The sequence below is a fragment of the Nyctereutes procyonoides genome, unplaced genomic scaffold, assembly GCF_905146905.1.
Source record: "Nyctereutes procyonoides isolate TBG_1078 unplaced genomic scaffold, NYPRO_anot_genome, whole genome shotgun sequence".
Lineage (NCBI taxonomy): Eukaryota > Metazoa > Chordata > Mammalia > Carnivora > Canidae > Nyctereutes > Nyctereutes procyonoides.
This window is the reverse complement of record NW_026575140.1, coordinates 32050934-32116594: the sequence shown is the minus strand read 5'-3', so window position 1 is coordinate 32116594 and position 65661 is coordinate 32050934. Positions and strand designations below refer to the sequence as shown.

At 55.1% G+C, this 65661-nt stretch overlaps 3 protein-coding genes across 5 annotated transcripts; 2 read left to right on the top strand and 1 right to left on the bottom strand.

Annotated features, from left to right (window-relative positions):
• The first annotated feature begins 6276 nt into the window (after nt 1-6276).
• Nucleotides 6277-12811, top strand: TNFRSF14 (TNF receptor superfamily member 14). Of its 3 annotated transcripts, none has more exons than XM_055306841.1 (9): nt 6277-6421; nt 7456-7617; nt 8294-8402; nt 8868-8993; nt 9677-9832; nt 10001-10091; nt 10917-11071; nt 11995-12064; nt 12276-12811. In XM_055306841.1, the coding sequence occupies exons 2-9, from the start codon at nt 7549-7551 to the stop codon at nt 12388-12390; spliced, it is 891 nt and encodes a 296-aa protein (XP_055162816.1). In that variant the 5' UTR covers nt 6277-6421; nt 7456-7548; the 3' UTR covers nt 12391-12811. The 3 variants fall into 3 exon arrangements, with proteins under 3 accessions (XP_055162816.1, XP_055162814.1, XP_055162817.1); XM_055306839.1 differs by having other exon boundaries at nt 6278-6421; nt 10911-11071; XM_055306842.1 differs by having other exon boundaries at nt 6280-6421; nt 10911-11071; nt 11995-12026.
• Nucleotides 12812-25728: 12917 nt separating this feature from the next.
• PRXL2B (peroxiredoxin like 2B) lies at nt 25729-29988 on the top strand. The gene is made up of 7 exons (XM_055306844.1): nt 25729-25819; nt 26005-26209; nt 26766-26817; nt 28751-28814; nt 28910-28985; nt 29274-29392; nt 29837-29988. Exons 1-7 carry the CDS (start codon nt 25757-25759, stop codon nt 29861-29863), a joined length of 606 nt encoding a protein of 201 aa, XP_055162819.1. The 5' UTR covers nt 25729-25756; the 3' UTR covers nt 29864-29988.
• A 1190-nt stretch (nt 29989-31178) lies between these two features.
• MMEL1 (membrane metalloendopeptidase like 1) lies at nt 31179-64074 on the bottom strand. The gene is made up of 23 exons (XM_055306800.1): nt 63918-64074; nt 47154-47231; nt 46389-46448; nt 45287-45448; nt 44953-45033; nt 44213-44308; nt 43746-43864; nt 43117-43182; nt 41604-41738; nt 41425-41514; nt 38134-38270; nt 37674-37767; nt 36252-36380; nt 35646-35744; nt 35104-35187; nt 34658-34761; nt 34350-34408; nt 33824-33943; nt 32801-32934; nt 32616-32681; nt 31959-32054; nt 31520-31596; nt 31179-31435 (listed from the first exon to the last, which is right to left on the bottom strand). The coding sequence occupies exons 1-23, from the start codon at nt 64072-64074 to the stop codon at nt 31336-31338; spliced, it is 2343 nt and encodes a 780-aa protein (XP_055162775.1). The 3' UTR covers nt 31179-31335.
• Between the last annotated feature and the right edge of the window lie 1587 nt (nt 64075-65661).

Here is a 65661-nt window from a genome sequence, read left to right as displayed (position 1 = left end):
TGTCTCTTCATCTGTGGTGGACACCTGGGTCGCATCCACCCTTTCGTTGCCGTGAATAAAGCTGCCGTGAGCACCGATGCGTGAGGCTTGGAGTTGGCCTCTGCGGGCAGGCCCTGGGCCCGAATCATTGCTGCACCCCCAGTCCAGGGCTGGAGGCTGGAGAGGAGGGAGGGAGGGAGGGGACCCACGAGCAGGGTGCAGAGCAGGGTGTGCAGCAGACAGGAACTGTCCCGGCTGCCCGGCAGAGCTGCCTTCTGGGGAAGCCGTGGGTTCCCCTGGGGCTGGCCCAGCGGCCTGGTCTTCACCAGTAGTGAAGGTCAGTGCCCCCTCCATCACAGTTTTCTTGTAAAAGTGAAACATGCTGTTAATAACCTACACAATGAAGAAGAGAACTAAGCAGAAAGGAGAAGTTAGTCCAGGACCAGAGCCTGCCCCAGGCCCCCGGCAGAAGAATGCCTGACATTATTCAGGATGCAGGGAAACATGACGCGTGGGCAGGATTTGTCGGAATGCACATCACAGGCCCTCATGGCTGGGCCGCGTGTGTGTGTGCACATGTGCAGGCTGTGTGTGTGGGTGTTGGGGTCCTTTGGTGCATCGGCCTCCCAGGGTTACCCTCAGGGGATCGGTGTTCACCTGAAAGGGCGCATTATTCCTGGTGTACCCACTTTACCTGGAGACTGAAGCGCTGCAGTCGGACGGCCTGGTGTGTGCCCAGGCCACGAGGTTGGGGGATTGCCGGTGACAGTGGGGTAGGCTCCCATGGGTGTTGGGGGACCTAGCGGGCAGTGGCAGATGGCAATGCCATAGGGTCTGGGCTGTCCTGGGGCCTTGGGCTGTGTGTGTGCCGTCCTCTTCATGCCCGAGTGCCTCAGTTCCTGGTCGTGCCGCATGGAGTGAAGATGTAGACCAGACGAAGAGTGGTGGGTGGCAAGGCACAGTCTATTGAGCCATAGTACAAGGCTCCCAGAGGAGGAGGGGACATCTTGGCATTCAAATGTAGGGGTTTTTAGAAGCTCTCTTGCAGAACTGTCTGGAGCATCTGGAGAGGGGCCCCCAGTGGACTGGCCACTGAGCTGTGCCCATCAGGGCTTTGATCACTCACCTGTGTCCCTGGCGGGTGACTCTCCCTGTGTTGATGGACTTCTGGGCTGACGTCTGGAAGCTGACCCCCTTCATCTGTATCAGTGACCCTTTGTTCATGGTTCATTGTTTTGTTTCAAGATGTTTTGCAAACGTTGCTCCTGCAGAGGCTGCTAGACAGGATATAATGGTCTGCGTTGTCAAATAGGATGCTAGTGTGCTACGTCTTCGCCATCCCGGCTCCCTGTTTCCTTGTGGGGGACCCTGGCCCTCACTGCCTGAGTGTCCGGTTAACTCCCAACATTAACACGCCTTGCCCATGTCGTAAACAGAAGGGGCAGGGCAGAGGCGATGAGTGTGATAAGCCAGTGGGGTCAGCTGGCTGTGTTTGGGGCCTGACAGTGATTGTTTTGCCTGAGTGCACACTTGGTCCGTGTCCTTGTCGATGCTGACACACTGTGACGTCATTTAATTCACCTGAGGACACCAAGGCCTGCAGAGGGCGTGGGCTGGCTTTCCACGGATGGGAGGCTTTCCCCCACATCACGGAGACCCAGTGGGCTTGGCTATGTGCCAGGTGCTGGGGATACAGTGGTGAGCAGCGGACAGAGCTCCTTGTCCTCAGGAGCTCACACTCTGGTTGGAGACCACCCTGAACTGTGTGCCCCCCAAATGCGTGTGTTGAAGCTCTGACTCCCAATGTGACTGCGTTTGGAGGCAGGACTTTCAGGAGGGAATTGGGATTCCATGACATCATAAGGGTGGGGCCCTGATCCCATAGGACTGGTGCCCTGAAGAGGAGCAGGGCTGCCTAAGGGGCTCAGTCAGTTAAGTGTCCAACTCTTGATGTCAGCTCAGCTCTCCATCTTGGGCCTTGGGTTCAAGGCCTGCATTGGGCTGCAGGCTGGGCATGGAGCCTGCTTAGAGAACAAAGAGGACACACCTGAGCTCTCTCCCCATGTGTGCACAGGGGAAGGCTGTGTGAGGACATGGCAGGGTGGACTTGCAGTGTCCAGAATGGAGAGAAATAGATGTGTGCCCCCAGCCCAATGCACATTGTCTCAGACCCCCAGCAGCCGACTGGGGTGAGCCCCTCGCAGGCACAACTGCCCCTGGCCCAGGCCTCCCTGACCTGCTTTTTCTAGGTTAGACCCACTGTTCCAGTGTGTCAAATCAATGCCACCATGCTTTGGGGCCTTGTGGGTCTGGCTTCTCCCTCCACATCCTGGCAGTGAGCTTTATGCTGCTCCCCAGCCCCCTGTGGCTCTGCAGGTGCCAGCATGTCTGCAGGGAATGGGGACAAGGTGGGCTCTGTCTTCCACAGTCTTCCAGAACTCTCTCCCTGAGTTGAAAGTGGAGGCAGTGCTGAGCTGAGACTCGGAACGCTCACCTGCTCTTCCTGGAGTGGTGGCCTCCCTCATCTGCCCTGCTCTCTGCCTCCATCTCCTGGCCCATGAAGCACAGGTCCCCAGGGTGCTAACCACGAGCTGCACAGGGTGGCTGTGGGAGTGAGGGCGGTGCTGGTACCTTACTGCGAGGTGAGGGCCCGGCCCCGGGGACCCAGTGTAGGCCAACTTACTGCCACCCAGGAGGGAAGGAGGAGATGGTAAGCATCAAGCTCTGGGACACAAGGGCTGAGGCTCAGTGTGGCTGGAGTAAGGAGAGGCAGGTGGGGGGGGGGGTGGGAGAGGGTGCAAGGGCCCAACCGGCCCACAGTGAGGGAGTACAGAGGGGCTCTGGCACAAGGCCCTGCAGAGTGTGGGGAGTGGCCAACACGGCTTGATCTGAGCTGGAAAGGTGCCCCAGCTGCTGTTTGGCAGCAGAAGAGGGGCTGAGGGTGGCGTGGTGTGCTTGGAGACAGAGTGGGGGAACATTTCAGAGCCGTCTCTCTGCGCCTGGAAGGGCCGGGATGAGGGGTGTGGGGCTGTGGGGTGTGGAGCACAGCTGCTTCCTGGCTCCTGGTTTTGGGTGGGAAGAGAGGGCTCTTAACACTGCTGGGGAGGAGCTGACGAGGGTGCTCGGGCACACCGAGCTTGGGACGGCGGGGAGGGGGTCAGCAGCTGATACCCTGGTCTGGAGCTTGGGGGAGACAGTCCCCCAATTCTGCTCCCAGGAGCTGGGTGCTCAACCTCTGGGAAGTGCTGGGCTACCCTAGCACCCCCAGGCCCTCCTCTGACTGCTGTCCCGCATCCTTCCCCTCTGTTGCAGGCATGAGGGCTTGCCGCGTGGTCCCTTGTCCACTCTCCTCTACATGTGACAGCTGGAGCTGCGTCCTGTAGGCTTCCCACCTCTGGGCTGCCCTTGGCCTCTGCAGCCTGCCCCTGCCTCCCCCTGGCTCTGCCTGGCCCACCCCCGGAGCGTCCTCTCTGCGCCGTCTGCCCTGCACAGCAGCCTGCTCTGTGCCAGCCCCACGCCTCACCCAGAGTGGACCTCAGCTACCGCCCAGCTGCATCGCTCAACCTACATTCTTCCTCAGAAACGCCCTCTCCCACCTGGCCCTCCACCAGAGCACCTAGGCATCCTTCATTCCTCCTGGCAGCTGCCCCCCACTAAGGGGGAGCTCCCCATGTGACTGTACCTCTGGCTCCCTCCTTGGTCCTGGAGCCCGAGGAGGGTGAGGACCAGGCTGTGTTGCTTCTGATCCCCACTGTCCAGCCTGGGGCTCCCACAGAGCAGGGGATGCTGAGGATGCATAGAAGAGGGGGTGCCTCTGCCATGGGGCCTCAGGACGTCCCCTCAAGCTTCCAGGTTTGGCTCCAGCCCTGTGGTTCTCACCATCTCTCTCCCACCCCTCAACACCCTGGAAATCTGTCTCAGGAAGAAAGGGGAAATGTGACCGGGGGGTTCCCAGAAGCCCTGTGTGCTGTGTTGACCAGGAGGTCACAGTGAGGTAGCCTGGCCCTCCCTGAGCCCTCAGGGTGAGCCACCCAGCATGAGCCCTGTGGGGCCCTGGGCGTAAATTGGTTGGGTCGGGGTGAGTACATCCCAGGGCCCAGGTTATATGGGGTATGGGCTCCACTTCACCCACCAGGAAGGATGGGGTGCATGAGCCACAGGGAGCCTCAGATATGTAGAATTGGGGGGTCCCAGCACAGAGGGGGAGGGTCCCACCTAGCAGGTGACAGCCGGCACCCTTCTTCTATCTCGCTCCCTCCATGATGAATCGGGTACTCCTGCCCTGTCACTGGCCCTGATCAGGGTCTCCTCCCCAGGGTCCCTTGGAAATAGAATCAGGTAGTGACTGTGAGGACACTGGTGGCTGCCGGTCAGTCCCAGCCGAAGGGACCCTTAGCCCCCTCCATCCTGAAGAGCATGGCAGGAGTTGGGAGGTCAGTGGGGGGTGTAGCAGGAGAGAGAACTCCCACCCCTGCTTTGGGTTCCTGAGTGGCTCTGAGGCACCTGTGTGTGGCTGGGGTTCCTAGAACATTCTATAATACTTCCCAAGGCTCATGAGGGCGGAATGGAGGGTACAGAGAGGGTGCTCCTTCCCCTTGGTTGGAAAACCCCGGAGGCAGGAGGGTATAAGTGTACCAAGATGGCGCAGGGTGGGGACACTTCTAATTGGCTTCTGGTGAGGAGACGTAGCCAGTATTGGGCAGCCCCGGCCCCGGGGGCCTCACCCCCAGTCCCCCGAGTCCCAGCCTCTCCCCCTCGGTGGCACCACCATGCCCACGGCACAGGCAGGGTCTCACACACAGGCCCAGTCCAGGTCAGAGTCACACCAGACAGCGGCCCCCTGCATGCCTCGTTCCCGGATGCTGCTCATTGTTTCAGGACTGCAGGCGCTCACGGGGACTCCTCCGTCCCAGCGGGCACGGGGCAGCCTCGGCTCGCGGGCTGACAAGCATCAGGCACGTCCTCTGGCCTCTTGGAGCCAGGAGGGGCAGCTGCAGACCATCTCCAGGGTCGCCCTGGCTCAGCTAGTTCCACCCAGGGCCCCCGAGCGGACAACCTGACCGTCCTGCACACCCCCTGCCCCACTCTGCAGCAGTGACTGGGACACCCTGGAGGCCCAACCCGGAGCCAGGCTGGGGGCTTCGAGCACGGTGCAGCCGCGGAGCAGCCGTGTCCCCAGTGGCCCTGGACGGGCCACCTAACCTCTCTCTTCCCCGCCCCTGGAGCCCCGAGGCTCGGCTGGCCCACAGCAAGCACCCCGGAGATGGGACGGTTACAGCCTGTTCCCATGGGGACACGGGGTGTCACCCCTTCCTTCCCTGCCTGGCTCCAGCTCCCAGAAAGTACTCTGGGGACGTCCGTGGCCTGAGGGTGAGGCACAGAGATGGGAGGGGAGCAGCACCCCCCCCAGCCTGGCGGGCCCCCAGGCCACACAGCAAAGGGAAGGTACCCTGGAGGGTCCTGGCAGGACCTGCAGGTGACACAGAGCTGCCGCCTGGAAGTGCTGCTGGATGAATGAGCCGGTGGGGCCTGAGGCACATCTCAGGCCCGGGAGTGTCCATTATAGCAACGTGGCCGCACAACCACCGCTGGACTCCCCCGTTCAGTGATTTCTCTGTAAAATGGTTTCCAGTGACCGTGTGGAATGAGAAAGGGCCAGCAGTCCTTTGTGTTGCTGATGCCAAGTAGGGCACACCGTGGTGCCCGTGCAGGGTGGGGGCATCCCCGGGGCTTGCGGGGGCCTCGTGGGGGCTCCCAAGGCCCTGGGTCCCACCTGCCCCCTCCCTGCCTGGGAGGCTGGGCTGGTCGTCCTGGGAGACAGTGGTCAGGGGTGGACCTCGCTTCTGAGCCCTGGGAGGCTTTGGCCCACAGGTCTGGGGGCAGTCCCCACTTCAGCCCCAGGACTTCACCCCTGCCTGTGTCCTTCCCTGGCATCCCATTGTCCCCTGGCAATGGGATTAGGTAGTGACCCCAGGGTACTGGTGCTAAGGTCAGGACAGGGAAGGGGCTCCAGGTCAATCTGGGATGGGCGACCAGCGATCAGTTCACTGAAGAGGGCAGTTCCTTGGTCTGATGGGGTCCTGCCCCGAGGCCCGTGGAGCTGGACACGTACCTCAGTGTCGGCACGGGTCTGCTGGGAGGGAAGGGCCAGTTTGTTGATCTGTGGGGAAGTCAGAGGGTGCCAAGCCCTCCTATCACATGAGCCACAGGGCTGAAATGTGACCATCACATGGGCCATGGGGCTGAAGTGTGACGTGGGAGCCCCAGGGCTACGGGGGAGACTCCCCAGGACACTTCCCATTGGAGGCTCTAGCAGGGGTGCATTGCCTCTCACCAGCCCGCTGCCAGCCTCTTAGGGCACCTGGCATGCAGTGGTCCCCCACCTCTAAAGTGTCCACACCACCTCCAGCTCTGGGGACAGTGGTGGCATTGAGAAGCCAAGGTGAGGAGAGCCCCTTTGGGATGGGGAGGTCAGGGTTTGGGTCTGAGCAGTTGTACCCCAGACACCCTGGGCCATGACCCACCTGTGAAATGGGGGAAGAATTAATCAGCTGGGCCCCACCCAGTGACAGGGTGGGGGCGGGGTGTGAATACAGTGGTGGGGCTCAGGGAAAGTATAGTGTCGCCCCCCCCCAATCATGGAGGTGGGGGGGACACTGAGGATGCTCTACATCCCTCCAGCTCCCAGGGTCAGGGAGGTCACTCCCCTCCATCTCCCTCATGGTGGCGGCAGGGGGGTGGGGGGGCACCAAGGGAGCTCGCCTCCCCCAGCTCCGGGTGGTCTGGGGAGAGACCCCTTCTGCAGAGCTGTGCTCAGGATCCTGTAGGAGGAAAGCAGTCACCCCTATCCTGTATAGAGGTGGGGACACACCTGGAGGGCGCCGCCGCATGGGAGACAGACGTTCTGGAGGGTTCCAGATGGGTTCCTCTGGAGGGATGGGGTCATCCCACTTCGGGAGCTGAGACAGGAAGCTGGAGGGCTCTGTTTGTAGCCTTGATGCCTGAGCCGTGGCGTGGGGTGTGGGGGGCGGGCTCTCGGAGTGTGAGAGCCCAGACAGAAGGCAGGCAGATACATTTGGAGGGTGCACCCAGCTCTACAGGAACCTCGGGGTGGGGGATGCTGAGGGACAGGGGAGAGGCCAGGAGAACTTGCTCAGCCAGCACTGCGGGCTCCCTCAGTGGGACAGGAGGAACTGTGCCCCCACCCCCACCCCCACCCCCACTGAGGTCCCGCCTCGCCTCCTGCCTCTGCATCCCCCTCCCCTTGCCTTGCACTTCTGCATCTGGTCACCTCCTGCCCTCTGCACAGCCAGCGCTGCAGCCCTCTTCCCCCCTGCCACTGTGGGCTTCTGGGCCCAGGCAGGGCAGCTGGGCCTCAGCAAAGGCAGTTATTTTGGAGGCTGAGCTGAAGAATGTTGTAGAATGATAAGCCTTCTCATTGGGCCACAAACACTTTCTCTTTCTCTTTCCATTTAGGGAAGTCAGGCTCTGGGCTGAGTGCAAGGTCGCTCTGCTGTTGTCAGGGGTCCTGAGACAGCAGCTGGGGAATGAGGGGTCCTGAAGGGGGACATGGGGCCTCTTCGAGGCTGGGAGCTGCCCCCCTGGAGCCAGGCCCCCAAGGCTGATGCCCTGAGCCAGGTGAGTGCCCTGAGTCTGTGTGTCCCTGTGTCTCAGCACTTCCTGTCATCCCCTCCTGCCTGCTGGGTGTGCTCCCTGCACCCTGCCCTGGGCCATAGCCACTTCCTGGCTCACTTGTGCCCTGTCCCCTCACTACCTGTAGCTCTTGGGTGGACTCAACCCCCTGCAACCTGTCCCCTGACCCCCGAGAGTCAAGAGTCTGTGAGCAGAGTGGCTTGAAGCCATACCCACTAACAGCGGAAATGCTCCTCTGTGGCCCTCTCCCCAACCGTCTCCGGGCCCCCACCACAGGGAAAGCAGGAGCTCAAGAGCCCACCCTTCTTCCCCTGCCTCTGCCGGCAGCTCAGTGCTTTTGACAAAGTCCTTATTTGTGCAGAGAAGGCAAACACAGGACTCTGCTCAGTAGGCGGCTAGCACTGGCTCTAACTCCTCAGGAAGGCACCCACAGTACCAGACAGGATCAGCCCTGGAACCAGGGTCCCCCAGATAGCCCCCGTCACCCCCAGGCCAGAGCCACCTGTCTCCCCACCAGGGCTATGGCTCCTCAGAGCTGTCCCTGCTCTGACCCTGCAGTTCCTCAAGGGCTGCTGCCGCCCCATTTCACAGGGGGAGAGCCTGGGGCCCCAGGGGCAGCCCTGGGACTGCTCCCCTGCAGTGCTGATCCTGTCTCCTGCAGGCCCTGTACCTCCTCCTCCTGGGGTCCCTCCCCTGGGCTCTTGCCACAGCCCCTTGCAAAGAGGAAGAGTATCCGGTAGGGTCCGAGTGCTGTCCCAAATGCAGCCCAGGTAGGTACGGTCCTGGAAGGACCCGTTCTGTGGGGCCACCCAGGACAGCCCCTTCCCTGGCCAGGGGCTTATGCTTCAGCACCAGGGGCCAAGTGAAGCCCTGGAGGCAGGGGTACCAATGGGGGAGGGCTGAAACACCCTGAGCTTGGACTCTTCCCTCAAGCCCCTCACAACTGCACTGCACAGGCAGGTGGCCTGGGGGAGCCAGCCAGCCGGTTAGTGGCCAGAAGCTGGGGCGCAGAGTGGGGACCGGGGCACAGTGGGCACAGGACCAGGAGGTCCTCACCTCTGTCCAGAGCATTCCCACTGCCCCCAGAGCTGGCTCACTGGTAGGAGGCAGCAGGGGACCATGTATGGTGTGGGGGTTCAGCAAGAGGGCTTTCTGTTCTGGGGGGGTGTCATGCCCTCTGGGGGCTCCCGAAGGGTCCTAGTCGGGCCCGAGTGACGCGGCCCCTCTGGGTGCAGGTTACCGGGTGAAGGAGGCCTGTGGGGAGCTGACTGGCACGGTCTGTGCTCCCTGTGACCCGGGGACCTACACGGCCCACCTCAATGGCCTGAGCGAGTGTCTGCAGTGCCGAATGTGTGACCCAGGTGAGAGCACTGGCCGCAGCCACCACTCCACTCTGTCCCACTGCAGCACTGCAGCGGCACACCCACATGGCCAGGACCAGGTGTGCCAGGCCCCACCCATCTGCAGGGTTCAGTGTCTGAACCCTTCCAGGGGACTTAGGCCTCTGTCCACACCTGTCTCTCCCTAGAGGCGGGTCAGCAGCTTCAGAAAAGCCTGTTAGCCGGGAACCTGTCTGAGGGATGGGACTTCATTATGGGTGGCCTAGGGCTGGGACCCACGTTCTGGGACTCACCCACGGCTGCCTGTGGTTCTCACTTCCTCTGTGGGCCCCGCCTGCCCTACTGAGGACACCCCCATCCTCCTGACCGCTGGCCCCTCCTCCATTTCCAGCGCTCTTCTGCTGCTGTTCATGCCCCTCAGATCCCCTTTGGACACCACCCTCCACACGTCCACACCCGCAGGCACCGGGTTCGGGCTGAGCAGGGCGGGCACCTGACTGGGTCCTGGGGCAGGAGGAGAGTGGGACCCAGACACACACACCAGGGCTGCAGAGCTGGGCTGGGGGCCACTCACCGTCCCATCCCCAGACCCCAGGCAGGAGCCCACAGGCCCACAGGTTCTTGGTCTCCTCCTGGGATGGGGTGCTCGGCACTGCCCAGGGCAGCCCCTGCAGCTGCTCTCAGCTCCTTCTCTTGGGTCCCAGCCATGGCCCTGGTGACCAGGCAGAAATGCTCCAGAACAGAGAATACTGTGTGCGCCTGTGCCCAGGGCCACTTCTGCATCAGTGAGAACGAGGACGACTGTGTGGAGTGCCGTCCCCACACGCCCTGCAAACCTGGACAGAGGCTAGTGGCCAGAGGTGAGCCAAAGACCCCATGCTCTCTCTGCTCAGCAGCAGGGCCACCTGGTCCCTGGTACCCCCTGGAGAGCCAGACCCCAGATCCCAGGCCCCAGCCTGTGGGGGAGAAGCCCAGCTCCCCTCGGCTCCAGCCCCTGCATCCCCTCTGCCAGCCTTGTCGTTTTTCAGGCACCGAGCGGAGGGACACGATGTGTGAAGACTGCCCTCCCGGGACCTTCTCACCCAATGGGACCCTGGAGCAGTGCCAGCCCTGGACCATGTAGGTGATCCTGGGGTGGTGTCAGTGCCCATGTCCCCGGGAGGAGCTCCTCCACGCTGCCCTGGCAGATGAGGGCTGCCCAGCTGCAGAGACCCCAAGGCCCCGCTCTGCTGCTCCCCATGGCTAGACGGCATCCAGCAGGGCACCTGCTTGGACCCTGTGGCCCTCACACCCCTTCACACTAGCTGACATCTGATAGTCAGCAGATGCAAGTTCCCTGAGGCCAAGGATGGACCTTCTGTCCTGGGACAGATCTTGAGGGATGGTGCTGCTAGATTCTGGGTCCCCTGCGGTGTCCCCAGATGCCAGGGCTGTAGGGGGTCCCAGTAGATGTGGAGTCAGGGGGAGGCTGGCAGGGAAGTTTCCCAAAGTGAAGATCCCCTGCATAACCATCCCCGGGGCCCAGAGACAACTTGGGTGCTCCGTGTCCCTGGGGGGAGTCTGGGGTGACCAGATGTGGCCGCTGTAGGGCAGCCAAAGGGTCCCCTCTCGCCATCCTGCCTCCCCCAGGTCTGTCCCTCTGGGTGGCACACTGGCCCTGAAGGGTGTCCCCCCCTGACCAGGGCTCTCTCTGCCCAGTCTCCTCTGGCCCATCCCTGTCCCTGTCTCCTCTCTGTGCATCCCTGTGTTCCCACCTCATCCTTCCCTCGTCTCCCCAGAGCAGTGAGGCTTGAAGATGGATGTGAGTTCCCCACCCGGAGCTGGAGCAGGTTTACTGGGCAGCTGCCTTCACCTGCTGGAGCGCCCCTGGGTCTGAGGGAGTGCAGGCCAGCGGGGGCGCTCGGGATGCTCCCTGTCCTCTGCATGGCTCTCTCCTAGGTGCAGCGGCCCTTTTCAGCGGGAAGCACATGCTGGGACCAGCAGCTCTGATGTCACATGCTCCTCCTGGGGCCCTCCCCTTATGAGCAGTTTCCTTGGTATATTAGTGCTCTTTGTCCTCATAAGCCTCTGCTTTTGGATGAAACATAGAAGGCAGCATGGTGAGCAGTCCATCTCTGAGGCCCTCAGCCTGTCCTGCAAATGGGGGGAGGCGGCCCCCAGGAGCATTTCCAGGATTCCTGGGCTCCTCTGGTGGGCTGTTGATGGTCTGGAGATGTGGGCGTCCTGATGTCATGGGATCACCAGAGTGGGGGGCCGGGAGCTCAGTATCCCCTGTTCCAGGAGCCCTTTGCTGCCCTTATACTCACTCCCCACCTTGGACTTGGAGGCCCTCTCTGCCCCCAGGGGCAGAGGAGCACCAGGCAGGCTGCACGGAGTAGGGGGAGCACGGAGATGGTGCAGGAGGGCAGCAGTGACCCTGCCACAGGCAATGCTGACACCCCGAGGGGCCCACTTACGTGCCTGCCTCCACATCTGGCCAGGCCCTGGCTCTGTAGGCCCAGCTCTGGCCCTTGGGGGCCCCGGCCATGCCCCATAGGGAGTAGGCACTCAGCAAAGTCGTCCGAATGGGGAAGGATGGCCACCTTCTCGGACTACTGTCAGCTTGTGTGTCCTGGGTCCTCACCCTGGGGCCCAGGCTGCAGGCAGGTCTCGGGGACCCAGGCTCTGAGAGGGTGGCAATGGCCAGTGTTCTTTCTCACCGGATTCTGGGGCACCTGCTCCCTGAGGGGGGGACCCTCCTCTGTGAAGTGTTTGCTCCCTGTCCCTGGATGACCATCACACTGGAGTGAATTAGGGACAAGGTTTGGTGGCTAGGGACTTGGGCAGGAGGAGCTCCATGTTGTCACAGGTCCTGGGCTCCGCAAGGGACAAGTCCAGCAAGCAGCCCTGTCCACATGGGTCTGGCCTGTGTCCCAGAGGGCCCCTGTCTCACGGAAGGCCCCACAGTGAGAAACTGGGAGCTCAGGTCTGAACCCATGGCTGTGAGGCCCACTCCATGTGACACAATGTCTCTGTCTTTCAGAGAGATCCACCAAGTCAAGAACCTTTCAACAGGTATTACTGGTCATCTCACTCGCCCTGACCCACTGGAGGTGATGCTGTTGGGGTGGGTGGGGGTCCCCGTTCTCAGAGGGCCTGAGTCCTTGGTATGAGGCCAAGCCAACTTGGGGAAGAGGCCATAGTCCTCCCCTTAGAAACCCAACATGACCCCGAGCACCACAAAGTTCCTGGGCTGGGCGCAGGGTGTGGTTTTCATGCTGAATTTCTCCAGCTGGACACATAAGGGGATCCTGTGTCATCCAGGTCCCGCAGGCCCCACCGGACGTCACCACAGTGGCCATGGAGGAGACAGCATCCATGCCCCCTGCGGGGGTATGACCCACTCACTGATGGACAGCTCCAGGATGCAGATGTCTGAGCCATCTTGGGCAATGCCTGCTGGGAGCTGCCAGGCCCCCCAAGGGCAGAATGGGGGTCGTCCCCGGGCGCGCTTCACACTCCTGCAGCAGAGGGAGACTGGCCACTGCTCAGGGAGCTCTGGGGGCCCCACATGTCTCCCATTAATTTTATGAGGGGCCCAGAGCCCTCCCACGTGAAGACACAGCCACTAGCCACTCTTGGGACCAAGCCCACTCTCCCAGCCCCCTGAGCCTCAGTTTGCTCATCTGTAGGATGGGCCTGCTGGCACCTACCTCATGGCTGGGGTGACACTGGATGGACCACGAATGCAGTGCATGAATGACTGTTCCACTGGGAAGGGATTTCTAAATTGGAGCTGTGTTTGCTCAACAAATTAAAATTGGTTTTTAACTTTTCATTAAAACATATACTTCGGAAGATGCTTTGAGAGCATGTGAGTATGCTGTGTCTCCCGAAACTTCTACACACTGAAGAGTTTTGCCCGAACGGTGAGTTTCTCGGGTTTCCAGTGGGTGGTGTGGGTCCCACTTTCCACGCTGCCAAGGCAGTGTCCATGGAACAGAAGAGCTTCCCTGGACCTTCAGCCTGTCCCACCATGGCTCTCGCTTCCTATTTATTTTTCTTTCTTTCTTTTTTTTTTAATTTTTAATTTATTTATTTGAGAAACAGAGAGAGAGGCAGAGGCACAGGCAGAGGGAGAAGCAGACTCCATGCAGGGAGCCTGATGTGGGACTTGATCCCGGGTCTCCAGGATCAGGCCCTGGGCTGAAGGCGGTGCTAAACCACTGTGCCACCTGGGCTGCCCACACTTCCTATTTCAGCAGTGCATTCTAACTGTCATTATTTCGAGACTCACTGGGTCCCAGATTTGTTTACTGAGGCCCTTCAACTCATTTCTGATGCACGGTCCCTACTGTGTTCCCTGAGAATCCTCAGCCGTGACATCTCAGGGAAGGCAAGCATAGCAGGCCCACACGTTGGCTTCTAAGTCATTCTCCATCAAAACCACTGCTGTGAATCCAGAACTCCTAGAACATCCTAGAACTCTCCCTGACCCAGGGCAGAGGCCAGGGCCATGGGAAGGGCTCTCAGGCCCAAGGATGGGCTCCCAGGGAAGCTCCCTTCATACAACATTCCCAGCGTTGGATGTGGCCACACAGGTGCATCAGCCCAAAGAACCCCCAGAGGGTCCCACCTGAGGGTCATGTCCAAGTCCACTGACATCATGTTCCTGCCTGCCCACGGCGACTGTGGCCAGCACTGCACCTCATCCCAGCGTCTCAATGGCGCGAGGCGGGTGGCGAGGCCCACCATGAAGCCCCAGTGCACCCAACCAGCGCATCCGGCCAGGTGCCCTTGGCTCACCTCTGTAGGCTGACAGCCAGGTTCACCAAGAAGGACTCTTAGATTTCAGCCTAGGAGGCGCTAGCACAGTCACGCAGTCATGTCACAAGCACTTCGTCCCCTTTGAAAGCACCACAGAATCGAAACATGACATCCCCCAAAGCATATTTTTACTAATAGCACATGCAGTGAATCGGCTCTGACCCTTCACCAGTTTCAGCCCCTTTACTCCTGCGTATTTTCTGCACCAATTTGAACAGGCACCTTTTCGGAGAAACACAGATTCAGGATTTTCACGTGGCTACCAAGGAGATACCTGAAGGATTCCTGAGGCCAGTGCAGAGCCGGAATACGGGTGGGGGGGACATAGGTGGAGAGTCCTCAACAGCAGCGTAAGCCCACCATGTGGGCCCTGTCCACATCACACATCCCTGATGGAAGCGTCCTTGGTGCTTTGATCCATGTACTTATTGTGTGCTCCTCAGACTCAGCCCAACTTTGCCAATTATGGGGTTGAACTGGTTAGAGGTTTCTGGAGGGATGCCATGGGGCAGGGTAGGATAGGCTGGTCCCTACCCCAAGGGGCTCAACCTGCAGTCTCACCCTGAGCTTGCCAGGCCCACCTCCCTGCCTCGCAAGCCCTTCCCCACCCTGCCCTCCTCTGAGCCCTGGGCACTCTGTGGTTGCCCACCCCATGGGACCACTTCATCCCTGTGTCTGATTCTGCTTCCACGCCTACCTCCTGCAGCTTCTCCCTGGGCCCCTGTCTTGGGGAGAGGAGCGGGCCCACTCAGGCCAGCGATCCTGGGTCTGAGAGGGCAGAGTTCTCCCCTCCCAGCACCCATCCCTCCCACCAGCAGCAGGCTCCAGTGCCCTGCCAGCTGGTGGGTCCTCTCTGCAGCTGAGCTGACGCAGGTGGGAGACAAGGCAGGAGTCACCTTGGAGGAGCCCCAATCCTGGAGCTTCCCCCCTGGGGAAACTGGGAGCGAGGTTGCTGGGGTCATGCCTCCCTTCTCTCGCAGTCCCTGGGCTCAGTCCTGAGCCCTTCCCTTCCAGCACTGGGGCAACACTGAGCCCCATGCCCCTGGTGAATGTGCTCTTGTCAGGCAGCTCTGGGTTCTGAGGGGTAGGGGTCCTGGTGCCCAGGGGAGGGGACTTCTTCCTGGAACACAGGTTTCTGCTGAACCTGGCACTCTGGCCGCCATCTGGTCACATGGGAACCCTGAATAAGAGGCCAGTGAGAAAGAGAGCAGTCTGGGTCCTGGTGGGCATCCTGGACGCTGATTAAGAAGTCTTTCCTGGCACCCAGGCAGTCCTCACGCTTCCTTCAGAACTGTGGGTCTGGCTGTGGCACACAGTGGACAAGTGCCCCTGTGGTAACGTCCTAGAACTCTCCCTGACCCAGTATGGTTATGTGGGAGGGGAGGAGTGACCCCAGGAACCTTCTGCGCCTGCAGGAGGGGCTGGGGATCCATCCAGGAAGCAGGTGGTGCTTGTGGCCAGCCCTGCCAGCAGCCTGCCCAGGCCTGCCCTCTGCTGACGGGCTGGCCACGTAGGGCAGGGAGGGACTGCGCTGGTGGTTTGCTGCAGACCTCATGGGAACAGGCCAGGCGGATGCTACTACTTCAATACCGGCCAGGGAGGAAAGAAAGCTTCCTCCTACCCACAAAGGCCCAAACAATGAGGTATGTCCCACCCAGCCAGTGAGGGACAGTCCCAGCCCAGCCAATGAGAAGCCACTACACTTCAAGTCTCTGCTTCCTTGAAAGGGACTTTTTGTTTCGAAGAGCCTCCCAGATCTTGCTCTCCTCTAGGAAAGAGCTGCTCTGCCTTTGCTTCTGCTTTGCTCTTTGCATTTGTTAGGGCTTTGCTGTAGCTTGCTTATCACAGAGTGCTGTTCCCAAATAAACCCATTTTTGCTTCAAAAATAACTGGCAGTTTTATTTTTTAACGTTAACAACAGACTGAATCAACAAGGCTTGAATGCACACTGGTAAACAACTGAAACTCAAAAAATGAACAAAATTAGATTTCAAATGAATAAAACCACCACCAAGAAAAGAAAAACTAATCTATGCAACTTTGGAGAATGGTATTTGGACTAATGGAAAAAATAAGTATAAGCAAATGTTGAGTGGGCAGGATTCTTGCAATGGCAGCAATCATGAGACAATGGTCTGTGTCTTCTAGGACTGAGCCAGTGAGCAAATATGTTCTGGACAAAGGGGGCCGGGTTCCTGTCAGGAACAGAGGAGGATGCACACTGTGGTTTGTCTAGAACTGGTGCTCTTGGTGTGAACTTGCGTTTATGTGTCTCTCAGTGAATGTGTGCATGCGATATACATGAATGTAGGGAGGTCTGAGTACATACTTCCTAAATCATTCTCTATGAAATCCTTAAAGCAATGACACTGCAGTGACAATTAGCACCCCCACTCATGTTGGGTTCTAAAACCCATTCTCTGGGACAGAGAGGTAAGATGGTGGAGGAGTAGGGGACCCTAATTTCATCTGGTCCCTGGAATTCAGCTAGATAGCTGTCAAATCATTCTGAACACCTGCGAACTCAACCAGAGATCTAAGAAAAAAATTGCTGCAATTCTACAAATAGTAAAGTGACCTTTTTTTGGAAACACAGAATAACAAGACAGAAGAACTCACCCCAAAAAAAGAGAATAAGAGGAAGTACCGAGTGCCAGGGATTTAATCATTGTGGATACAAGGAAGATGTCAGAACTAGAATTCAAAACAATGATTATAAAGATCCTAACTGGGCTTGAAAAAAAGGATAAAAGTCACTAGAAAGTCCCTTACTGTAGAAATAAAAGATCTAAAATCTAATCAGGTTGAAATAAAAAAGGCTATTAAAGAGATGCCAGCACAAATGGAGACTCTGTTAGGATAAACAAGGCAGAAGAGAGAGTCTGTGATCTAGAAGACAAAATGATGGAGAATAAAGAAACCGGGAAAACAAGAGATAAACAACCACTGGATCATGAATGGAGGATTTGTGAGATCAGTAAGATCATAAGCAGAACAATATTTGAATAATTGGAATCCCAGAGGAAGAGGAAAGGGGGGAGTGGTCAGAAGGTATATTGGAGCAAATTATAGCAAAGAACTTCCCTAATCTGGGGAAGAAAACTGCATTCAAGTCCAGGAGGCACAGAGAACCCCCCTCAAAATCAGTAAACATAGGTCAACACTGTAATATATAATAATGAAGCTTGAAAATCTCAGAGACAAAGAGAAAATCATGAAAGCAGCTCAGGACAAGAGGTTGGTAACCTATAAGGGTAGAAACATTAGACTGGCAGCACACCTGTCCACAGAGACCTGGCAGGGAGAAAGGGCTGGTATGATATATTCAGGGTGCTAAATGAGAGAAATATGCAGCCAAGAATAATTTGTCCAGCAAGGCTGTCATTTGGAATGGAAGGAGAGATAAAGAGCTTCCAGGACAAACAGAAATTAAAGGAATCTGTGATCAAACTAGCCCTGCAAAAAATATAAAAGGGGGATTCTTTCAGCAAAGAGAGAGCCCAAAAGTAACAAAGACCAGAAAAGAACAGAGATAGTCTACAGAAAAACGGTCTTTACAGGTAATAAAATGGCACTAAATTCTTATCTTTCAATAGTTACTCTGAATGTAAATGGGCTAAATGTTCCAGTCAAAAGGCTCAGTGTTTCAGACTGGATAGAAAAATAAGAACCATCCATATGCTGTCTGCAAAAGACTCATTTTAGACCCAAGGACACCTCCAGACTGAAACTGGAGGTGGAGACCATGTATCATGCTAATGGACCTCAAAAGAAAGCTGGGGTGGCAATCCTTATATGAGACAAATTAGATTTTAAACCAAAGACTGAAATAAGAGACAAAGAAGGACACTATATCATAATTAAAGAGTCTACCCAATGAGAAGATCTAACAATTGTAAATATTTATGCCTCTAACATGGGAGCCGCCAATTATATTAACCAATTAATTAAAAAATTAAAGAAACTCATTGGTAATAATACATTAATCATAGGGGACTTTAACTCCCCAGTCACTGCAATGGACACATCATCTGAACAGAAATCAACAAGGAAATAAGGGCTTTGAACAGCACACTGGACCAGATGGACTTCACAGATGTAGTCAGAGCTTTTCACTATAAAGCAACGGATTACACATTCTTCTCGAGTGCACATGGAACATTCTCCACTGTAGATCAGATGCTGGGTCACAAATCAAGTCTCAACCAGTACCAAAAGATTGGGATCATTCCCTGCATATTCTCAGACCACAATGCTTTAAAACTGGATCTCCAAAAATAAATAAATAAATAAATAAATAAATAAATAAATAAATAAATAAAACAAAACTGGATTTCCATCACAAGAGGAGATTTGGAAAGGACGCAAATACATGGAGGCTAAAGAGTGTCCTACTAAAGAATGAATGGGTCAACCAGGAAAATAAGGAGGAATTTTAAAAATTCATGGAAACAAATGAAAATGAAAGCACACTGTTCAAAATCTTTGGGATGCAGCAAAGGTGGTCCTCAGAGGGAAGTATATTGCAATACAAACCTTTCTCAAGAAACAAGAAAACTCTCAAATTCAAAAACTAACCTACATCTCAAGGAGCTGGAGAAAGAACAGCAACTGAAGTCTAAACCCAGCAGGAAAAGAGAAATAATAAAGATTAGAGCAGAAATCAATGAAATAGAAGCCAAAAAGAACACTAGACTAGATCAACAAAACTGAGAGCTGGTTCTCTGAAAGAATTAATAAGACTGATAAACTCTTAGCCAGAATTACCAAAAAGGAAAAGAGAAAGGACCCAAAATAATAAATTTGTGAGTGAAAGAGGAGATATCACAACCAACACTGAAAAAATATGAACAATTATAAGAATATATTTTGAGAAACTATATGCTAACAAATTAGACAATCTGGAAGAAACAGATGCATTCCTAGAGATGTGTAAACTACCAAAACTGAAATAGGGAGAAATAGAAAACCTGAACAGACCCATAACCAGCAAGGAAACTGAAGTCGTAATAAAAAATCTCTGAACAAGTGTCCAGGGGAATTCAACCAAACGTTTAAAAAAGAATTAATACAAAAAAAAAGAATTAATACCTATTCTTCTGAAGCTACTTAAAATATAAATGGAAGGAAAACTTCAAAACTCATTCTATGAGGCCAGCATTACCTTGATCTCAAAACCAGACAAAGATCCCACCAAAGAGGAGAATTACAGATCAATATCTCTGAAGAACATGGATGCAAAAATTCTCACCAAGACACTAACTTGTAGGATCCAACAGTACATTACGAGGACTGTTCACCACAACCAGGTGGGATTTATTCCTGGGCTGCAGGTGGCCCGATATCTGCAAATCAATCAGTGTGATACTCTACATTAATAAAAGAAAGGACAAGATTCTCTCAATGGATGCAGGCAACGCATTTGACAAAATACACCATCCTTTCTTGATAAAAACTTTCCACAGTGTAGAGATAGAGGAAACATACCTCAATATCATAAAAGCCATCTATGAAAAGCCCACAGCGAATATCATTCTCAAAGGGGAAAAACTGAGAGCTTTTCCCCTAAGGTCAGGAACATGACAGGGATGCCCGGTCTCATCACTGTTGTTCAACATAGTACTAGAGGTCCTGACTCAGCGGTCAGACAACAAAAAGAAACAAAAGGCTTCCAATTGGGAAAGAAGAAGTCAAACGCTGTCTCTTTACAGATTACATGATCCTCTGTGTAGAAAATCCAGAAGACTCCACCCCAAAATGCTACAACTCATACAGGAATTCAGCAACGTGGCAGGATACAAAATCAATGCCCAGAAATCAGTGGCATTTCCATACACTAACAATGAGACAGAAGAAAGAGAAATTAAGGAATAAATCCCATTTACAACTGCACCAAAACCATAAGATACCTAGGAATAAACCTAACCAAAAGGTAAAGGATCTGTACTTTAATAACTACAGAACACTCATGAAAGAAATTGAGGAAGACACAAAGATATGGGAAAACATTCCATACTCAAGATTGGAAGAATGAATATTGTGAAAATGTCTATGCTACCCAGAGCAATCTACACATTCAGTGTAATCCCCATCAAAATACCATCAATCATTTTTCACAGAGCAGAAATAAATAATCCTAAAATTTTCATAGAACCAGAAAAGATCCTGAATAGCCAGAGGAATGCTGAAAAAGAAAACCAAAGCTAGTGGCATTGCAATTCAGGACATCAAGCTCTATTACAAAGCTGTGATCATCAAGACAGTGTGGTACTGGCACAAACACAGACATACAGATCAATGGAACAGAATAGAGAATCCAGAAATGGGCTCTCAACTCTATGGTCAACTCATCTTTGACAAAGCAAAGCAAGAAAGGATATCCAATGGAAAAAAGACAGTCTCTTCGACAAATGGTTTTGGGAAAATTGGACAGCCACATGCAGAAGAATGAAACTGGACCATTCTCTTACGCCATACTAAGATAAACTCAAAATGGATGAAAGACCTAAATGTGAGACAAGAATCCATCAAAATCCTAGAGGACAATATAGGCAACAATCTCTGTAACCTTGGCCACAGGAATTTCTTGCTAGACATGTCTCTAGAGGCAAAGGAAACAAAAGCAAAAATGAACTATTGGGGCTTCATCAAGATAAAAATCTTCTGCACAGCAAAGGAAACAGTCAACAAAACCAAAGGACAACCTACAGAAAGGGAAAAGATATTTGCAAATGACATATCAAATAAAAGGTTAGTATGCAAGATCTATAAAGAACTTATCAAACTCAACACCCAAAAAACAAATAATCCAGACAAGAAATGGGCAGAAGACATGAACAGACATTTCTCCAAAGAAGAACTACATGTGGCCAAAAGACACATGAAAAATACCCTGCATCACCTGTCATCAGGAAATACACATCAAAACCACAATGAGATACCATCTCACACCAGTGAGAATGGCGAAAATTAACAAGACAGGAAATGACAGGCATTGGCAAGGAAGCAGAGAAAGGGGAGTTCCATTACACTATTGGTGGGAATGCAAGCTGATGCAGCCACCCCAGAAAATAGGGTGGAGGTTTCCAAAAGGTTAAAAATACAGCTACCCTAGGACCCAGTACTTACATAACTAGATATTTACCCAAATGATAGAAACACGGGAATTGGAAAGGGCACCTGCACTCCAATATTCATAGCAGCAATGTCCATAATAGCCAAACTGTGGAATGAGCCCGGATGTTTATCAATGGAAATGGATAAAGAAGAGGTGGTCTGTATATACAATAGAATATTACTTGGGCTTCAAGGGACGAAATCTTGCCATTGCAACAATGTGGATGGAACTCTAGGGTACTAGGCTGAATGAAATAAGTCAATCAGAGAAAGTCAAATACTATATGACTTTACTTACATGTGGAATTTAAGAAACAAAACAGATGAACATAGAATGGAAGAAAAAATAAAATAAGATGAACATAGAGAGGGAGGCAAACCATAAGAGATGCTGAATTCTAGGAAACACACTGAAGGTCACTGGAGGGGAGGTGGGTGAGGGGATGGGGTCATTGGGTGATGGGCAGGAAGGAGGACACGTGATGGGATGAGCACTGGGCATTACATGCAATTGATGACTCACTGACCTCTACCTCTGAAACGAATAATACACTATATGTTAATTGAATTTAAATTAAAAAAATTAAATTAAAAAAATCCATGGTCCATAAAAATAATTTGGATTTCTTGAAAAACGTCTGCTCCCAGGACTGGGGCTGGGCAAGAAGCAGATGAGCCAGGAACATCCTGTTGGGCCAGGAATTATGGATTGATAGCGATATTGTAAAAAAAAAAAAAAAAAACTCCATAGGCCAGTGTCAAGGGTCTCTGGCTGGAAAAATTTGGACAACTTGAAAACCAAAATATATGAGTAGTGGATTAAAAGTCAGTGAATAAAACTGGAACCATGAAGTCCTCCATGATGCCAATGCATGAAGGATGCATGAATGAATAAACGCAAGGAGAATTCTCTTGCTTCCAGTGGAATGCCATCATCAGCCAAGAACAAGCAATCAAAAATAGAACAATTACATAGCCTGAAAGCATCTCCTCCAAACATGCTCTTCTCATCAATGCATGCTATCCTGAAAGTTTTCAGAGATATGGGCTATTTACATGCTCTCAAGTCATCCTGCCGATGTATACTATTTAAAAATATTTTATTTTATTTATTTGGGAGATGAAATGAACACGAGCACGCGAGCAGGGGGGAGGGAGAGGGACAAGCAGACTCCCCGCTGCTCAGGGAGCCCTATTCATGGCTCTGATCCCATGACTCTGAGACCATGTCCTGAGCCAAAGGCAGATGCTCAAAGTATCCTTTTAGATGACAAATTAAAAACCAATCTAATTTGTTGAGCAAACACAACTCCCATTTAGAAACCACTTCCAAATGTGACAGTCATTCATATCATGCTGCATTCATGTCCCTCCAGTGTCACCCAACCCATGGTAGGTACACACAAGCCTGTCCTACAGATGACTAAGCTGAGGCTCAGAGGACCAGGGGTGAGCAGGGCTTGGAGCCAGAGGGTCTTGTGGCCCCCAGAGGAACACTTCAGCTGCTGGTGGGTATTGTCTTCTGTCAATCTGCGCCCCCATACTATGGGATCAGGGGATGGGGTGCAGGGGGCTGAGTCAGTCCAAGAGCTATGGCAGTGGGGGGAAAGAGAGCCCACAGGAGCCAGGAGGTGGGTATGACCTGGGGCACGGTGCAGGGAGCACACCCAGGGGTCAAAAGGGGATGCTAGGAAATGCTGAGTCACATGGAAACACAGGCTCAGGGGACTCACCTGGCTCAGGGCATCAGCCTTGGGGGCCTGGCTCCAAGGGGGCAGCTCCCAGCCTCGAAGAGGCTCCATGTCCCCCTTCAGGACCCCTCATTCCCCAGCCGCTGTCTCAGGACTCCTGACAGCAGGTCAAGCTTGCACTCAGCCCAGGACCTGACTTCTCTAAATGGAAAGGGAAAGAGAAAGTGTCCGTGGACCAATGAGGAGGCTTATTATTCTAGAACATGTCCTCAGCTCAGTCTCCAAAATAAACTGCCTTTGCTGTGGCCCAGCTGCGCTGCCTGGGGCCAGGAGCCCACAGTGGCAGAGGGGAGAGGGCTGCAGGGCTGGCTGTGCAGAGGGCAGGAGGTGACCAGATGCAGAAGTGCAAGGCAAGGGGAGGGGGATGCAGAGGCAGGAGGTGGGACCTCAGTGGGGGTGGGGGTGGGAGTGGGGGGCACAGTTCCTCCTGCCTCACTGAGGGAGCCCACAGTGCTGGCTGCACAAGTTCTCCTGGCCTCTCCCCTGTCCCTCAGCACCCTCCACCCCAAGGTTCCTGTAGAGCTGGTCGCCCAGCCCAGATTGACCTGGAGCCCCTTCCCTGTCCTGACCTTGGCACCAGTACCCTGGGGTCACTACCTAATCCCATTGCCAGGGGACACTGAGGGGGACAGCCCAGGTGCCAAGGAAGGACACAGGCAGGGGTGAAGTTCCGGGAAAGGAGTGGGGACTGCCCCCAGACCTGTGGGCCAAAGCCTCCCAGGGCTCAGAAGCGAGGTCCACCCCTGACCACTGTCCCCCAGGATGACCAGCCCAGCCTCCCAGGCAGGGAGGGGGCAGGTGGGACCCAGGGCTTTGGGAGCCCCCACGAGGCCCCCGCAAGCCCCGGGGATGCCCCCACCCTGCACGGGCACCACGGTGTGCCCTACTTGGCATGAGCAACACAAAGGACTGCTGGCCCTTTCTCATTCCACACGGTCACTGGAAACCATTTTACAGAGAAATCACTGAACGGGGGAGTCCAGCGGTGGTTGTGCGGCCACGTTGCCATAATGGACACTCCCGGGCCTGAGATGTGCCTCAGGCCCCACCGGCTCATTCATCCAGCAGCACTTCCGGGGGGCAGCTCTATGTCACCTGCAGGTCCTGCCAGGACCCTCCAGGGTACCTTCCCTTTGCTGTGTGGCTTGGGGGCCCGCCAGGCTGGGGGGGGGCTGCTCCCCTCCCATCTCTGTCCCTCACCCTCAGGCCACGGACGTCCCCAGAGTACTTTCTGGGAGCTGGAGCCAGGCAGGGAAGGAAGGGGTGACACCCCGTGTCCCCATGGGAACAGGCTGTAACCGTCCCATCTCCGGGGTGCTTGCTGTGGGCCAGCCGAGCCTCGGGGCTCCAGGGGCGGGGAAGAGAGAGGTTAGGTGGCCCGTCCAGGGCCACTGGGGACACGGCTGCTCCGCGGCTGCACCGTGCTCGAAGCCCCCAGCCTGGCTCCGGGTTGGGCCTCCAGGGTGTCCCAGTCACTGCTGCAGAGTGGGGCAGGGGGTGTGCAGGACGGTCAGGTTGTCCGCTCGGGGGCCCTGGGTGGAACTAGCTGAGCCAGGGCGACCCTGGAGATGGTCTGCAGCTGCCCCTCCTGGCTCCAAGAGGCCAGAGGACGTGCCTGATGCTTGTCAGCCCGCGAGCCGAGGCTGCCCCGTGCCCGCTGGGACGGAGGAGTCCCCGTGAGCGCCTGCAGTCCTGAAACAATGAGCAGCATCCGGGAACGAGGCATGCAGGGGGCCGCTGTCTGGTGTGACTCTGACCTGGACTGGGCCTGTGTGTGAGACCCTGCCTGTGCCGTGGGCATGGTGGTGCCACCGAGGGGGAGAGGCTGGGACTCGGGGGACTGGGGGTGAGGCCCCGGGGCCGGGGCTGCTGTCCATCTCTGCTGGTCTCCTTCCTGCCTTCCAGATCAGGATATGAATGCTTTGTGACAGGAGGGGGGTGAGGCTAGGCTCCTGTGCTGCTGTCTGGAGCTCCAGCCACCACTGTCCTTCAACCTCCCAGACCTGTAAGAAGGGAGCAGGACCACTCTGGGTGCCGTCCTCCCCTTGTACCAGGTGTCCCGTGACATACTGGGCAGTGTCAGTGGTGGTCGGGGGGGGGCACTCTCTCCAAACTCGTTGTGGCGGGGGGCAGGGGCAGGTCCCCCAGTGGTCTATGGACCCTGGGCAGCGAGGTTGAGAGCAGATGCACAGACGTGGTGGTGAGCGTGGGGTGGGGGGTGAGGGTGTCCCCTCAGATGACTGTTTCCTGAGTCAAGTCTTGGCTTCGTCCCCCGCCCATTCTCAGGCCTTCATCCTAGCTCCAGGTAATGGCAGGTGCGACAGGGCTGTGGTCAGCAATAACAAGACAACGTCTGGAGGCACGTGGCAAAATGCTCTTATTTCTTTTGGGTCCATGATGCCCAAAGATGGGGGCTTAAGAGAAGGTATTTCGCTCGCAAGAAATTGTCAGTATTTTATGATTAAGGCCAAGGCGCATATGTAATTTGAAAAAGGATGCATTCGTAGGGATTTTAAAGCTGAAGTAAGAGCAGGGGTCAAGGCTAAGCTCTGCTAAGGCCTGGTGCTCCTCAGCCTGTAGGGCGGCCGCGGGTGGGGGCGGGGGCAGAGCCGCGATCCCGCGCTCACTCGCCAACCTTCACTCTGCCCCGCAAAGCGCGCACCACCCGGCCCCTGCACCCCGGCCCCCAGCCCCACGCCCTCTGCCCCGGGCCCCCTGCACCCCGACTCCCGACCCCTCGCCACCGCCCCCTGCACCCAGACCCCCGGGCCCGGCCCCTGCACCCCGGTCTCCGGCCCCGCCCACTGCACCCCGGCCCCGGGCCCGGCCCCTGCACCCTACCCGTTGTTCTGCTCGGCACCTGCACCCCCACGCGGGGCAGCTCTGTGCGCAGGCGCACACGTGCCTCCAGCACCAGCGCAGTGATGTCATCCTGATGTCATCCGCGGATGTGCTTATGCAAAACAGGTGCGAGGCGCGGGCCGGGTCGCCGCCCTGGTAGGGGCGGTCCGGGGCGGGGCCGGCACCGAGGCCCGCCTAGGGTGGCAGGGGCGGGGTGGGGCGGGCGAGCAGGGCCGGGAGCCGGGAGCGGGAGCCTGGAGGCAGGAGGACATGAGCACTGTGGACCTTGCCCGCGTGGGCGCGTGTGTCCTGAAGCACGCGGTGACCGGCGAGGTGAGGCCGACCAGCGCAGGACGGTGGGTGGGCTCCTGCACCTGCCCGTGCACCCTGGCGTTGGCATCCCCGGCCGGCCTGGGTGGGGGGGGTGCCCGGGAGGGTGGTGGCGCTGGGGGCCGCACAGCCCCGGGCGCGGACCGGCGTGGGCGGTGGTCCAGGGCGCCCCTCCGCACCCCGTGCAGGCCGTGGAGCTGCGGACTCTGTGGCTGGAACAGGCGTGCGTGGTGGCCGGCCTGCGGCGCTTCGGCTGCTCAGTGTGTCGCTGGATCGCCCGGGACCTCAGCAGCCTCAGGGGGCTCCTGGACCAGCACGGCGTGCGCCTGGTGGGCGTGGGCCCCGAGGTCCTGGGCCTGCAGGAGTTCCTGGACGGTGGCTACTTCGCAGGAGGTGCCCGGCGTCCCCCCTCTCCTCTCACTGTAACCCGCCAGCCACCCTGAGACCCTGGGCCAAGCTGGGCGCATCCACCATCCCCTCCTTGCCCCACCCTGACCCTTCCCTCTCTGGATCTCCAGTCATCTCTCCTGGGGTCTCCACCTGTTGCCCTCAGTGCATTCTGCCAGCCAGGATGTCGCTCCCATGTGCAGGTGGCAGGACCCAGGGGTGATGCTGGCCTCCCATCAGCACCACAGGTCTTGCCCAGGGGCCTGGAGGAGTAGCTGGGACAAGATTGCAACTTGCCCCCACACTCCCACTGTGCTAGCCCCTCTCCCCGGTACCCAGAAGAGGCCCTCACAGACCCCTGGGCCCAGTGGCAGAGTCCAGGGGAGTCCCACTGCTCCCTTTCCCTGTTACCTCTGGGCCTCCATCCCCCCAACAGTGGGCACACTCTGTTCTCTCCTCCTTGTCCTGTGGGGTGGCAAACAAGGGGAGACGGGGCTGGATGCAGGAGGGGGGGCCAGGGGAGGATGGGCCTGAGGACACACTCATGGCCTTTGCTTCCTAGAGCTTTACCTGGATGAGAGCAAGCAGTTCTACAGGGAGCTGGGCTTCAAGCGGTGAGCGTGGGGGCGTCTGCTGCTTCTTCCTCCTGTCCCTGCTGCCTCTTCCTGGGCACAGGCTCTGCCCGTATCCACTGCCCAGCCATCCCTTTGCAGGGCTCTCTCCCAGGTGCTGTCTGTTACGACTGTGGGTTAGCCTTCTCGCCCAAGACCTACCCCCAGCAGGCTGTGGAGGGGCCCGGAGCCTAGTGCCCCAGTCACGGGCCATAGCGCCCCATCTGGAGCCTGTATGGTACATCGGCTTGCTGCCTGGCCTGAGTAAGGTGCCAGCTGAGCCAAATCCCTGGCTCACCCAGCCTGGGGTCCAGTCCACACACCCCAAATCTTCTGTGGGGCCCAGGTCTACTGGAGCCCAAACTGGAGCCAGGCTGGGAGCTTCGAGCACGGCGCAGCCGCAGAGCAGCCGTGTCCCCAGTGGCCCTGGATGGGCCACCTAACCTCTCTCTTCCCTGCCCCTGGAGCCCCGAGGCTCGGCCTGCCCACAGCAAGCACCCCGTAGACAGGACAGTTACAGCCTGTTCCCATGTGGACATGGGGTGTCACCCCTTCCTTCCCTGCCTGGCTCCAGCTTCCAGAAAGTACTCTGGGGACGTCCGTGGCCTGAGGGTGAGGGACAGAGATGGGAGGGGAGCAGCCCCCCCCCCAGCCTGGCGGGCCCCCAGGCCACACAGTAGAGGGAAGGTCCCCTGGAGGGTCCCGGCAGGACCTGCAGGTGACATAGAGCTGCCCCCCGGAAGTGCTGCTGGATGAATGAGCCGGTGGGGCCTGAGGCACATCTCAGGCCCGGGAGTGTCCATTATAGCAACGTGGCCGCACAACCACCGCTGGACTCCCCCGTTCAGTGATTTCTCTGTAAAATGGTTTCCAGTGACCGTGTGGAATGAGAAAGGGCCAGCAGTCCTTTGTGTTGCTCATGCCAAGTAGGGCACACCGTGGTGCCCGTGCAGGGTGGGGGCATCCCCGGGGCTTGCGGGGGCCTCGTGGGGGCTCCCAAGGCCCTGGGTCCCACCTGCCCCCTCCCTGCCTGGGAGGCTGGGCTGGTCGTCCTGGGGGACAGTGGTCAGGGGTGGACCTCGCTTCTGAGCCCTGGGAGGCTTTGGCCCACAGGTCTGGGGGCAGTCCCCACTTCAGCCCCAGGACTTCATCCCTGCCTGCATCCTTCCCTGGCACCCGGGCTGTCCCCCTCAGTGTCCCCTGGCAATGGGATTAGGTAGTGACCCCAGGGTACTGGTGCCAAGGTCAGGACAGGGAAGGGGCTCCAGGTCAACCTGGGCTGGGCAACCAGCTCTACAGGAACCTCGGGTGGGGGGTGCTGAGGGACAGGGGAGAGGCCAGGAGAACTTGCTCAGCCAGCACTGTGGGCTCCCTCAGTGAGGCAGGAGGAACTGTGCCCCCCACTCCCACCCCCACCCCCACTGAGGTCCCACCTCCTGCCTCTGCATCCCCCTCCCCTTGCCTTGCACTTCTGCATCTGGTTACCTCCTGCCCTCTGCACAGCCTGCCCTGCAGCCCTCTCCCCACAGCCAGTGTCGGCTCCTGGCCCCAGGCAGGGCAGCTGGGCCACAGCAAAGGCAGTTTATTTTGGAGACTGAGCTGAGGACAAGCTCTAGAACAATAAGCCTCCTCATTGAGCCATGGACAGTTTCTTTCCCTTTCCATTTAGAGAAGTCAGGTCCTGGGCTGAGTGCAAGCTCAACCTGCTGGCAGGGGTCCAGTGCACATTCCCCAGTCCTCTGCTGGGGAGAAGTTGCTGGCTGGGCTGGGCTGGTTGCTGGCTTGGTTGCCTGGTGGCCTCTGAGTCCCTGCTGAGAGGAGGCAAAGCCTGCTTGTGTGGACTGCTCTGCACATCCTGTGGAGGCTGGGAGCAGGCGAAGGGGCTATGTCTTCACAGAAAAGCCAGAGCCTGGCCAAGACAGCTGTGTCTTCGCAGGTACAACAGCTTGAGCATCTTGCCGGCTGCCCTGGGAAAGCCTGTGCGCGATGTGGCCCTCAAGGTTGGTGATGGCCAACGCTGGGTGAGACCTGGGGCAGGGGTGGGGGCGGTGGGCTTCTCTCTAGGGTTGACCTGGACCTGCCTTCTTCCCTCTAGGCCAAAGCTGTTGGCATCCACGGGAACCTGTCTGGGGACCTGCTGCAGAGTGGGGGGCTACTGGTGGTTACCAAAGGTGGGCTGGGGAAGGGACATCAGGGGCCAGTGCCTGGTTGCTTGGGGTGCCAAGGTCACATCCGCAGGTGGGGAGGTCTTGCTGAACTTGGTGGTGTGCTCTGACCCTCTCCTCCTCAAGTGATTTGTTGGTCTTTCAAGTCTTCTCTGTGGGGTGGCCCAGTTCTTGGTGTTGGCTTAGCTGGGTGGGGTCACTGGTCTGAGTAGTCAGGTGGAGTCATAGACCACCAGGGCTGTCCCCCTCCTCCCAGCATGCAGGGGTACCCTAACCACCTCCCCGCTGCTGTAGGTGGTGACAAAGTGTTGCTACACTTCGTCCAGAAGTCGCCAGGCGACTATGTCCCTCGGGAGAGCATCTTGCAGGCCCTGGGCATCTCAGCGGAAGGCTGTGCCAGTGAGTTGCCCCAGGTGAGCTTGGGCCTGGGGAGGACACTGCCTGCTAAGAACTGCCCACTGGGCACACCCCACCTCCCTGGGCTGAGTGCTAGGGGTGGACGGGTGTCAGGCTGGACCTTGCAGGCGTTAGGGGATTTTTGTGTTCATGGCAGCCCAGGATGTCACTGTCATCCCAGTGTATAGAGGGACAATGGGCTGAGAGCCGTGGGGAACCGGGGCAGGGTGGCTAGTTGGGTTGGCACAGCAGGGCCCTCCTCAGAGGGCAGAAGGGCCACCTGTCCTCTCAGCCTTGGGAGGGCCAGCATGACCAGGTGACCAGAGCTAGCATTGGTGTGGTCATGGTGCTGCCCTCCTGTGACTGAATGGAGGGTAGTGTCCAGCATTTGGGACCCAGGCCTCTGGTGGGTGGGAGCAGCTGCCCTTGAGTGTGGCCGGCCTGATGGGGCCTCTGCACAGTGTGATGGACAGGTGTGCACAAGGTGAGCCCCCTGAGGTGTCTGAGGATCTGGAAGGCATCTGCTGCCCCAGGCCTGCTGGGAGTTGGCTGTGAAGAATCTCTCCGGAATCTCTGGACTGGAGCATGAAGCTCTGCTGAGTCCCGGGGTGGCACTGAGCATTAAACTATGTTTCTTCATTGGCTCTGAGTTCTGTGTCTTCGGCCACCCCATCTCTGTTACTGTTGTTTTCCCCCTGACCAGCTGGGCAGTTAGGGGTCTGCAGGCTGCCCTGGGGGGGGGGGGTAGGGGAGTGCTGGAAATGTGCCTGCCACCTCCCTGGTGACCTCAGGCCTGTGGCACAGGAGTCAGGGGTCTGAGGGTGGGATTGGGAACTCCCCAGGTGATAGCCCAGCATGGAAGGGTCAGGCTCAGTGCTCCTGTCCACTGGGCTTCCAGGGAGGAGATGGTCTCCATCCAGCTGCTGGAGCAAGGTAGACAGTGGGACTCGGGGAGAGGAAGGACCTTCACAGAGGACATTTGTCATTTGTACTCTGCTGGCGGTGGTGACTGGCCCCAGGAGTCTTGGCCCAGCTGGTTCATCCAGCTGCCCTAGTACTGTTCCTTGGGGGTGCAGCAAGGATGTGGAACCTAATGTGTCCAGAGTGGAAACCTGCCCCACCCCTCATCAGGGGCTCCCCAGTCTGGGTGGGTTCAGATGACTGTTGCAGCACCTCCCCTGTCTCCCCCCTCTCCCATCTGGGCTGGTGACCACAGCGGCCTCCTAGCTGGCCCCCCAGCTTCCTCCCTGCATTCAGTCCTTCCTTCAGGGGTCATTTAAAAACTCAGGGCAGGTGACAATGTCCCTTTGCAGTTTAACTCCTCCCCTGGCCCCAGTTACGTAAAACCCAAAGTCTAAATTCTGAGCTATGGCTCCCTAGTCCCCTTGGCCCACCTCACCACCTCAGCCAGCTCCTGAGTCAGTGGCCCCTCCTCTCACCTGAATGGGTGGTCCCAGAGGACCAGTATCTGGGGGCATCCTGGTCACTGCAGTGCCCCCAGCACTGAGACCCTGGAGTCATGCATCAAGAGTGGACCTCCCTCTACAGAGTGCCCTGCTGTTTCCCCACCTGGCTGCTGTTTTGCCCAAGGCCACCAGCAGCCAGTGGGCAGAGCCAGCGCTGACTGCCCTGGGCACGGCCACCCCCTGCCCCTGGGGCCCCTCCTAAACAGACAAGGCCACTGACTTCTTTGAAGCGTTTACTTAGCTCAAGTCTGAAGCTTGTGGACAGCTGACAAGGACACTTTGGAGAGTGGGTGCAGACAGTTAAACATGTCTACAGGGCTGGGGCGCCAAGGGCACCAGGTGGCCCCGCTCAACCGGGGTGCCGCGGCTGCACTCCAGGCGGTGCGGGGTGGGATGCGTGCTGGCCTGGCCCGCTGCTCCAGCTGCACGCAGAAGGGACGCCTGGCCTCCTGCGGCCGGTGCGCGTGGACCATGGCAGAGTGGCTTGCCCGTGGCTACCAGACGCGGCATCGCTGGTGCGGGTGCATTGGGCTGCCCTGGGCACAGTGGAAGGCCTCCGAGAAGGCCGCCAGGTTCTGCAGCGAGCCCAGCACCCTGCGGGTGACCGGGACCCTGAGTCAGCTTGCTGGGCATGGGGTGGGGTAGGGGCTTGCCCATGGGGAGGCAGGGGCCACTTGCCTGTATTTCAGGGGGCTATGGACGTCAGTCTTGATGGACTGTATGGCAAACTCAGGCCGGTAGGACCCACACCACACCTGTGGGCACACGAGGAGCATGGCTGCAGGACTGGGGGAGGGGCGGGCCTAGGGAATGGGACAGAGGAATAAGGGGGGCCCGGAGGGGACCCAGGTAGGGGTGGGGTGGCCCTGGGGTGGCAGGGACGGGTGTGTGGTCTCATTTCTTTCTAGGCACAAGGGAGTCAGGTCTGTCCCAGGCTGCCCCTTCTCGGGCAGGGGAGGCAGGCTCCAGCTCCAGCTGAACCCTCCCCTGACTCCGTTCCCACCCCCTGCCATCCTTTCTCTCTAGGAAGCTTTCCAGGCCAGTAAGTTCTGGTTTGCACACTGGAGGCTCCAGGGACGTGAGTAGAGGCAGGTGGGGTGGGACCTCTGGCTCCTACCTGGGCATAGTTGATAAAGAACAGCTGGTTGTAGGTCAGTCCCAGCCCTGGCAGCTGCTGGTCCTTGCCGCCTTCTGCCATCCACTTGAGGTAAGCCTGCAGGTGCCAAACAGGTGCTGGGCAAAGGCCTGGCCTCGCTCCCAGGGCCACGCCAGCCCACAGGGACTCCATGGTCCTCAGGACTGGGAGAGTGGAAGTCTGGCTCCCAGCCTACTCCTGGTAGAGGTCCTGCCTCTGTGGCCTCAGGCCCTTTGAGCATTGCAGGGCTGGTCCCCCCTACCTCAATCGCCCAGTGGTCATCTCAGTGCCCCGCTGGCTGGGCTGGGTTGGGGCTCCCTGCTCAGACAGACTGCTGCACAGCGCCCGCCTGCAAGGAGCTCCTGGGGCCGGGGCCTGAGGCTACGGGTGTCGGGGCACCGCTGAGGCCGGTGGGTACATTGCGAATGTCACTGTCTCCCTTAGAGATAGACAGTGGCTCCCCCAGAGGTGGGAGGCTCAACTAAGGTCAGGATTAAGTGTGGGCAAGGATGGCAGTGTGCACCCACCTGCAGCCACACCGGCTCCCCCAGGGCCCTGCTGCCCCTGGGACACACGGAGAAGGGTTCCAGGGTATGCCTCGTTGCAGTGCCTGTCCTAGGGGCCCCTGCCTAGACCCACCTTGTATGCCTGCCGCACCCCTCCGTTGTCGGCGATGTTTTCCCCGAGTGTGCTGAACCCGTTCACCTGCACACAGGACCTGGGATGGCTGGGCAGCCCGGGGCTCCCCACCCCCGACCGCGTCCAGGAGTGGGGGAAGGCCAGGGCTGGGGGAGCGGGTCCCCGGAGGCGGCAGGGGCACTCACGTTTTGGTTGTCCGCCAGGTCCCAGGAGTAGTTCCCGTACTGGTGGACCATGCACTCCGACTGCTCCTGGAAGTGCTGGGCCGAGAAATTGCTCCACCAATCCAGCATGTTCCCATCCTTGTCAAAGTTACGGCCTGGGCAGGCACAGGTGGGCTGCCCACTCGGCCTCCCGCCTGCCACAGCCAGCCTCCCGTGCCCCCCCAGAAGCCAATATCTAGAGCTCTCATGGGAGCAGGGAGTGTGGGCCCTGAAGGGTGTCACTGCTTGATGGACTGGCACGATGTTGGAGGGCTGCTGGGAGGGGGGCTTCGGTGGTCTAGCAGCACCCCCGAGGGGAGGGTCCAGGGTTTCCAGGTTCAGAACCCCCAAGGTGCAGTGGTGTAATGACCCTTGGGGTGATGTCCAGACCCTCTGAACCCCAGGTAAGGGGGGCACACGAGGCTGCCCTCAGAAGGTCCCAGTGGTCAAGTCCTGTAGGAAAGCAGGCTCCCTGGGTTGCAGCTGGAGCCCTGGGCATAGTCATAGGCCACTAGGACCCGGCAGGGGTCCCCACCCCATAGGTGGAGGTGGGAATGTCAGGTCAGCACATCTCTGGACTGGAGAAGATGTGCTGGCTGCCCCAGAATGACACCAGGTCAGGCTCCAGGCCAGGTCCTGGAGCTTCAGAGGTACACGGGATATAGGGTCACTGTGTCCATGTCACAGGCTCAGGAAGGAATGGCCAGCAAATGGCGCACTCGAGCCCTTGCGTCCTCTCTTCCATGGCTCTACCTAGAGCAAGAGGCCTGTCTGGGGCCACGCCAGCCCTTCAGAGCTGCTCTGCCACCATAGGTTCCCTGGGCACCTGGCAAATCCTTCCCATGCCTGGGCCTCCATATCCCTACCTGCATCATGAAGGGGTTGGATGGACAGCCCCATAGCCCCTATCCCTCTGTCCCCTGTTGGGACCAGCACTCAGTGGAGAGGGGAGTGTGGGCATGTGACCTGCCGGCCTCATGCTGACCCTTCATAGGGCTTCCCTACCATTGTCGTCAAAGCCGTGGGTGATCTCATGCCCAATCACCATCCCAATGCCCCCGAAGTTCAAGGCCTGAGGCTGATGTTTGCTGAAGAATGGAGGCTGTAGGATCCCAGCAGGGAACACTGCTCGGGGGACATGGGACATGGTGGGGATGGGCTGTGAGTGAGTGTCCAGGGAGGCAGGGCTCTGACCAACCCCCCTCAAGTTCAAGGCCTGAGGCTGATGTTTGCTGAAGAAAGGAGGCTGTAGGATCCCAGTGGGAACACTGTTCAGGGGACATGGGACACTGTGGGGATGGCAGGGCTCTGACTCCCCCCCACCTCCCCCACCCCCTTCCAGCTGAGATGCGCAAGGCCAGGCCCAGCAGATCCAAGCTCTTCCCACCATCCTCTGCTGCCTCTGGGACAGGAGTCCACAGCTCCCAGAGCAGAGGACTGGCCCCACAGGTGGGGTGACGGAAGAGGCCCCCAGGAGGAAGGGGTGGGGGCTGCTGGGGGCTGGGGTCAGTCACAGAGAGGGTGAACGTACCTATTTGGTTTCGGTTCGGGGAGTAGAATGCATTAACCACGGCCGCCCCAATGATCCAGCTGTGATGAACGGGCAGGTCACCCAAGCCCGTGCCTGGGAGTCCTCCGTCCTGGCCCCCTGCTGGCTGAACGCGGCTCCCCTGCTTGGGGCCCCTGTCCCAGTGGCCATGCCATGAGACCTGTGCTGCCCACAGCCGGGCAAGGTCTGGGCAGTCCCCTGACCCTGAGCCCGAAAGTGGAAGGCACGGCGCGGCTCTGAGTCCGGCCCGGTGCCCAGCCCACTGGCTCCCACCTGCCGTCCCCACTCACAGGTTCTGGTCTACTTTCTCCCGCAGCTTCTTGAGGCTCCGCTGGGCGCCAGCCTTGAGGTTCTGGAGACCGTTTTCAAAGTACTGGTCCTCCGAGAAGTTCAGCTATGAGAGAGGGGTGGTCACTGCCGGGGGTGCAGGCAGGGCAGGGCCTTGGGACTGACCAGGCTGTCTTGCACAAGGCCAGGGGTTCTGGGTGAAGATGGGGGGGTGGGGGTGTCAATGCTGGCTCTGGGCATTTTTGCAACTCCCTCCCTCCCAACAGTAGCTTCCCCTCAGTAACAGGCAACTCAGGAGCCGCCACCCTCTGCTGCAAGGTGGCCGTATCAGTGACAGTGCCCCAGAATTGCAGGCTGATGGTTCCCAGGGCTGGCTCAGGGGCAGGGCGGGCTGGGGTAAGGGAATAGGTGAGGCTTTTGAGGGCCCCTGGCTGGGGATGGGGCGCACATTGGAGTACTCCTCGTCCAGGTGCTTGTTTCTTTCCTCCAGAATGTAGTCTGGGTACCCAATCTGCTCGCGGATGTTCATGGCCTAGGGAGGACATGGGGGCCAGTCTGTGCCTGCCCCACCACGGGAGTCCTGGCTCTGCCCCTCACTTCACTGCCATGTGGGTAAGGCGCTCAGGGACTTGGCCCCTCCTTGCAGGTTGGGGGTGAGGGGGACAGATGTGGACCAGCTCAGCCGGAGGCCGAACGTGCGCCTGACAGCCAGCCAGGGGTCTGATGGGGCAAGGGCTGGGCAGAGCGGCTCAGCTTCCATTTGTCATGCTGGCCAAGAGGGGCTATTGCTCTGAGGCTATGGCCACCCCCCACCCCTTCCCAGGGGTGCTGGCGGGTCTCCCAGACTTGGCTTCTGGTCCCACTTCTGCCCACAGCCCCTTTCTGAGCAAGCTACACCCAGCCTCGGCGGCTTCATCTCTGTGCCCCCATGCTGGGGCTGCCTTCTCCCAGCAGGAAGCCCTGACCTCAGGGCTCCGGCCACCCGCCCACCTTCTCCTGGGCCTTCTTCTTGGACTCCTCGTCCATCCAGCCCAGCTCATCCAGGGTCTCCACGAATACCGCCCGTACCTTGTCGATGAGCTCTCTGACCTGGGGGGAGTGCATGGCCCCTGTCCTGCATGACCAGCTCCGGGGTCGCTGCAGGGGTCTGGTCCAAAGCCCCGTCCCTGCTGTGGTGTTGGGGTTGGGGATGAGGAATGATCCCCACTGATACAGGGGTCCTGCCTGCTGGGCTTCCTCCTGGGTGGGCCTAGATCCTGACCACCCCTAGACTCATAGCCTATGTGACCTGTCCCTTTTCCCAGACAGGCCTGTAGGGTTGGAGGTGGGGCCTCTGGCCTCCCCATGTGATGGGGCACTGGGCAAATGTGTGCTCCCCAGAACTGCTGAGCACACACATGCTGTTGGGGGGCCCTGGGGGTTCCTACATGGGAAGCTGGGAGTCACCATGTGGGGTGTGGGGATGCATGCAGTAACCCCACCCCCACCCCCGCGTCCCACCACTGTAGGCCAGCGTCCCTGCGGGGAGGATGCACCTGGCCCTGGGCCATGGACCATGGGCAGGGGTGTGGAGCAGTCCCAGTGCCGAGCACCCACCGCGTCCTTGCTGTCTCCAGGGAAGGCCTCCCTGACGTAGAGGGAGCCCACAGCGCTCTCCATGTTGCTGTTGACGTAGCTAACACACTCTCGCCAGCGCACCTCTTCCACGGTTGTGCCGTACAGCGCCTGTGGCGGCCGGTCAGCCATTCATTCATTCACTCATTGCTGCATTTCCCAACATCTGCTTCCCTGTCCTCAGCCTCAGGGCGCCCAGGAGCCAGTGGGTGGTGGTGCACAGATTACCTCAGACTGCCCTCTGAATGCCAGCCATGGGTGTGGGCAGGACCGAGAGTACAGGTAGGATGGTTGTGGGGAGGGCTCCCAACACAGGCTCCGGGTTGGGCCTTTACCCCAGGGCAGTGGTAGGGCCCTTTTCAGTGACAAGTGCCTCCTTGGCCCCTGTTCTTGCCACCCTGGCATGACTGTCCAGCCGGATTCTGACCTTCAGGACTCCAGCCCCATCCCATAGCACAGGCTGGAGTTGACTCTGGAGGCCCTGGGGGCCATGTCCAGCTTAGCTGCAGCCACCAGTTCTCTGGGCCCCAATTTTCCCATCACCAAGGTGGAGATGCTTGGTTAGTAGTGTCTCCAACCCTACATCCCAAACCGGGGGTCCTGACTGGCCCCAAGCTGCTCTGCCACATTTTCCTGATGTGGTGGAGGACTCCTGCCTGTCCCATTTCTCTAGTGAAGAAGCACAAAGTCTCCCTGACTCCCTCACCACTCATCCCCTATATTTGTCCCTCAACTCTCCGCTGTAGGCATCTCTTTCTGCTGCCAATGCCCTGGTCCAACCGGTCACCCCATCTGGATGATGGCACTTGTCTCCACTCTGATTCCACGTCCCACTGATCATTGTCCCAGAACCACCCTCCAGATCACATGGCTTCCCAGGGGGTCCCCTGCTTCTGTCCTGATTGCACCCTACCCCCAGAGCAACCAGAGTGACCACACAAGCAGGACACCAGACTGTGGCTCCTGCTCTTAACACCCCAGTGGCTTTCACGGCACGTGGAATCTGTGCTCTGCTAAGTCCCGTGATTCCTGGCCCCCATCTCTCTCCCTGAGATCAGCTCTTTCCTCCCATTATGTGGCTCTGGGGTGGCCTTGCCTTGGGAATCTGCCCCCAGCCTCTTTGTGTCTTGGCCATTCTTGCCTCAAGGTCTCCAATGTCACCTTCGCAGAGAGAGGCTCTCCCTGTCCTGTCCCTTCCTCTTATGTCATACTTGTTGCTTTTGAAAGAGCAGATCTCCAGTTTGCCAACTGCCCCAAGAGGGCAGGTACCTTGTTAGTCTCTTTCATGGCTCTGACCCCAGTGTGAACCTTGGTCTTTGGCTCATAGTAAGTGCTCAGTGCCAAAGTCCTAGGCAAACAAATGACAGGGCAGGACAGGAGCAGCCTCTGTGTGGTCTCACTCACCTTGCGGTAGTTTGCCCGTGCATCCTTGAATCGCTGGCTCAGGCTACTAATGCGGTCCAGCACCAGGCGCCAGACCAGGTAGTTCTGCATGGTCCTGTGGGCAGGAGGCAGAGGTTGGGGTATAGAACAGGTGAGTGGTATGTACCCAGAGAGGTGATTTGGCTTATGGGTCCTTGGTCGACAGGTTCTATGCCAAGCAGGGAGCTCACTGCAAGCAAGGTGGTGGAGAAAGCCTCTAGGACAACCCCCAGATACAGCCTCTCTGTTCCTGGATGCTGGACACCTCAAGGAGGGTTCACATATCTCACTAAGGCTCTGTTGGCCACTAACATTTACCTGCTCATGCCCTTCATCCCAGAGTAAATGCTCCTGGGGTCTTTTCCAGTGAGGAGAAGCTGCAGGGGTGGGGATGGGGGTGGCAGGGATGCTGAAGCCTCTGGGGACCCTCCCTGGGCCTCACCTGGCTGAGTAGACATCGATGATTTCTTCAAGGTTCTGAAGGTAGGGGATGCCATAGACCACCACTTCTTCATCTGGCAACAGTTTGATTTTGACAGAGGACAGCACAGATTGTATGAAGAGGGTCCAGTTAAACCCCTGGGAAGGAGGGTGTGGGGAGAAAGAGGGAGAGACAGAGAGGTAGACATAGCTCCTAGGTATCTAAGAAACCAAGCTCCCACCAAAGAATATCCAGAGACTAAGAGAGAAGACACAGATGATCAGAATCAGGGAAAGGGTGAGTGACATTAGCCTACAGATGACAAATATTATGCCAATGTATTTAAAGACTTCAGTGTGGTGGAAAAATTCTTGAAAAAAAATGCAACTTAGAAGAATGACCAAAGAAGAGCAAATACAGTCTTATAGATAATAAAGATAATAAAATTATCTTTAATTTGAATTATTCCCACGTAGAAATTTCCAGACCCATCTGGTGATTCCAGTGGATGCTGACATTTAAGGAAGACATACTGCCAACCTACTCAAATTTCCCAGAGAAAAGAGAAAACTCTTCTCAATTGGATTTATGAGGCAAGAATAACTTTAATACCCAAATAAGGATATTACAAGGAAGAAGGTACATCACAGCCAACTTAGATTTATTCAAGGAATTCAAGTTTGATGTAACATTTGAAAATTGAGTCCTATAATTCACCATGATAACTGGATAAAGCAGGAAAATCACATCCTAATTTTAATGGTTGCAGAAAGAAAGACATTAAATAAATTTTGCCATCTGTTCATGATAAAAACGCTTAGCAAACTAGAAAATAGGAGGTAAATTCAATAATCTGATGAAGGGAATTTGCATACAACAGCAGCAACAACAGAAACAAACATGTCCACAGAAAACATAAAGACGGTGAAATGTTGCAGGCTTATAGAAACAAGCTGTCTACTATTCTGATGTTAGCACTGTGTTGAGTGTCCCTGCCAGTCCAGTAGGACAAGTAAGTGAAATAAAATCAGTAAGGGTTGGAAAGGGAAGAAATAAAACCCATTGCTCACAAAGGACATGATTTCATGTGCATAAAATCTGAAAGGACCTATAGATAACCTATCAGAACTAATATGTGCACTGAGTAAAATAGCTGTATATGAGGTCAGAATCTATGCTAGCAACAAAGAACATGAAGATACACTATGAAATGGGGCCCTTCATATCAATATAAAACAAAACCAAACGGCTAAGAATAAATCTAGTGGAAGATATATAAAGCATCTTAAGGGGACGTTTCATACATTGCTGTTGGGGACAGCAACTCTACAATGATTCAGAGGAAAAGGTTTGGTGTTATCTGTTAAAGTTGAACGTATGTGTGTTCTGTGACCTGGCCATCTCATTCCTAGGTGGATACCCAACAGCAGTGCACCTCAAAAGACATGCACAAGAATGAGCATAGCCACATTATTCAGAAGATTCCAGACGTGGAATCTGGATCTGACCCAGAGGCCTAACAAGAGTACGGCAGGGGCATAACTGTTGCATGTTCTCAGAGTGGATTGTACAGCAGTCAGGAGTGAAAGCTTGCACGATGCCCAGCGAGACGGGGTATAATGACGGTGAGATGTAGTCTCACCTACAAAACATAGAACAAGAGAAGCCTTGTGCAAGTGAGCGAACTGTCTGGTTCTGATGTTGTGTCTTGTGGTGGGAGAAGTCAGGGTGGTGGCTGCTTCAGGGGAGGGCAGGGGAAGAGCCCCAAGGAGGGGTGTCCATCGTGGCTCAGGTGCTGATCTGAGTACGGGCTGTGTGCACATGCTCATGCGGAGGCAAGTCTAAGCACTGTAAAAGCATTATGCACCAGACGCCCCAAAGCCTGGCTTCCGGGCCATTCCCGGGGCTGCTTCTGCACCATCTCTGTGGTTTGGCACGCGCAGGCCATCGGAGTGCTCTTTCTTCACTTTACATGTTTAGCACATCTATAGATCCTGTGGCTCTACCTTCCAAATAGATCCAGAGGCTACCCCTCTCTCCATGTCTGCTAACACTTGTCCTCAGCTGCCACCATTTCCTGCCTGGGCCATGCTGCAGCCTGGACCTCAGTGTGAGCCAAGTCTATGCCCCAAGCCCCTCCACGCAGCATCAAGGCCAGTGCCCTGGAGTTCAGCCCCGCCCCCCTTCGCCTCCTGGGCCTCATCTGCCCTCCAGCTGCCTTGCAGCTCCTGCCTCAGGACCTTGGCCTCTGCTGCCCCTCTGTTTGGGCTGCTTGCCCCAGACGGCCTCTCCTCCAAGACTTCTCCTGCACCTCAGCTTCGCGGTGGGCCACTCCTGGCTGCCATGGTCCCACCCTCTCCCAGCTTTCTGACACATTCCGCAGGTCCCGCTCTTTCTCACTCCTGGCCCGTATGGCAGCACAGACGCAAGGTGGGAGGTGCCTGCTTCGGTCACAGATGCAGCCAGTGCCAGGGCAGGGCCTGGCCCCTAACATGCCTGCTGCAGGATGGGTCAGTTGTTGGGCTGTGTCGAGGTGGGGGCCACAGTGGGCCACCACTGGGAGCCAGTGCCAAGGAAGAGGGCAGGATCCAGGGACCACAGAGCCTTCTGGAATACTGAGTGCTGTGCACCCTGGGCAAGAGTCTCCCTGAGTTTTCCTGTTTTGTTCTATGGCTCTGGACACTTGCATTTTCTGGTCAGGAGTTAGGAGCTTTAGCTTCTATCCCTACCCCTCCCCTTCACCTTCTGACTTTGGCTCTGTCCTTGCCTACCTGCTCTGCCTTTTGATTTGGACCTTGGTTGTAAAGCTGGTGTGGCTAGACCGCATTTCTGCCCCTCATGCAGGGAGGCTCTTGGAGGAGTCAGATACTTAAGAAGTCAGCTCGCTGAGTTTGGGGGTAGAGGGTGCTCACCCTCCATTCTTTGTTGCTAGGAGGGTCCTCTCTTTGGTCCAGGCTACTCCTTCTCTGCCCCCAGACCCTGAGCATAAGTCCTGGCCAGCAGGAAGGGAGGGCCTGAGGGTCTGGTGGTGTGGAGTAGCCTTGAGTCTGGGGTGGGCAGATCCGGGGGGCAGACTTGGGGACAGAGTGCCCTGGCGGGGGGGTCTCTCTGGCTCTGGGTAATCAGCAACCCCTCCTGGATAGTTTCCTGCTCAGAACAGTGGGGTCATTGCTACAGCCATCTCACAGATGGGATCCAGTTGGCAGCTGCTGCCCCAGTGTGAGTGTGTGCTTGTATGCTTGTGCAGGTGCACGCCTAGGTATACCCCTGAGGCTTGACAGAGGCAGGGCCATGTGGGGGGTGAGGACTTACCTTCAGGCTAAACTTGCTCTGGAGTTCCTTCAGGCCCATCCTATGATATAGGGCAGTGACATCGTGCCTCTCCTCCTGGGGGGCCGTGGCCTGCACAGGGGAGAGGGCAGGTGGTCATACTGGGTAAGGAGCAGCCGGGGCCCAGGGTCCCTGCTCCCACACTTGGGCCATGGCCTCACATTTGCCAGCCGCGTCTCCAGCTCCAGCACCTGCACCATGTCCTCCTGCACCAGGTAGCTGTTCTCTGGGAGGTTCATGTCTGCCCGCAGCATCATGGCCACTGACATCATGAACTGCAGGTAGGCTTCCCGCACCTGCACCAAAGGAGGCAGAACAGAGTCTGGCGGCCTCGGCCACCTTGGCCCTATGGAGCTCTCTGTGGGGTGGGGGTGGGTGTATGACATGAAGCAGCCCACCAGGATGCTCACGGGGCCAGTCTCAGCTAGCAGGTGATGGCAGGGCCCAGGGAGCCCCGGGATGGGGCCCTCCAGACTGTCTGTACCCTCCCAGGCTGGGGCCTCAGCTGCCGCTCGCACTCCTGGACAAGCCTGCATGGGAGCCAGAGCTCTGGGCAGAGGAGGCTTGCTTCCTCCAACCTTCCCTGTGTGTTTGGCTATAGGTGAAGCCATGCCCAACAGCTCAGAGCTGCACTCCCCGCTCCATTGCTTCCAGGCACTTCACCCCATGCACCTGGGCTCCTGCAGGACCAGAGGCCTATTCTGCTGTCTGTGTGGTCTTGGATAAAGTGCTGGGCGCACACAGGTGTGTGTAAAGGTCCAGGGCTGGTCTGGGGCTGTCGGGTGCACTGCCCCAGTCAGGCTTGCCTCAGCCTGAGGCTCAGGAAGTGGGTCTCAACAATGTACACCCCTCCTGGACTTGCTTTCCCCATGCCCCATCCTGGGGGGGGCTCCCTCATGGCAGGCAGGAGCCACGGGGGCCACCTCCTCCAGCATCAGGCAGGCAGACACTTGGGGCTGGGCTGGCCTGTAGTTGCCTGGTCTGGTCCATTGCTGCCCGGCATGAGACTGCCCAGATGCTGCATCCCTGCCACTGCCTGGTTTGGTTTTCTCAGTTCTACTACCCCACCCTGGGACTCCTTCCATCAGCCACACTGGCTTTTCTCCTGTCTGGACCCATTCTTCACAGCCTAGCTCATAGCCTGCCTCCACCAGGAGGCCCACTGCACTGCTTCCTCACAGTGGGTCATTTCACAGCTTCCATCTGTCACAGACTGCTCCACAGCTCTTCCTCCTACTTGGCTTGCCCCTGCTTGGCTCCTTGTCTCTCTCCTCCCTGGGTGCAGGAGCAGGATGGTTAAGAGAGCAATCTCTGGGCTCAGGTGGTCTGTGCTTGGATCTTAGCAGGCCCTACGTGGCAGCCCTGCACTGCAGGGCGGGGATGCAGGGTATGGCCCTCGGGACTACAGGCAGAGCTGAGCCTGACCCCACATGTGGCACGGGGTATCTGGGGACAGTCCCTTTCGTGATGTCAAAGGCCATGCTAAGCTTGTCAGCAGCCTCGGAGCCCCCTGTCCATGCTCTCAGAGGCTAGCTGTGGGCCACAAGGGTCAAGGGGTCGCCAGGGGAAAGGATCACGGGGGGGGGGGCGGCGGGGCCCACAAGCGACAAGTGAGAAAGGCCGGGCTGAGGGGCAGGCAGGAAAGCATTGGGGCCAGGGACCAGCCTGACTTACCTTCTGGTTGCTGCCCTCGTTGAAATAGTACTCTCTGGATGGCATGCCCAAGGTGGGCTGGTCTATCTGGAGACACAGAGGGTGTGAACCCCGGGCAAGGAGCCGAGGCCCCACAGCCTGGCTGAGGAGGACAGCAGCTCTCTCCATTCCCCGTAAACTGTGCCCAGTGGAAACACGGGATCCTCTGGGAAGGGGGACGCACCACTGTGTGCAGGCCCTGGCTCCCCCACCCAGCCCTGCTCTGTGACAGGCGGAGGGCTGTGGGGGCTCACCTGAGGGGGTGCTGGGCTACCTGCACAGCCTCATGGCACCCTTGCCGTCCCAGAAAGATGTGGCCTAGCCATGGCCAGTGGCAGCTTTCTGAGGCCAGTATTCCTGCCCTGGTGCCAAAGGCCCAGCCAGACGGTCCTGAGGAAGCGGCTTGGCCCACAGGCCAGCTCCCCTGACCTGACCCGTTTCGTCGGGTGGCAGGTGTCTGTGAGCAGGTCACAGGAGCAGGGCCCTGGGAACACCCCTAGAGCTCCTCCAACCCCCCAACCCCAGCCATGGCCGGCCCTCCACTGCCCTGCGAGCACCCCCAGCGGGGCACGAGGGACCCAGCCTAACTCGGACCCCGGTGCCCCTCGTACGTAGATGATATGCCGGCTAGAATTCTGGTCATCGTTCCAGATGAAGAGGTCAATGAGGACACGCCTGTTGAACTGTGTGTTCATCAAGGCCAGCTGCTGCTCCAGCTCCCACTTGGGGCCTGGGGAGTCAGTGCCTCGGGCTGGAGAGCAACCAGGCCCTCGTCTGAGAGTCCATCCCAGTCTCCAGAACCCAGAATGCGAGAGGCATCGGGGCCCCCGCCAGGCTCATGGTGGCAAGCATGCTTGGGGGTCCCTGGGAACAGTCCACCTGGGGCACCTGGCAGCCTCTCCCCCACCTGGGGGGTCTGGAAGGGTTACCCTCTGTAGCAGTGGGGCATCCAGCCATGGGAGCCCACTGGCAGCTGGTACACGCTTGCCAGCATGAGCCTCCAAGGGCTTGGCTACAAGGAACCTCGGGGGTGTCCACCTGTCTGCAAGGTGAGGCAGCCACCAGGCCCTGGCCTTACCTACGCTCTGGTTCCACTTATCCATGGTCACTGGCCAGCCTCCCATCACGTCCAGGATGTTTAGCAGGGGCTGTGAGTCTCGTTTCTCTATCACGCCTGAGAGGAAAGGAGGGGTCACTCACCCAGATGCCCAGTGGGGGTGGCATCCACCTTCCCACAGACCTGCAGGGACACTGCAAGCCCGACCCCATCAGACGGTGCAGCTGTGACAGGGTCTGGGGTGGGTGGAAGCAGATGGGCTGGCAGGTCACAGAGTGTGGGAGGGGGCCAGTAGGCCAGCCTGGGGGGCCCTGTGGCTTGGGAGTGCTCCCTGGGGTGCCCAGTGGGTGTTGTGGGCAGGGGACGGGGTAGAGGAGCTCCATCCGGCATGGGGCTGACCGAGCCCTCTGGAAGAATGGGAACAGCTCCTCCAGGGCAGCGATGCTTCCATACTTCAGCAGGGAGTTTTGGAACTTCAGTCAAAAATAAGGTGAAGGGGTGGAGGGGGAGACAGGGGCTGCGAGGTGGGATCCTCACTGTTTTCCTCCTGCTTGGATACTGTGGCCCACGGCTGGGGTCAGTGTGTCAATAGGATGACAGGGAGCCAGCAGTAAGTCTGAGTCCTCAGGGGAGGCTGCACCCAGTGGTCAGGTGGGAGCACAGCCCCTCTGGCCTGATTCCTGAGTGGCATCCACTGCTTTGTGCTGTGCTGCAGGGGCTGTGGGTCCTGGAGCTGCCCTCCCCACCCCCACTCCACTCACTCTCGTTCATGCAGGAGCGGTACAGCATCTTGGCCTTCTGCACAGCCGGCCTGTCCTGGGCGGTGGCATTCTCTAGCACCCCTGTGGGCAGAGGGGAAGCTGGATGGAGGCCCGAGGCAGCTGCTGGGAGAGCCAGGTCAAAGCACCCAGCACCGCCCCCCACAACATTCAGCAAGAGGTGGTCCCTCTTCCCCGGCTGGGCACTGTGCCCACTGGATCAGGGCGGGCCCAGCAGCCCGGCCCCACTGGCCCTACTGGCCTCATGGCCACCCCTGAGCCAGGCAGGTACTTGGCCTAATCCCACCTCCACCCCCAAGGTCGCAGCTGCTCTCACCTTTGAGGATCACCTCCAGCTCGTCTCGGAGGATGTCAAAGACGCTGTATCGGGAGTTGGTCTCGGGGATCACGTGGCGCCGCAGCCAGCCTCCGCATGCGTACTGGTAGAAGTCCTCACAGGGCTCCCTGGATGGGTCCATGTTCTGGAGGATCCTGGAGGCTGCTCGTGGGGACGGGTGGAGAGGGAGGGGGGCACCCGGTTATGGGCAGCTGATGGACTATTAGATTTTCCGTCACAGCTGTGTGCCCTTGGGAGTGTTAATCACCCTCTCTGAGCCTCAGGGAGGTCAGAGGCAAGGGTGCAAGTTCTAGGGCTATGACTCATTAGCCGCATGACCTGGAATCCCGTGACTGTCCTGCCCTTCACTTCCACATTTGCAAACCTGGGACGCCAGCAGTCTGGAGGCAGGCAATGACCAGGACTGCCCTGCTCCCAGAGCCCACTCACTGTGGGGTGGAGGGCGGTTCTTATCCTCCACTCAGGGTTTGTCTGCAGTTAGAGAGGATGGCTTTGCCCCCAGCACCCCAAGTGTGCAGGGTCAGTGGGGTCTAGGGTTCCCACTGAGGACTCTCAGCCACGGTGGATGCCCCCCCCACCTTCCAAGCTGGGACCCTCCTTCGTTTCTGTCCCACTTGGCTGCGGCCTGGCAGGAAGCACCAGCATGGAGTGCCCGTCCATGCCTGTTTGCACCCCCAATGTGGGCAGAAAAAAAATCTCATTTCTTAGTTTTCACTGTTGGTCCTTCATTCTTTTAGTCTGCAAATAGCAGCACATGGACTCCAATTTTATGACAAATTCGTGGGAGGATGCTCGTATGTTCATGTGACTTTTCTGTAACTGTAGGAAGGAGACCCTGTAGCGGATTACCATCCTTCTCCTCACAGGGACCTCCACCGGGGCAGGGTGGCTGCCTGGGGGGCACACCAGCTTTCCTCACCCACTGCAGAGACCCCACCTGCAGGCAGGGTTAGGATCTGCCCACCATTCCCCATGCCACATCTTGAAGTGGCTCCCTTTGAGGGTGGGGGGCCCTGCGCTAGCATCCCGGGAGCCTTCCCCTCCCTGGCAGGGCTGCAGAAGTGTGGGGAAGGGGGCTTACCCGCTATCACACAGCCAGGGGTGGTGCAGATTTCGCCCATCTCCTTGGGCTCTTGGATGGCTGTAGGCAAGACATGGTGTGAGCCAGTGGCGAGGTGGAGTAGGATGGGGTGCAGCGGGGGAGTCGTCTGGGGTAGGCAGGGCCAGGCCTCAAACCCCTAGCCCCGGGGAGGTGGTGGGAAGTCCAGCCTGGGGCCCTGAAGGCACGTCCTCCCCAGGAGACCCAGGATTGGGGCCTTATGTAAGGGTGAGCCTCACGCTGGCTTAACCCTGCTGTGACCTGGGAGTCTCCTTACACCCTCTGCCTCCACTGACTCCCATAGCTGCCCTAGGTCCCCAAGACTGAAGCTGGCCATTCTACTGTCCTGCCTACTGCCAGCCAGCTCTCGCCCCTGCCACCTCCTCCAGGCAGCCTGCCTGTGCTGCTCACCTCTGCACACTGTGCCCCCCACCCCAACCCTCCTACCTGGAACTAGCTGGTTGTATAAATGTGCACCTGCCTGGTCTCAGGGACAGTGCCTCCAGCCTGGAGTGTAGGATCACTCATGCTTGTATCCCAAAGGTGTCCCAGGGAACATCCTGCTTCTAGCAGGTGCTCATGGCTGTATCCCTGCCACTGTGCTGTCTTTCTATGGGACTCTGGGTACCTGGGGCAGGGTTCCATTACCTAGCTTCACACCCTGGGCTGCCCTGAATCACCCAGCCCACAGGGGGCCCAGTTCCAGCCCACTGCTTGGGCTTGTTTTGAGAGGGAAGGCAAAGCTACCTCGGGGTTTTCGTTTTACAATGGTCTTCTCTTCCTTTGAGAAGCAAAGCCGGCTAGGAAAGAGTGTCAGCTGCTTCCCTGGGGAGAAACACAGCACTCAGCTCTCTGCCTCCAGCCCCCTCCTGGGGCACCTTGGGGCTCGCTGGGGACAACCCTGACATTTTCCTGCAGGGTCGGGGTCCAGGGCACTCTGGGGGCTGCCTGCCTCCTGTAGCCAGGCCTGGTCATCAGGATCACCCAGCAGAACTTCTCTCTTGCCCACCCCACCACTCTCTGCCCTACCCCCATCTTCCAGGGCCCAGAGGATTCCTGAGAGGGACCTCCTTCCCTTCTGACCTCCTCTTTGATCTAAGGGTCATGGGCCACACCCATGCAAGGTGGGCAGCTCCTGACCTCCTACCAAGGCAGGAACAATAGGCTCATTTAAGAGGAGAGGATGTCACTTTTACTTTCTGACTCATGGGCCACCTTTCCTCCAACCCTCCTCTGCACAGGATGGGGGCATTGTTTGGTCAGCATTGGGATCTTCCAGGCGGTTGTCAATTCTACCTGGAGTGGGGGTGGGGAAGGGGTGAGGCGGAGGGATGGGAGAGAGTCACATCCAGGCGGAGGGCTTGCCACGTCTGGCCACCTACAGACCTGGCTTGTGGCTGGGTTTCTCCACCAGGCAGGCACATGGAGACCTGGTGGGAAGGAGGGAATGGGGCCTCATGCAGGTCAGAGACTGAAGAGGGTGCAGGAGGCTCCCCAAATGTTGGGTTCTCCCTGGGCTCCCCGGCAATTGGGAGTAGCGTTTATGAAACGTGGTGTCTGGAGTGGGTGGGCAGGGGCATTTCTCTTCTACCTGTTGTCGCAGCTCTTTCCATCTACCATTTGTTCGTCCATCAGTCCAACAACTTTGGTTGATTATTGTAAGCCAGTCTCAGTGCCAGGCACTGAAGATTCTGATATGAGCCCGACAGGGGCCCCGCCTCAGAAAGCCCCAACCCCGCGAGGAAACAACAGAACAGTGCTGGTCGGACCCAGAAATGATGTGGGTTCATGGGTGCTAAGACATGGCTGTCCTGCTGGTGTTTGTCAAGCTCATTAATCCGGAGCCCTGGGATGAGAACTAGACCTTGGACCCTGAAGGGCCATGCCCTCAGGGACAGAGGACAGGAAGGACATGACAAGGAGAAGGGGTTTTTGCTTCTGATCAGGATAAAGAAATTGAAGGTGACCATGGCTCCCTCCCCAGGGAGGAGAATGAGCTGCACATCCAAGAACACGGGGGTTTGCAGAAACCTGCCTGAGCACTGCAGGCAGGAACCTATGGAGTGAGATCCTGGACAGGGAGATGCCCTCCCCAGAAAGAAGGGCCTGTGGTGGCCTTCCCCTGGGCACCGAGGCTCCGGGAGGCTAGTTCTCCACAAAAGGGCTTGAAGTGGGAGGAATGGGTGAGGGTGGAGCCTGTGAGCTGGTGCCAGGGATCCAGCTCCATGCAGTGCACCCACCCACCAGATCCTCCTCATGGGGCATCCCCAGGTCATGGGCAGGGCAGGAAAGCCGAGAGAAGCCCCCCCCCACAAGAAGAAGTAGGCAAACGTGACACATCATTAAGAAAAACCCAAAAGAGTCCAAAGATATGGGCTTGGGTGACCTGACATCACAGTCAGCAAACGAAACATTTAGTGGTTATGAGGATTAAGTTATAAGGTCTGGTACAAAAGGCAGGAAGTGGACGTAGTTTGTGGTGAATATCACCAGAGAAACGAAAATGTTAAGAAAGAGCAGAAGTGAAGAATTGGGTTTACAGGCTTTACCACACCCCCAACCTGCCTAAGAAAGAAGCTGCAGACTACAGCACAAAGGAAAGAGACAAAATAGAATAGAGGAAAACATCCACAAATCCCAAAATGGTGCAGCCACCCTGGAAGCCAGTTTGGGAGGTTCTTACAGAACTAAACACAGTCTTTACAATACGATCCTGCAATTCTGCTCCTGTGTTTCCCCAATTGGTTCAAAAATTCATCTCCACACAAAAACCCAAAAGTGAATTTTATAGCAGGTTTTTTTTTCTGTTTGTAATTCCAAAAAACTAGAAGCAACCATGATGCCCTTCAATGGAGTAATGAATAAGTAAACTATTACGTCCATACAATGGCATTATTATTGAGCAATAAAAAGAAAGAACCGATCAAGCCCCAAAAAGACAAATGGATGAATCCTAAGCGTATATTACTGAGTGCAGAAGCCATCTGAAAAAGCTGCATTCAGCATGATTCCAGTTAGACGACAGTCTGAAAGAACAAGAGCAGAGATGTAGTAGACAATGATCGCCAGGCGTTTGGCAGGGGCGCGGAGTAGCGGAGCTGGATGTAGAACAGAGGAGCACAGGGCAGATTCCCAGGCAGAAAGGGTGGCCAGCCTAAGTCACCTTGGCAATGAATTGTGTGTAAGACCCAAGGCGGAGGAACTGTCCATCAGTGCTGTCCTGTAGTTGGGGAGCTTGTCCCCTGGAATGCATGACATGACTATTTGGATTGAGGGAGTACAGAGGGGCTGGCAGATGGCCGGGCTCGTCACCGCTGCGGTGGGATGTTAGACGGGCCACGGCAGCAGGCTGGAAGGATGCATGTGGTAACGGATTAGAGGCTCCTGTTTAGCCCTGATATAGACACAGAGGATTGCATACAGAAGCGCTACAGATAACATGTACACATGTGGGTTAGCGCGCACACATGTCCTCTATCAGCCACGACCCAGGAGCAAGGATCACACCTAGTAACCCGAGTATGCTTCTAACACTGTCGCCCAAACAAAGGAACCAGGGATCCTTGGAGAAATAGTGGGGACAAAATACACAAGGTAAGCCTGAAACAACTCAAAAGGCTAGAAAGCAAAAAAAGTGTTCCCCTTTCCTCCAAAATCCCAAAGCCACAGGGCTGGGAGTATGTCAGGGGGTGCAGAAGCCACCTGGTGGAGCTCCCAGGGGCCACCGTTGGAACAGTTTGAACAACAAAATAAATTAGTATTGGATTATAATCTGAAGTATAAAATAAATATCCGTGAGTCCATGCTGACATAAATTAATCATGGAGAAAACAAATAAATGGGGGGAAATAGATAAATCCCTCATACAGAAGAATTCCAAATAGTTCATGCAGGTGCTCTGCCTCTCTGGACATGGATTCTAACTCCCCACCCCTTGGATGAGGGCTGCCCATGGTGACTGCCTTTCGATGGGGACAGGATGGAAAGTGACGGGCAGAGTAACTTTATGGTGGAGAAGCCTGACCAACACCATGTGCTCAACCACGACATGGTCAACAACAGTGGTGAGTCACTGGATGTATGTCCCCCTGACTTACGGGCTTCCTTCCCTAAACACCTCACCCCAGTCCAACCATGAGAAAAACATCAGACAAATCCCATCTGAGGGACAGTCTACAGAATAGGGGGAGCCAGGGTCTCTCAAAACTACCAGGATCATAAAAACAAGTCTGAGAAACCATTACAGTCACGAGTAGCCCAAGGAGATCTGACAAATGACGTCATGTGGTGGTGTCCTGTAGGATCCGGGGGCAGAACAGGACCAGAGGGAAGGACAGAGGAAATCTGAATAGAGTGTAGCCTTAGTTAATGGTCATGTAGCAAGGTTCGTTCACTACTTGCAATAATGTATCCTAGTGAGTCACAGGATGTTGACTGGGGATGATGGGAAAGATGGTGTGGCCCAAGTGGTGCACTGCACTATCTTCATAAGGCTGTTCTAAAAAAATGTTTTTTAAAGATTTTATTTATTTATTTGATGACAGACAAAGAGAGCATGCGTGCATGAGCAGGTGTAGGGGCAGAGGGAGAGGGAGAAGTAGAGTCCCCTCCCCACTGAGCAGGGCACCTGATTCAGGACTCAATCCCAGGACTCTGAGATCTGGATCTGAACTGAAGGAAGATGCTTCACCTTCTGAGCCACCCAGGTGCCCCTAAAAATTTTTTTAAATTACTTTAAAACATCTAGAACAGAGGATCTTGGTACCATCGGAATTTATTCTTTTATTATTATTATTATTTTAAATTTTTATTTATTTATGATAGTCACACACACACACACACACAGAGCGGGGGGGGGGGCAGAGACATAGGCAGAGGGAGAAGCAGGCTCCATGCACCGGGAGCCCGACGTGGGATTCGATCCGGGTCTCCAGGATCGCGCCCTGGGACAAAGGCAGGCGCCAAACCGCTGCGCCACCCAGGGATCCCTTATTCTTTTATTATTATAGAGGAGGGAGAGAGGTAGAAATAATGTTAGCAGACTCCACGCAGCACAGAGCCCACCATGACCCTGAGATTGTGACCTGAGCCGAAATCAAGAGTCAGACACTTAACTGACTGAGCCCCCCAGAGGCCCCAATTATTAACTGGAGAACAAAACAGTGAGGCTCTTTTGACACAAAGGCTGAGTAGAAACGAAGACTCCTCTAATGCTTAAACAGGACCAGCAGGAGACACAGCAAACCGACCCCAACAAAGATCTGTTCCCCCTTTGTAATTCCAGAAGGGAGTAGCTTTCCGTACTACACAACTGATGTAGAATCCACTCTCTGGTCTTTTATATTTGTTCACATAACTTCTGTAACATGTGGATTATTTTCACAGAGTCTCTACATTAAAAAAATATTCTGAAAAAAATGTTTTTTGACATTTTTGTCTGTAAGTTTTGCTTTTCTAAAGGTTGACCTTGATTTGAATGATTTATGTTCCCTCGCTGTGTCTATCTGTCCCGAAAAAGAAGGCTATAGAAATCTTGGTCACGTGGAAAACAACCCTCCTCCCTGGAGAGCATTGTGAGCTCAGGCTGGCTGTCATGCGGGTATGGGTATGAGTTCACATGACGATGTGGCCAAGGAAACCTCAAGCTGAGACACTCATTTTAAGCAGGCACAGGCTGGTGGCCTCCCCAGATGCCTGATGGAAAGAAACACATGTTCTCTGGAGGGAAGGTGCTTGGCCCGAGAGACACGGGGTCCCCACAGATGAAGCAGGGCGAGATGGATTCATGCTGATGAAAAGACCAGCTTCCATGAGTGTGCAAAACAGACAGCAGAACTATGATCCCCAAGGATTGGGGTTTTGGGAATTCTCTGATCCCCAAGGTGTGGCCTCAAATCTCCACTCCTTTCTGCCCCCATGCCTTCACCAGAGAACATTTTCTCCTTCCCTTGTGTGTCCATTGGCTCCGTGTCTTGTTTTGGCCAACAGAACTAGGACCCTAGAGCCCAGGAGGCCTGCGTGTCTTCAGCTGTCCTCTTAGACTTCCGCTGGGAGAGGCACCGGCCCTGGCCCGCTTGCTGGTCCTTGTAGGGGGTGCAGTTGACATGGAGAAGAGTAGCCCTGTGAACCCGACCCCGGTCAGCTGACTTGTGCCATGGCTGTGTGTGTGTTCCTATAAACGAATGCCGTTCTAATCCCTGACCCCGGGGCAGTTTGTCAGGCAGCAATGCCTCACTGACACAGAAAATAATCCAAGTGTGTTTGAAGAAGTAAAAGGAAACATTGAAAACAAGGTTATGAAACATTGAAAACAAGGTCATGAAACATTTAGTTTGTGAAAGAATAAACTATAAATTCATTCTAGAAACACAAAAGAATGGAGTTGCTGAGATTAAATTTTAAAAAATATTTTATGTATTAATTTTTAATTTAAGTTCAACTTGCCAACATATAGTATAACACCCAGTGCTTCCCATCAAGTGCCCTCCTCAGTGTTCATCACCCAGTCACCCCATCTCCCCGCCCTCCTTCCCTTCTGCAACCCTTTGTTTGTTTCCCAGAGTTAGGAGTCTCTCATGGTTTGTCTTCGTCTCTAATTTTTCCTCACTCAGTTTCCCCTCCTTTCTTTCCCTTATGGTCCCTTTCACTATTTCTTTCTTTCTTTCTTTCTTTCTTTCTTTCTTTCTTTCTTTCTTTCTTTCTTTCTTTCTTTCTTTCTTTTTAAAAGATTTTATTTATTTATTTATTCATAGAGACCCAGAGAGAGAGAGAGAGAGAGAGAGAGAGAGGCAGAGACACAGGCAGAGGGAGAAGCAGGCTCCATGCAGGGAGCCCGATGTGGGACTTGATCCAGGGTCTCCAGGATCACACCCCAGGCTGCAGGCCGTGCCAAACTGCTGTGCTACTGGGGCTGCCCCCTTTCTTTCTTTCTTTCTTTCTTTCTTTCTTTCTTTCTTTCTTTCTTTCTTTCTTCTTTCTTTCTTCTTTTTAAGATTTATTTATTCATGAGAGACGCAGGGAGAGAGAGGCAGAGACACAGGCAGAGGGAGAAGCAGGCTCCACACAGGGAGCCCGATGTGGGACTCGATCCCAGGTCTCCAGGATCACGCCCTGGGCCAAAGGCAGGCACCCAACCACTGAGCCCCAGGGATCCCCCTTTTCACTATTTCTTGTATTCCACCTATTCCACCTATCAGTGAGACCATACGATGATTGTCCTTCTCCGATTGACTTACTTCACTCAGCATATGCCCTCCAGTTCCATCCACGTTGAGGCAAATGGTAGGTATTCATCCTTTCTGATGGCTGAGCCATATTCCATTGTATATACCACATCTTCTTAATCCATTCATCTGTCAAAGGACATCGAGGCTCCTTCCACAGTTTGGCTATTGTGGACATTGAGCTATGAATATTGGGGTGCAGGTGTCCCGGCGTTCACTCTATCTGTATCTTTGTGGTAAATATCCAGTAGTGCAATTGTTGGGTCATAGGGTAGCTCTATTTTCAACTTCTTTAGGACCCTCCACACAGTTTTCCAGAGTGGTTGCACCAGTTTGCATTCCCACCAACAGTGCAGGAGGGTCTCCCCTTCTCCACATCCTCTCCAACACCTGTGGTTTCCTGTCTTGTTAATTTTTGCCATTCTCACTGGTGTGAGATGGTATCTTGTTGTGGTTTCGATGTGTATTTCCTGATGACAAGTGATGTGGAGCATTTTTCATGTGTCTTTTGGCCATGTTTAGGTCTTCTTTGGAGAAATGTCTGTTCATGTATTCTGCCCATTTCTTGACTGGATTGTTGAGTTTGATAAGTTCTTTAAAGATCTTGCATACTAGCCCTTTATCTGACATGTCATCTGCAAATATCTTCTCCCTTTCAGTAGGTTGTCTTTTGTTTTGTTGACTGTTTCCTTTGCTATGCAGAAGATTCTTATCTTAATGACGCCCCAATTGTTCATATTGCTTTTGTTTCCCTTGTCTCTGGAGACATGTCTAGCAAGAAGTTGCTGCAGCCGAGGTCACAGAGGTTGCTGCCTGTGTTCTCCTCTAGGATTTTGATGGATTCTTGTCTCACATTTAGATCTTTCAACCATTTTGAGTCTATTTTTGCGTGTGGTGTAAGAGAATGGTCCGGTTTCATTCTTCTGCATGTGGCTGTCCAGTTTTCTCAACACCGTTTATTGAAGACTTTTTTTCCATTGGATATTCTTTCTTGCTTTGCTTGGTCAAAGATGAGTTGACCATAAAGTTGAGGGTCCATTTCTGAGTTCTCTATTCTGTTCCATTGATCTGTATGTCTGTTTTTGTGCCAGTACCATACTGTCTTGATGATCATGGCTTTGTAATAGAGCTAAGTCAGGAATTGAGATGCCCCCAGCTTTGTTTTTTTTTTTTTTTTAGTATTTTATTTATTCATTCATGAGAGACACAGAGAAAGAAGCAGAGACATAGGCAGAGGGAGAAGCAGGCTCCCTGTGGGGAGCTCCATGTGGGACTTGATCCTGGGACTGGGATCATGCGCTGAGCCAAAGGCAGACACTTAACTGCTGAGCCACCCAGGCATCCCCAGCGTTGGTTTTCTTTTCAACATTCCTCTGGCTATTGGGGGGTCTTTTCTGGTTCCATACAAATTTCAGGATTATTTGTCCAGCTCTGTGAAAAAAGCCCATGGTATTTTGATGGGGATTACACTGAATATGTAGATTGCTCTGGGTAGCATAGATATTTTCACGATATTTATTATTCCAATTCATGCTCATGGAATGTTTTCCCATCTCTTTGTATCACCCTCAATCTCTTTCATAATTGTTCTATAGTTTTCAGAGTACAGATCCTTCACCTTTTTGTTTAGGTTTATTCCTAGGTATCTTATGTTTTTTGGTGCATTTGTAAATTGGATTGTTTCCTTAATTTCTCTTTCTTCTGTCTCATTGTTAGTGTATAGAAATGTCGCTGATTTCTGTGCATTGATTTTATAACCTGACACATTGCTGAATTCCTATATGAGTTCTAATAATTTTGGGGTGGAGCCTTTTGGGTTTTCCACATAGAGGATCATGTCAACTGCAAAGACTGAGAGTTTGACCTCTTCTCTGCCAATGTGGATGCCTTTTATTTCTTTTTGTTGTCTGATTGCTGAGGCTAGATCTTCTAGTACTATTTTTTTTTTTTGAGAGAAATTAAGAAAGGGAGTGCAAGTGGGAGGAGGAACAGAGGAGGAGAGAGAGGGAGGGGGAAAGAATCTCAAGCCAACTCAGAGCTCAGCACAGATCCTGACGCAGGGCTCCATCTCAAGACCCTGAGATCATGACCTGAGCTGAAACCAAGAATCAAATTCTCAACTGACTGAGCCATCCAGGTGCCCCCACTGAGATTAAATTTAAAAATAAATCTAAAATGGATTTTTTTCACTGAGGTGTACTGTTTATTTTGCTGATTGAAATCTGAGTGACAGCATGCCATCTAATCATGGGGTTTCATCTAAACCTTTACTGCACTGCCGTACAGAAGTATTCAGATATATTTTTGGAGAACTGACATTTTGCAAAACACAACCAACATTTTAGTTCGTATATGAGAAAATGCAGTGTCCTAAAGGGTATGTGTTCCAAGTTATTGCAGGTTATTTTTGGAAGAATTTCTGCAGATATAACACAGGTGAGTAGAGGTTTACCGAATTTGAATGTATTTCAGAATAATTTACCCAGAATGCAGGACCAAGTCAGAGAGGGAAACTCTCCCGAGATGCAGAGGACAGCATGGGAAGGATACACATGTAATCAGGATTTTAGAATGGGAGAAGAGAGGTCCTGTGGGAAACACAATATTCAGAAAGATAGTATACAACTCCCTGCAATAAATATATGGTGTCAGTGCTGATTCAGGAAGCATAATCTCTCCAGAGCAGAATGAACAAAACACATTTGCATAGCTAAATGCCTCATGGTAAAAGTGAAAAATACCGAAGATAAAGAAAAGCTCAGAGGGAAAGAAAGTTCCTGATGAAGAATAACAGACGGGCCCAGATTCCTGGACAGTGGCAATGGAAGCCAGAAGACTGTGGGACTAAGTCTTTAAGCCACTGAGGGATAACTAGGTCCAGATTTGTTCCACCAGCTAAACTATCCCTGAAGGACAGGTGATCCAATGAAGTTATTTTCAAATAAACAAACAATGTTTACTACTGAAAGATATTTAGTTAGTTAGTTAGTTATAAAAGATGTTATTTACTTATTTGACAGAGAGAGACAGAGAAAGCATGCACAAACAGGGAGAGTGGCAGGCAGAGGGAGAAGAAGAAGCAAGCTCCCCGCCAAGCAGGGAGCCTGATGCAGGGCTCCATTCCAGGACCCCAGGATCATGACCTGAGCTGAAGGCAGATGCTTAACTGACTGAGCTACCCAGGGGTCCACCACTGAGAGATTTTTAAAGCGCTGCCCCCCAAACTTGCCTGATCACAAGAGAGGTCTCATGTGCTCGATCTGGTATAGATCTGGAGACTGCACCCGGGCTAAGGCCTGTTCTGCCCTGACTGTGGTTCTATCTGAGTTCAGAGTTGAAGCCCTGACCCCCAGTAGGACTGAGGAGTGATAAAGGTTAGATGAAGTCATGGGGTGGGGCCCTGATCCTGAGAAGAAGAGAGACACCAGAATGCCCTCTCTCTACCCATGAGGACGCAAGGGGAAGGTGGCTGGCTGGGAGCCCAGAAGAGAGTTCTCACCAGGAAATGCCTTGATCTTGAACTTTCAGCCTATAGTGTGCTGTTACGGCAGCCTGAGCAGACCCGGACAGGTCCCAAGGTGCTGAGGTTATTCACCCCAGGTTATTCTGATTACCAGCAAATTAGGCAACACTGTCCTAAATCAGTGCTCCCCATAATTCACTGCAGATGAATTATGTGGGAATGCAATGCTAATTCTAACCTGGTAGGCCTGAGACAGGTCCTGAGTCTCTGAACTTCTAACAAGCTCCCAGGGGAGACTGACACCACTGCTCCGCAGACCACATTTTGAATAGGAGGCTCCAAAAGTATGTACTTTGGAAAGAAGAAAAGTAATTTCATAAGAAGTGCCTGAGATGGAAGAAGAGTGATGAGCAAAGAAGCTGATGAGGACATGAGAAAGCCAAAATTAACATTGATTGCATTAAATAATGCTGCCTCTGTGTGGCAGAGGAAAATAAGATAGAAACCAAGTGCTACTCACTATAACATGGAATCAGGGTGGGAGGGAAGAAGAGCCGACCTGCTCTGAATGCTCGCATGTTTGGAAGAGATATGGAGGTGTTGATGAACTGAACACTTATTCAGTTAAATATGCATACACAGATCTAAGGTACGACAGTTCTGCTTTTTGCTTAGAATGTCAAAATTCACAACAGAATACCATTCCCATCCTAACAACAAGAAAAATCCAGATAACCTACAGATGTCACAACTTCACTGGAGCCTATCTAGGACCTGGCTGAGGTCAGAGGTCAGGGAGTGACAAGCTCCTCCAAGCAGAGATGATACTGTGTCCCCTTTGACAGGACTTAGGAGTGAGATGGTCACCACACAAGGGGGTTAGAAGAACTGAGATACAGTTTTAATATATTCTTTTTTTCTTCTTAAAGATTTACTTATTTGGGAGAGAGAAAAAGAGCACAAGCAGGGGGAGGAGCAGAGGAAGAGGGAGAAGCAGACTCCCCTCTGAGCAGGGAGCTCAACCTGGGGCTGGATTCCAGGACCCTGAGATTATGACCTGAGCCCATGGCAGACACTTGATCCACTGATCAACCCAGGAACTCCAATATTAATGTGTTATTTTTTAAAAACTATTTTTTCTCTTTCTTTTTTTTCTTTTTTTTAATTTTTATTTATTTATGATAGTCACAGAGAGAGAGAGAGAGGCAGAGACACAGGCAGAGGGAGAAGCAGGCTCCATGCACCGGGAGCCCGACGTGGGATTCGATCCTGGGTCTCCAGGATCGCGCCCTGGGCCAAAGGCAGGCGCCAAACCGCTGCGCCACCCAGGGATCCCTTAAAAACTATTTTTTAGAAAGATTTTATTTATTCATGAGAGAGGCAGAGATACAGGCAGAGAGAGAGAGAAGCAGGTTCCCCACGGAAACCCTGATGCATGACTCCATCCCAGGACCCTGGGATCACGATGTGAGTCGAAGGCAGATGCTCAACCACTGAGCTACCCAGGTGTCCCAGTATCAGTGTTTTCTTAAAGGCCACGTGTGAGTTAGCTGGAATAGCTGGGACCACAGACTCTGTAAACTGTAGGACAAAGAGCAAAAGAGCGAAAGAATACTGAACGGAGTATCCGGATATTGTGGGATGATAACATCGAACCATCTGAAGACATGCATGTGGAGTCCCACAAAGAGACCGAGAAAGAGCAGAAGAAATATTTAAAAAGATAATGGTTGAGAGTTTCCCAAAATTAATGAAGGAAAACAAAGCCCCAGATTCCAAAGACCACAAACAGCATGAATACCAAAATACACGCACGCACTCCACCCCCGGACACACCACAAACCAAAAGTAAAGAGAAGGTCTTGAGGGCAGAAGAGAGAGAAAAACACTAGAGCGAGAAAAAACAAAGACAGGAATGATGGTAGACTTTCCACTGGCAGCCATGGGAGCCAGACGGCCACGGAGTCCCTCAGAGGAAACAAACTAACCAACCAGTTAACCCAGAATTCTAGACGCAGGAACAGCATCTTGCAAGAGGCAGATGAAATGCAGACTTTTCCAGACAAACCAAAGCTGAGGGAATTCATTTCCGGCATACCTGCCTGCGATAAATGCTAATGGGAGTTCTCCAGGAAGGAGGAAAATGCTAGAATTTGGATCCAGGTGAAAATAAAGAACGTAGCACACTGGGATGTTGGTTTTTTTTTTTTTAAAAAAACAAAACAAAACAAAAACAAAAACAAAACAAAACAAAACAAAACAAGTCAGCTAGCCTTGTAAGGCTCACCCAGACCCAGAATTCATGGAATTCTAGAAAGGTAACTATATGCCTTATATTTGCATAGGCTCAGATCATATTAACCATGCCTCATCACCACCTACTAACCATTATGTAGAGCAAGAATTATCCTCTTCTGCAGATTTATATATTCTTTGGCTTTCAGAGATGATAGGATCTCAGCGATTCAGCCTAATGTCCTCTTCTCAAAAAGTGGAACCTGAGATGAGGGAAGTAAGCCATCTGGCATCACACATGCAGGATAAACAAGCTCTGGGCACTGTCTCCATTTACAAACTTTTGCAAGGACTTTTTCCACTCAAGCCTGTAACATTTTGCAGGAGACAACAAATCCAACTACTTGTGCAGCAAACAAGAAGCTGCTCGTTTTAAAATAATTATTTGGAGAAAAGATCAGAGAGGTGAGGAGAGCTTTAAAATTTAGAAATGTCATTTTGAACAGACTCGATTCTACAATAATTAACAGGAAGGCTATTGGTGAGCTGCTGGTACTTTGTACTCAAGCCCCATCCCACAACTAACTAAAATCTATCTTATGAGCAAGAGGTTGATATTTGAGAGGCGTAAAGACAGGCTTGTAATAAAATAATTTGAAAGAAAGAAAGGAAACCTCTTGAACAAGGCAGCTATTAATGATGAGGAAGCCAGATATGGGCAGGAAGCTCAGCTGTGAATCTTACTCAGGAGAAATTTTGTAGACTGTGCCTGTGACTTTACCCCAAAGCCCAGATGTGTCTATACTGGGAGGGCAGGCTTGGCTGGTGTAGGCAGCTAAATCTGACTTCCCTTCAGTAACCACCCTGGTGGGGGGTAGGGGGAAGGACAAAACCCGCTATTTCATTATTACACCTGATCACAAATAGCACGACAGACCTAGACATTTCTCTCCAGTGTTATCGATGTGTTAAATCATGGTCCTCAAGGAAGCCTCTAATGTACATACTGTGCTGGGTCCCATTTTACAGATAGGGAAACAAAGCTCAGAGGCATGAAGGAAACCTGCCAAGGTCATGCAGGTCCGATTTGGGGGAGCTGGCATGCCTAGCCATGCCTGGGCGTTTACCAGAACCTTCTAACGCCTCCCCGCCATCCCACAATGGCAGTGAAAAAGATTCAAAGTCAAGGCTTAGAAACAGGAAGACACTTCAGTCCAGGGATTGGCAATATTATTCTTTAAAGGGCCAAGTAATAAATAGTTTAGGCTTTGTGAGTCACATATAGACTCAGTTCACATACAACTGAACTTGTAGCATGAAAATATCCAAAGATTATAGGGATCCCTGGGTGGCGCAGCGGTTTGGCTCCTGCCTTTGGCCCGGGGCGCGATCCTGGAGATTCGGGATCTAATCCCACGTCGGGCTCCCGGTGCATGGAGCCTGCTTCTCCCTCTGCCTGTGTCTCTGCCCCACCCCCCTGTATGACTATCGTAAATAAATAAAAAAAAATAAAAAAAAGAAAATATCCAAAGATTATACATAAATAAATGGGCACAGCTCTGTTCCAATAAAGCTTTTATTTACAAAACAGGGGCTGCAGTTTGCTGGCCTCTGTGCTAGACAGTGGTCGTCACTGCTTGTAGGAGCAGGATTCTAGGGTGGGCAGGATTGCAAATGTGGGGCTGTATGTCCCACTCTAATTTCTATAAAAAGTTTGATTTTCTGAGGCACCTTGGTGGCTCAGTGGTTGAGCGTCTGCCTTCAGCTCAGGTCATGATCCTGGGGTCCTGGGACTGAGTCCTGCATCGGGCTCCCTGCATGGAGCCTGCTTCTCCCTCTGCCTATGTCTTAGCTTTGCTCTGTGTGTCTCTCATGAATAAATAAATAAAATCTAAAAAACCCCAAAAACCAAAAAAACTATTTGATTTCCTGAAAAGGGGTTGTCTATAACTTCTAAAATAACAGCTATTAAAAAAAAAAAGTCTGGGATCCCTGGGTGGCGCAGCGGTTTGGCGCCTGCCTTTGGCCCAGGGCGCGATCCTGGAGACCCGGGATCGAATCCCACATCGGGCTCCCGGTGCATGGAGCCTGCTTCTCCCTCTGCCTGTGTCTCTGCCTCTCTCTCTCTCTCTGTAACTATCATAAACAAATAAAAATTAAAAAAAAGATTTAAAAAAAAAAGTCTAAGGTGACCCCTTAAAGGACAGTCATTTGAAACTTGCAAGTTAGCTGAGGGGAGACTAGACAACAAAATAATAGAGCAACCAAAAGAAGCTGAGAGAAAATAGAGGCACAAAGATGCATTAAAGAACATGATAGAAAAACCATGCATTTCGGTAATCATAGTGACTTCAAATAGACCCAAGGCTTCAGGGAAAAGACAAAGACCCTAACCCAGCTATACACTGCTGCAAGAGACACACTGAGAGCTAAAGTCACACAAAGTTTGAAAGAAAAATGGAAGAAAACAGGCTGAGCTAATGATCATGAGTAGTTAGATTCGTATTAGACAAAACAGAAAAAAAATTTAACATTTTTAACATTTATTGAGGATTCTTGCCCAAATCTGTCCATATCCTAAAGGTTGCAAACTTTCTAACTCTACTGCTCCTTCCAGTACATTAGAGGGGGAAAAATATCATAATCTCCAAATCCACAACAATAAAACAATGTTGGAAACTGCCATAGAACACAAGTGAAAAAAAATTTTCTAAGAACCACAGGACTATAAATTCAGGAAGGAAAAATGACAAAAAATGACAAAACAATTTTAGGCAAAAGGCTTATTAAGGTAGAAAGGGTTGCCGTGCAATGAAAGGTCGTGGAAGATAAGCTAATTCTGGATTTGTATTCACATAATAACGGAGTCTCAAAGTAGGCAAATTGCTACTTGGCCCAATTATGGGGAAAATAGGGAATTCTCTAGATCAAGACTTAACACAAGAAAATGAAAACCCTAGATATACAGAAGACTTGACTGATCTAATGGATGTATTTGGGTCTCTGACTTCCCCTAACAGCAGCTGGGCGTCCTCCACGAATTCACACGGGTTATTGGCAGCACTTGACTGCGTGTTAATCCTGAAGCGATTCAGCAAATAGCAAAGACTCGGTACCACATAAACCACAGTTCCTGACAACAATGCAGTTAATGCAGAAACCAATTAAAAAAGGTAACTTAGAAAGATCTCCATGCATCTAGAAATTTTTTAAAAATAAAGATTTCAAAATAACTCATGAATCAGTGAAAAAAATCATAGTGGAAATGAAAAAGTGCCTAGAATTAAATAGTAACACTGCATGTAAACCCTCCCACACACCCAACAGCTCCCGAGGTTGACATTGGCTGGAGGGGTCACTTCTGGGGGTGGGGGAATGGGGGTTCTGCCAAAGGAGCCCCAGCAGAGACCCCATTTGTGTTGAGGAGACCACCAGGAGAGGGCAGACAGGGTCGGGAGGGTCCCTCTTGTCGGGTGGGTTCAAGCTACCCCACTCCACCCGGGACAGGACAGGGGTCCCTTCATGCCCCATAGCTGGAGTGGGGGTCAGGGACCAGCCTCTAACCAACCAAGGGAGCCTCTAACCAACCAAGGTGCTCAGAGGTCTGGGCTCCCCAGGGCTCTCTGTGCAGCCTGTGGCCCATCTTCCCTGCAGGGGACCCAGAGGGGCCAGGGACCAAAGCAGCTGGCAGGGGCCCCCCAGGCGCCTGGACGGCGGAAGCAGCTCTGGGCTGGGATGTAGCCAAGCAATGGATGGACGGTCCTGCTGCAGCGCAGACGGCCCCAGTCAGACCAGTGAGGAACGTTCTAGCACAGAGGTTGCCATGCTCAGCTGTGGAGAGTGCCGGGGGAGCCCCTGTCCTGCCCTGGGCCCGCGCCCTCGCCCGCCCTCGGGAGGAGCAGCGCAGTGCACCGCAGCTGTGACGGGCAGCCGGGCGGCCGTGCCCGACGTGGCACCGTGGGCTGTGGGGGCAAGTTTGCCTGTTGCCCGGTGCAGGCACAGGAGCCCCCTGCAGCCCCGACGCGGACAGGTCCACGTCCACGGGGGGGGGGGGGGGCGGGGAGCGGGGGAGGGGACCAGAGGGGCGGAGCAGCCCTGCCACGCCCCCGTCTCTCTGCCCCAGGCTGACCCCTCCCACCAGGTTGCCGTGAGCGCGGCGGGTCTGGGTGACCGTGACCTTCAGCGGGGCGGGGGAGGCAGACCGGGCAGGTCCTTCCCCGCAGCGGCCATGGAGACGCAGGTGCGCGGGTATGGGCAGGGGGTGGGGTGTCCCCGGCCACCATGGCTCCTGCTGCCGGCCACGAACTGCAGTGCGTGGTGTCGCAGCGGGCGCTGCCTGCGGGAGGGGAGGGGGCTGCGCGGGTGGTGCGGGGGACCCGGTCTGTGCATCTCAGGAGTCCTGGAGGAGCCCGCCGCGCAGAGCCTGCAGGACTGGCCGGTGCCAGCCTGCCCTGGACAGAGCCTTCTGGAAGGGGCTGCCGGCGCCCTGCAGGTCAGTGCCCAGGACAGAGAAGACTGGCTCCTCACGGTGGGCGAGCACGTTGGCCCTTCTGAAGGTGGGGGCGTGGGGGTGGGGGAGCCTTCACTCACCTCTGCTGTTGGCAGCATAGAGGAGGCCCAGGGCCACCAGGGCACCGGTCACCAGGAGCAGCAGCAGCAGCAGCCCCCCCTCCAGGAAGCCTCGGTGCTTCTGTCCCGGCCAGCCAGCAATCTCCACCATCCCTACCGGGCTTTCGGGCTTCCCCATCACCAAGTCTCTAGCCAGGGGAAAGTGCAGAGCTGAGAAACCCCAAGGTCGAGGGCAGGGGCTGTGTCTGGCCTGGGTGGGGACAGCAGGGCAGGGGAGACTCCTGTGGAACCCCGGAGGCCCTGACCGAGGCCGGGAGGCCTGATGCTGGCTGGGAGCAGGTGCTGGTCCTTTGAGGACGTTGTGCTCCTCTCCCATTGCCAAGTCCACACCCGGCCCTCAGCCTGTGTCTCTGGCTTGCGGCACTCTCCCTGGGCCAGAGCCTGAGTGCCCGAGGTGCTGGTGGAGGGGGGGGTGCCAAGTGTGCTGGCCAGGGTGGCAGCTTCTTCCCAAGGTTGGTGTCTCCAAGCCCTCTCTCTGGCAGGGGTGGTCCAGGGACCACTGCTCACAGCTGGAGGTGAGCATCAGGGACCCAGCAGGCCCAGCTCCCATGCTTGCCAGGGGCTACTGCAGTGGAGCCTGCCTGGCCCTTGTGCCAGGGCGCAGGGAGAGCTCCTAGAGCTACGGGCCTGGGCCTGGGTCAGGGAAACCCTCTGGGAGGTTGTGTGGGCCTCAGGGCAACCTGCGCACCCACCTTTCCTGTTTGGAGCCCAGCAGTGGGCCAGGGGTGTGAGGAGGACTGGTGTCCCTGCAGGTGGTAACCCCAAAGGTCAGGAGGGAACCAGACAGGGTTGGTGCTAGTGATTACCTGGCAGGTGTGCGGCTCCTGCACTTCCCTTCCCCACCCTCCCCTGCCTTTCACTGCAGAGGAGACATTTATCTGAACACGCAAGGAAGTGGGTAGTGTGGAGCACATTCCGGGCTGGTGCCATGTATGGGAGAGGGTGTGCTGCCTGGGAGCCAGGCAGGGACAGCACAACCCCAGGACCCTGAGGTCTGTGTGTGCTCCCTTGTGCCAGTGGGTGCACACGTGTGCCTGAGCTCCCATGTGGGCCTGTGCGAATGTGCAGACACATGTGTGCTATGCACCTGCTCTGTGGGCATGCAGAACTCTGCTCTCCTCGGCCTCAGACTCCCAGTCCTCACACACACCACATGCCTGACGTTTGAGCCCTAGCGCCTGCCCTATACCAGGCAGGGCTGAGTTTGGAGGAAGCCAGAGGAAGACAACCCCCGTCCTGCCCTGGGGCAGGTGAGCATCGCCTGCCAAGAGTAGCCAGGGCTGGGCCACAGGTTCTTACCTGGCCACACCCAGGGGTCAGGGCCTCATCTGCCCCATTACCTGACTTGAGAGGAGAAGCCAGGCCTACTCTGATCTCAGGACCCCTCCCCCATAGCCCCCATCACCTCTCTCTGCAGCCAGTACGGTCCTCCCTACCCCACCCCCAGACAGACCCCTCCTCACTCCACAAAAGTCCTTGTTCAATGTCACCTTCCCAGTGAAGCCTTCCCTGAGTCTGATTCACCAGGGCCAGCCTGACCCCAGGCTCATCTCTGTTTTCGCCATGGGATGTGCAATTCAGTGTCGAAGCCCCTTCTGTCTCCGCTGTCTACCTCCCCGCGGGGGAATGTCAGTGCCATGGGGGTGGGGAGGCTCTGTCTGCCTGTATCCCCAGCACCCAGACAGGTGCCCGGTACCCTGGAGGC

Coding starts and splice junctions, on each gene's coding strand:
- TNFRSF14 (XM_055306839.1), top strand. CDS start 7,549: ATGGGGCCTCTTCGAGGCTGGGAGCTGCCCCCCTGGAGCCAGGCCCCC. Junction 8,403..8,867: donor CTGTCCCAAATGCAGCCCAG/GTAGGTACGGTC, acceptor CTCTGGGTGCAG/GTTACCGGGTGAAGGAGGCC. Junction 12,065..12,275: donor CTCGCCCTGACCCACTGGAG/GTGATGCTGTTG, acceptor TGTGTCATCCAG/GTCCCGCAGGCCCCACCGGA.
- PRXL2B (XM_055306844.1), top strand. CDS start 25,757: ATGAGCACTGTGGACCTTGCCCGCGTGGGCGCGTGTGTCCTGAAGCAC. Junction 26,818..28,750: donor AGGGAGCTGGGCTTCAAGCG/GTGAGCGTGGGG, acceptor GTGTCTTCGCAG/GTACAACAGCTTGAGCATCT. Junction 28,815..28,909: donor TGCGCGATGTGGCCCTCAAG/GTTGGTGATGGC, acceptor TCTTCCCTCTAG/GCCAAAGCTGTTGGCATCCA.
- MMEL1 (XM_055306800.1), bottom strand. CDS start 64,074: ATGGGGAAGCCCGAAAGCCCGGTAGGGATGGTGGAGATTGCTGGCTGG. Junction 41,739..43,116: donor ACGAGGGCAGCAACCAGAAG/GTAAGTCAGGCT, acceptor CCTTTGGTGCAG/GTGCGGGAAGCCTACCTGCA. Junction 31,597..31,958: donor TCTTTATCAACTATGCCCAG/GTAGGAGCCAGA, acceptor GTGTGCCCACAG/GTGTGGTGTGGGTCCTACCG.